Source organism: Ornithorhynchus anatinus, chromosome 17 (assembly GCF_004115215.2).
Source record: "Ornithorhynchus anatinus isolate Pmale09 chromosome 17, mOrnAna1.pri.v4, whole genome shotgun sequence".
Lineage (NCBI taxonomy): Eukaryota > Metazoa > Chordata > Mammalia > Monotremata > Ornithorhynchidae > Ornithorhynchus > Ornithorhynchus anatinus.
In genome coordinates this window covers 16,429,562-16,491,657 of record NC_041744.1, presented here as the reverse complement: position 1 = coordinate 16,491,657, position 62,096 = coordinate 16,429,562, and the positions used below count along the sequence as shown (strand labels likewise).

Here is a 62,096-nt window from a genome sequence, read left to right as displayed (position 1 = left end):
GTTGCAGATGAAAAATGGGGAAAGAAATAGGACAGTATTTTGGAAATCCTTGTCGTTAACCCAAAACACAAAATTTTTCAAACTGTAAACTTTCAACAATCTTTTTAGATTCTAAAATGTGTCTGGGTGACAGAAACATTTCTGGGGAATGTTTTATCTCTAGTCTGTTAGTTGCTGCCTAATGAAAGTATCTTCTGAGACTGTGTAAGCCTGGCTAGTAACGCTGGGTCCACAAAACACAAATTGAAGATGAGATTTGACAGTCGTCTCGATTTTTGAGACCGCCGTCATTATCTGCTTTGTTAATGATTATGGTATTTGTTAAGCACCTACTATGTAGCAAGCGCAGTTCTAAGCATTGAGCAAAGCTTCAAAGTCTGGACTAATCAGATGAAGCAGAAACGTGTCAAATAACCACTTCTTTGAGTTGCATAAATACCATCTAAATGACCTTAGGTAAATAATAGTAATAATAATTGTAGTATTTGTTAAGTGCTTACTGTGTGCCAGGCACTGTACTAAGCACTAGGGTGGATACAAGCAAATCAGGTTGGACACAGTCCTTGTCCCACTTGGGGCTCGCAGTCTTAATCTCCTTTTTAAAGATGAGGTGACTGGGGCACAGAGAAGTGAAGCGACTTGCCCATTGCCACTCAGCAGACAAGTGGCAGAGCTGCGATTAGAACCCACGGCCTTCTGACTTCCAGGCCCACGTTCTATCCACCACGCCAGGCTTCTTCGATTCATTTCTCTGTGCCTCAGTTTCCCGTCCTGGGGCCATTCTGCTTCTTAACATTGTTGGACTAAGGTGAAGTTTGGGCAGTGCCCATAACACTCTTAGGTTGGAAGAAAAGAATCTACTTCTCTATCTTCCCTTCCCCAGCAAGTTCCCCAACATGAGAGGCAAGAATTAGCCTTTACCAGCTCTTCTTTGCTGCCAATCTTCAGGAGCTCGGACTTCTCCTGCACGCAGAACTCACTGCTGGAAGCCCAGTTCTTCCACCCGTCAAAGAAGAGGTAACAGCTTTCTCCGTTCATTACCCAGGGTTCCAGACAGAGGCTGCAGTTGGATTCTTTGAATAAAAATGAGTCCCGTTACCTGCGGCATTCCTGTATTTCAACTCTGTTGCTTCTCCCAGCCTAGAATTTGTTTGAGCGTCTGTCTCCCCTGTTCGCTTGTCAGCTTCTTGAGGGCAGGGGTCCTGCCTACGTATGCTATTCTACTCTCCCAAGTACTTAGTACAGAGTGAGAGCGCAATAAATGCCACTGATGGATTGAAAGTGGGCAAGGAAAGAGGCCTCTTTTTAATGTTTCAAATGGGGACCATTTTAGATGAGATAACCGCTTCACAGTTTCCTCACAGAGTTATTACTATTAGTATGTTAATGAAGATTTCTTGTCATTTATGAAGTGCCTTTGGAAAGCTGAGCATTGAACACATGTAGAAATACTCAGAGTATTAGAATTGAATTGGTAATTATGAGCTTGGTCCAGGTGGGCACTACAAAAAAAAAAGAGGGTCCTAGCACCATCTTGGGGACTCAGGGACAATTAATTTCCATCCTGACCCTACCCCTGACTCCTGGCCTGTTACTAAAACGTTATTTGCCCTCTCTCTGATCTCAGTCGATCCATCTGGGTTATGGGAGATTTATACAGCGGGGCAGCTTCTAACCAAGCCTTGGAAATCAGTAATCAATCAGTGGTATTTATTTGAGTGCCTACTGTGTGCAGAGCACTGTACTAAGCACTTGCTCCCTTTGGGCAGGTAACATGCCTATCAACTCTGTTGTATCGTTCTCTCCCAGTGTATAGTACAGCGTTTTGCAAGCAAAAAGTGCTCAATAAATACCACTGATTGATTGGGAAAGCACAGTGAAAAATAGGAATTAGCAAACCAGTGCTGTGTCATCCTGTCCTCACTGCCCGATGGCGTTTAACCCATTCACTTGGGGCTGCTTCTGTCCCCCGCTCGATCTTTACCTGGGCTAGTGGACATCTGGATCTGAACTTGGCACACCTGCAGCCTTTCAGAGCAGACACGCTGTTGAAGAGAGAGGTTTGCCAGGATTTCTTCCTGCTTGCCGATGAGTTCCGATGCCTGAATGACTTGAAACAGAACCCAAAACAATCCACCTGATCCTGCAAAGATACTAAATCTCCTTGCCTGACCAAATCACAAGAAATCAGACTTGGTGGTCTCTAAGGAGGCTTCAAACTGTTCCCCTGCTGCCAGGAAAGGTTTGCTCACACATCATCCTGGCAAACTGGAATCTACCCTATTTTAAAAGATTCCCCAGAAAAGGTGGTTCCATGGCTCTGGCTGTTTTCATTAAAATCACATCTCCTCCAAGAGACCTTCCCCATTTAAGCCCTCATTTTCCCTACTCCGTCTGTGTTACCGTTGTACCCTATATTAGCCTCCCCCTCAGCCCCACAGCATGTATGTGCTTATAGGTAATTGAGTTTAATATCTCCCTCCCCCTCTAGATTATGACCTCCTTGTGGGAAGGGGACATGTCTACCGATCCTGCGGTTCCACGGCTCTGGCTGTTTTAATTTCCTGGTTCAGGGCTCGGCACACAGTAGGTGTTCAATAAAAACACAGATCGATCGATCGATCGATCGGTGGCACTCTGATCTTCCAAGGCACTTCAAAGTTTGGTGGACTTTCATTGGATTGTGTATGGCAACACCATGTGTGAGGTCATTAGAGAAGCAGCCTAAGCACGTGCTTGCGAGTCAGAGGTCATGGGTTCTAATCCCGGTTCCGCCACTTGTCAGCTGTTAAGATTAGACTGTAATCTGTTAAAATTGGACTCTAAACCCGTCACTGGGCAGGGAATGTCTCTATCTGTTGCCGAATTGCACATTCCAAGCTCTTAGTAGAGTGCTCTGCACATAGTAAGCGCTCAATAAATACTACTGAATGAATGAATGAACTATGTGACTTTGGGCAAGTCACTTAACTTCTCTGTGCCTCAGGGACCTCATCTGGAAAATGGGGATTAAGACTGTGAGCCCTACGTGGGACAACCTGTTTACCTGCTATCTAACCCAGTGCTTAGAACAGTGCTTGGCAAAAAGTAAGCGCTTAACAAGTACCATCATTATTATTATAATAGGTCACACTCTGGTGAAACTAATTTAGGTGAATCATTCAGTCACATTGGATTAGAAGGATGAGCTAATTTCCCTGGCTAAATGGGACCAACCCCTAATCAGGTCACAATAATAATAATAATAATAACTGTGATATTCTTCAAGCACTAACTATGGGCCAAGCACTGTACTAAGCTCTGGGGTTGAGCATAGCCCTTGTCCCATATGGTACCATCAATCTAATTAGAAGGGAGAAGTTATTGGATCCTATTTACAGCTAAGGAAACTAAGATAGAGAGAAGTGAAATGATTTGCCCAGGGTCATACAGCAGACAAGCAGCAGAGCTGGCATTCAAAGTAGGGTCCTCTTAGTCCCACACCCATGATTTTTTCACTATGCCATGTTGCCGAGAAGGGTCTAAGCCTCTGTTCATCATCGCCAGTGTAAAGAGAAAACCATCTCAATTTCAAGCAGTGACACCCTCGGAGTATAGTGGATAGAGCATGGGCCTGGGAGTCAGAAGGTCATAGGTTCTAATCCCAGCTCTACCTCTTGTCTGCTGTGAGATCTTGGGCAAGTCTCGTCACTCTTCTCTGCCTCAGTTACCTCATCTGTAAAATGGGGATTGAGACTGTGAGCCCGATGTGGGGCAGGGATTGTGTCCAACCCGCTTTGCTTGTATCCACCCCACTGCTTAGTGAAGTGCCTGGAACATCATAACAACTTAACAAATACCACAATTATAATTATTATTCTATTCACAAATAGAATAAAAAAAATGTAATTGCATGCTCAATCAAGTATTCGTATCTGTCAGTCATACTTATTTAGTGCTTACCATGGACAAAGCACTGTACTAAAACTTGGAAGAGTGTAATATAGCAATATAACAGACCCTTTCCTTGCCCAAAGCAAGCTGACAGCTTATGTACACAACCGCTAAGGATGAGCATGAAGAGGGGAAGACAAGAAGCTTCAGAAGATTCAGGATGTTGATAAAGTCAAGTCTAAGATGGAATTTTTAGGGGCCTTTTGAAGGTGGGAATGGTTGAGGTGAAGGAGATTTGGTTGGTGGTAAGGGAGTGATATGAGGGAGGACAGGGAGGTGGGCAAGTTCAGGGCAGAGTACAGCCAGGCTTGAGAAGAGCACCAGGGGAGTATCAGGTGAGGTGAGCTAATAATAATAATAATAAAAATAATAACTGTGGTATTTGTTGAGGGTATACTATGTGGTGAACACTCTTCTGGTCATTGGGGTGGATCCCGAGTACTTGGGTCCCATGTGGGGCTCAGTGTTTAAGTAATAATAATAATACTAATACTAAAGAAAACACTTGTTAATTGCTTACTATGTGTCAGGCACTGTTCTAAGCTCAAGGGTAGATACAAACTAATCAGGTTGGACACAGTTCTTGTCCCAGCTAGGGCTCACAGTTTTAATCCCCATTTACAGTTGAGGTAACTGAGACACAGAGAAACGTCACTCAGAGGACAAGTGGCAGAGCCAGGACTAGAACCCAGGTCCTTCTGGCTTCCAGGCCCATGCTCTAGAAGTTCTATCTTTCTCTGTGACTCACTTATCTCATCTGTAAAATAGAGATGAAGATTGTGAACCCATGTGGGACAGGGACTGTGTCCAACCTGATTAGCTGGTATCTACCCCAGGGTTTAGTACAGTGGCTGGCACAAAGTAAGGGCTTAACAAATACCTTAAAAATGCCAGGTGAGCAAGTCAGCTCCCCAAGGAGCGAGTGAAAAGCGATACAGAGAATGGGATTCAGAACAGAAACTTGTGTCCACCTGTACTAGGGGATGAGAGGGTGATGGAGTTTAAAGCAATGAGGTTGAGACGGAAAAGTCAACCAGGTAAGTGGAGACCAAGGCCAAGTACCATGTTGGTGAAGCCAAGGTTTGAGAAGGTTTCCAGGGATTGGTCATCAGTGTTGAAAGCACCAAACATTCCATTAGCTCATTAGGCTACCTCATCTGTAGTGTGGTCTCAGTGGAGTGAAAGGGGAGAAAAATTGTAAAATATTTTACAAATGCAGATTGTAAAGGGTCAAGAAGAGAACTCGTGAACAGAAAATGAGGGCAGAGGATGTAAACAATCAAGTCAAGGAGATGGACAGGCCTAGGAGCAGCATGGTGCAGTGGAAAGAGCACGGGCTTTGGAGTCAGGGCTCATGAGTTCGAATCCCAGCTCTGCCACTTGTCAGCTGTGTGACTGTGGGCAAGTCACTTAACTTCTCTCTGCCTCAGTTCCCTCATCTGTAAAATGGGGATTAAGACTGTGAGCCCCATGTGGGACAGCCTGATTTCCCTGTGTTTACCCCAGCGCTTAGAACAGTGCTCTGCACATAGTAAGCGCTTAACAAATACCAACATTAAATGAGATGGGGTGATAGTTGGAAGATTCAGTGAGATGCAGAAAAACCTTGAGCACTCTTGAAGCAGGGAAGGGAAGGAGTCATTGTAGAGTGGGAGGTTGAAAAATGGCAAGAAGTCAGGTGAGGAGGGAAGAAGCAAATGTTTTAAGAGAGGAGAGGCTCTGAGGTCTGAGGCACAGATGAGGGGGATGGATTTGGTGAATAGTCAAAAAACGTCCTCTGGAGAAGAAAGTAGCCCAGGGGTAGGAGTGGGGTAAGGAGGTAAGGATAGATGTTGTGGAAGGAAACAGCAAAAGGTTTTTATTTTACTAACAGAGAAGTCAGGTAGGTCATCAGGAGTTAAACAGGGATGTAGTTAGGGTAACAGAGGATAGTAATAATAGTAATGATTATGGTATTTGTTAAGCACTTACTATGTTTCAACCTCTATTCTAAGCACTGGGGTAAAAATAATAACAATGTTGGTATTTGTTAAGCGCTTACGATGTGCAGAGCACTGTTCTAAGCACTGGAGTAGATACAGGGTCATCAGGTTGTCCCACGTGAGGATCACAGTCTTAATCCTCATTTTACAGATGAGGTAACTGAGGCACAGAGAAGTTAAGTGCCTTGCCCACAGTCACACGGCTGACAAGTGGACAAACCGGTATTTGAACCCATGACCTCTGCCTCCCAAGCCCGAGCCCTTTCCAATGAGCCACGCTGCTTGTCTTCTCTTCTCATACAAGGTAATCAGGTTTCCCATGTAGGGGTCACAGTCTTAATCCTCATTTTACAGATGAGGTAACTGAGGCTCAGAGAAGTTAAGAGACTGGCCCAAAATCACACAGCTGATAAGTAGCGGAGCTGGGATTAGAACCCACGTCCTCTGATTCCCATGCCTGGGCTCCTTCTGAGAGGAGTTTAAAGGTTTGGGATATTTGGGGAGGGTTGTGGGAGTCATTGAGGGAGGTACAGCAGGTGGGCTGAGCAGAAGAGAGGGCTGAGTTTCATAGCATAATTTGCCCTCTGGTTTTGGTCGAGGGTGTTCAGGTCCACAGCCTTCGTTCGTAGAACCTACACAGGTCCCTGGAAAGTTGATCGTTCACAGAGAAGAGAACCTCAGTCTCTGAGTTATGAACCAAAGAATCACAGTGCCCTTTTTGCTGAGGAAGAACACCTATTCTCCTCTTCCCAAATGAGTGCAGAGAGCTCTTAAAATACCAGTTTCTAATACAGAAACTCTGCTCGTTCCCATCTTTTGCACACTGGGAGCTGAGTTTCAGACAGAAGTAATATCGATTCCACAGCTCCTCCCGCTACCCAAGAGTTCCTCTTCAGGTGAAAATCAAAGCTCCCACCTCTTCCTCTCTGCCCGCAGGAAGTCCCTTGCATAGATTGATGTAACCTCACATAACACTTTTCTGAGGTCTGAAAGGGTGTTGATTCCAGGAACTGTTTGGAAACCGAGACCTAGGCAAGCTCAGAGCAAGGCCCCAGGCAGAGGGAGAGGCAGATAAAAAAAAAAATCAAATAGAACAGAGTGTGTGAAACTTTCCCAAGCTCTCATTCATTGCGAGAAACTACCCATCCTGAAAAAGAAGGAAGAAACAGATCAGGAACCAGCCTGCACGCCCTGAGAGCAACAGAAAGGGTATCGTGCCAGGAGATGCTAGCGTCTGGGAAAGCGTAAACCTGGAGCGATAATCTCTCGAGACCTCTTCTGCTCTGACTCTGTGCTTACAGCAGAGAGTAATCTGGGATCTTGCGAAAGCCATTTAACTTCTCTGTAAAATGGGAATTCAGACTGGGAATAATAATAATAATAATGTTGGTATTTGTTAAGCGCTTACTATGTGCAGAGCACTATTCTAAGCGCTGGGGTAGATAAAGGGTAATCAGGTTGTCCCACATGAGGCTCACAGTCTTAATCCCCATTTTACAGATGAGGTAACTGAGGAACAGAGAAGTGAAGTGACTTGCCCACAGTCACACAGCTGTCAAGTGGCAGAGCCGGGTTTCAAACCCATGATCTCTGATTCCCCAGCCCGTGCTCTTTCCACTGAGCCATGCTGCTTCTCTAAACCCTTATGTGAGACAGGGACTTTGTCCAACCATTAGCCTGATTAGCTTGTATCTACCTGATTAGCTTGTATCTACCCAATACAAATAACTGCCTTTAACAAAGAGAGCTGGGGAGAAAAATAATAATAATAATAATGGCATTTAAGTGCTAACTATGCGCCAAGCACTGTTCTAAGTGCTGGGGTGGATACAAGGTTATCAGGTTGTCCCAGATGGGGCTCACAGTCTTAATCCCCATTTTCCAGATGAAGTAACTGAGGCACAGAGAAGTGAAATGATTTGTCACACGGCTGACAAGTGGCAGTGTCAGGATGAGAACCCTTGACCTCTGACTCCCAAGCCCGGGCTCTTTCCACCAAGCCACGCTGCAGACCAGGTTGTGGGCTTGAAGGGATGGAGGGGGTCGGGGATGAAAAGCCAATAGAGCAACATTTCTTCATGGAAAAGCACAACCTTTGCCAAGGCGGGGATCCTTCTTCCCCAACACCCCAATTTCTCCCCCTACTTAGTGAATTGCTGAACCCTATCTGGGCAACCCAACACATTGGTAACATTAATTCGCCCCATAGCAAAAGGATTTTTATTTGAATGTGTTTGCTCAATGCCGCACAAAAGCACTTCGCTGATTTAACCACCTTAGGTCCTATGTAACGGTGGGCTATCGGTAGCCACGCAAGGCCTGGATGCGTTCTGGTGACGTGTTTGGTCCCGGAACGGTCAATGCTACCAGATAGCTATCAGACGGGCTATCTGACACCCGGCTGAATCATCATGGACGTTCCTAACTGGTCCTGAGAATACTTACCCTTGAGGCTCAGGATGACAGTGGAAGCCAGCAAAGGCAGGCAGAAGAGCCAAGACATCACCGTAAGAAGCCGCCACCACGTTCCTAAAACCAGAGTGGGAGATGATTCAGTGGAGTTGGAGGAGCTAGAAGGAAAAGCAGGGGAGGCCCAGGCAAGATTTCCAATAAAGCCAGAAGACGAGTGTCCCTGGGGAATTATCATGAGCCTCTGGAAACTGGAGACTGAAATTCCGGTGGGATGGAAAAAAAAGGCACTATCCTACATTTGCAGCTCTTTGACACATTAATCGTAGTATTTAGTGAGCACTTTCTGTCTACAGAACATAATACTAAGCACTTGGGAGAGTGTATTGGAGCTGTATGTGCTCTAATTTTTTTTTTTTAATGACATCTGTGAAGCACTTAGGGTGTGACAGAGAAGATCTCCTCCCTCCTCGCAAGTGCCACCCCCTCCACCTGCGCCTCGGACCCCATTCCCTCTCACCTTATTAAAACCATCGCCCCTGCCCTCCTACCTTCCTTAACTTCTATTTTTAACCACTCAATCTCCAATGGCTCCTTCCCCGCTGCCTTCAAACTTGTCCACATCTCCCCCATCCTAAAAAAACCCGCTCTTGACCCCACTTCCCCCTCCAGTTATCGCCCTATCTCCCTACTACCCTTCCTTTCCAAAATCCTAGAACGAGTCATCTACAATCGATGCTCAGAATTCCTTAACTCCCATTCTCTCTTAGACCCCGTCCAATCTGGCTTCCGTCCCCTCCACTCTACCGAGACTGCTCTCTCTAAGGTCACCCGTGACCTCCTTCTTGCCAAATCCAATGGCTCCTACTCCATTCTAATCCTCCTTGACCTCTCTGCTGCCTTTGACACTGTCGACCATCCCCTCCTCCTCCATACCTTATCTCACCTTGGCTTCACGGACTCCGTCCTCTCCTGGTTCTCCTCTTACCTCTCTGGCCGGTCATTCTTGGTCTCCTTTGCTGGCGCCTCCTCCCCCTCCCATCCTTTAACTGTTGGAGTTCCTCAAGGGTCAGTTCTTGGCCCTCTTCTGTTCTCCATTTACACTCACTCCCTCAGTGAACTCATTCGCTCTCACGGCTTTGACTACCATCTCTACACAGATGACACGCAGATCTACATCTCCGCCCCTGTCCTCTCCCCCTCCCTTCAGGCTCGCATCTCCTCCTGCCTCCAGGACGTCTCCACCTGGATGTCAGCCCGCCACCTAAAACTCAACATGAGCAAGACTGAGCTCCTCATCTTCCCTCCCAAACCCGGTCCTCTCCCAGACTTCTCTATCACCGTGGATGGCACGACCATCCTTCCCGTCTCTCAGGCCCGCAATCTCGGTGTCATCCTTGACTCGTCTCTCTCGTTCACCCCACACATCCTATCCGTTACCAAGACCTGCCGGTTTCACCTCTACAATATCGCCAAGATCCGCCCTTTCCTCTCCACCCAAACGGCTACCTTACTGTTACGGGCTCTCGTTATATCCCGGCTAGACTACTGTGTCGGCCTTCTCTCTGACCTCCCTTCCTCCTCTCTCGCCCCGCTCCAGTCTATTCTTCACTCCGCTGCCCGGCTCATCTTCCTGCAGAAACGATCTGGGCATGTCACTCCCCTTCTTAAACAACTCCAGTGGTTGCCTATCAACCTCTGCTCCAAACAAAAACTCCTCACTCTAGGCTTCAAGGCTCTCCATCACCTTTCCCCTTCCTACCTCTCCTCCCTTCTCTCTTTCTACCGCCCACCCCGCACGCTCCGCTCCTCTGCCGCCCACCTCCTCACCGTCCCCCGGTCTCGCCTATCCCACCGTCGACCCCTGGGCCACGTCCTCCCGCGGTCCTGGAACGCCCTCCCTCCTCACCTCCACCAAACTGATTCTCTTCCCCTCTTCAAAACCCTACTTAAAACTCACCTTCTCCAAGAGGCCTTCCCAGACTGAGCTCCCTTCTCCCTCTACTCCCTCTACCACCCCCCCTTCGCCTCTCCGCAGCTAAACCCTCTTTCCCCCTTTCCCTCTGCTCCTCCACCTCTCCCTTCCCCTCCCCACAGCACTGTACTCGTCCGCTCAACTGTATATATTTAATAATGTTGGTATTTGTTAAGCGCTTACTATGTGCCGAGCACTGTTCTAAGCGCTGGGGTAGACACAGGGGAATCAGGTTGTCCCACGTGGGGCTCACAGTCTTAATCCCCATTTTACAGATGAGGGAACTGAGGCACAGAGAAGTGAAGTGACTTGCCCACAGTCACACAGCTGACAAGTGGCAGAGCTGGATTCGAACTCATGAGCCCGGACTCCAAAGCCCGTGCTCTTTCCACTGAGCCACGCTGCTTCTCATTTCCATTACCCTATTTATTTTGTTAATGAATTGTACATCGCCTTGATTCTATTTAGTTGCCATTGGTTTTACGAGATGTTCCTTCCCCTTGACTCTATTTATTGCCATTGTGTCTTGTTGTCCATCTCCCCCCGATTAGACTGTAAGCCCGTCAAACGGCAGGGACTGTCTCTATCTGGTTGCCAACCTGTTCATCCCAAGCCACTGTAGTTACAGTGCCCCTGCACATAGTAAGCGCTCAATTAATACTATTGAATGAATAAATGAAAGTATGTCGAGCACTTTTCTAAACTCTGGGGTAGATAAAGGGTTAAGCTGGGCCTGCCAATTTCCCCTATCTCTAATTCATTTTCATGTCCAGCTCTCCTACTGGGCTGTAAGCGTACTGCAGCTTGGCTCAGTGGAAAGAGCGCGGGCTTGGGAGTCAGAGGTCATAGGATTCTAATCCCAGCTCCCGCCGCTTGTCAGCTGTGTGACTTTGGGGCAGTCACTTCACTTCTCGTGTGCCTCAGTTACCTCATCTGCAAAATGGGGATTGTCTGTGAGCCCACGTGTGACAAACCTGAGGACCTTGTACCTATTCCCAGCGCTTAGAACAGTGCTTCACACATAGTAAGCTCTTAACAAATACTATTGTTATTGATTATATGGACAGAGACAACATGGAGCCACATGGATATGAGCTTGTTGCTATTTCTCTAGGATCCCCTTGGCTAATCCAGCCCCGTTCCGCGATCAGCAACCAGGGTTCGGATGATCCCGTGTGAGCATTCAGAGTTTCCCCGTGCCCAGCCTGATCCAAGCGGGACTGGGCCCTTCTTACGGTTCAGAGCTAGGACTTCTCTGAGGCTCCGACGGGGTCCACCCGAGGAAGGGGGAGGGGGAGAATCCCATGGGCCCCTCTTCCCATGAAGTTGAAGACAAAAATTTCATCAGCCTGCAGGCAATTCTCTTCTGCTCTTCGGTTCTTTCCTTCCTTTCTTCACTCTGTCACCTGCTTTCCTCCTCTGCCCTGCACGGCTCATCCGCAATTGATCGATTCCAGCCATCTGAGCTCCCCCTCCCAGTCCTTTGAGTTTATGAACTAGCTCCATCCCTCTTGGCAGTTTCATAATGTAAGTGCCTAGCAGGTAGGGTGAAACTTCTAACAGCTCACTTTGTACAGGCCCAGACATCAGAACAGCTTGGAACCGTCAGAGGCTGACGACAACAAGCAAGGGGAAGATCTCACGTGCCTTAGAGCATCTTGGATCCTGTTCCAGAGCAACCCTAGAGCCTGCTATCACCTCAAAGGTGATAAGGTAAGTTCCCTCCATCCTATATAAACTGGGGCCTGCCCTTTGTCCACTAGCGGAACAGCCCTGCAGGAAGTTTAGAAGGGTGGAAAACAAAAATATTGATTGGCCATCTGGAGAGCAGAGAATGGGTAGAAAGCTGTACTGGCAAGGCAACGGAGGTTCCTTGAGTTCGGTTCTTGAGGGGATTAGGCTCTTGCAGAGGGATAGAGAAAGGTGTCAAAGGGTAAAATGACCCATTCCCTTCCTGCCATAGTCTCTCACATGGGAATCTGGGTGTTTGCCAAGACTCCTTGAGCACCCTTTTTAGACGGGAGTACAAAATACTGGAAGATGGGACCATTTTCCTTGCACCGCAGCTCGAGTAGAATTGTTGGTCCCTTAGAGGGGCAAGGATTGTATCTCCCAACTGATTTGGACATCTCCCAAGTATTTAGTACAGTGCTCTGCACCTACTAACTGACTGACACGAGAATGAAATAAAAGAGAGATGGGAATCGACGCTCTCTGTTCCCATCCTAATACTTGTCCTTAAGTCTCCACTGCCCCACTGTCTCCCCCTCTGTAAATTCATTGTGGCAAGGAATGTGCAGATGCCAACTCTGTTATAATAATAATTAATGTTAGTATTTGTTAAGCACTTACTTACGTGCCAAGCACTGTTCTAAGCGCTGGGTAAATAGAACGTAATCAGGTCCCACGCTGGGCTCACAGTCTTAATCCCCATTTTCCAGATGAGGTAACTGAGGCAACAGAGAAGTTAAGTGACTTGCTCGAAGTCACACAGCTGACAAGCGGCGAAGCTGGGATTAGAACCATGACCTCTGACTCCTAAGCCCGTGCTCTTTCCACTGAGCCACACTGCTTCTCTGTTATACCGTGCTCTCCCAGGTGCTTAAGCCCAGTGCTCTGCACACAGTAAGCACTCAGTAAATGCCACTGATTCAGTCAGTCCTCGTGCATAATGAATAAACATTCAGGCTGAGCGGGTCATCCTAGCAGATAGCGGTGACTGTTTCTCACCGCCTGACCCACCTTCAACCCCCTAATGGAATAAAAACACAAGCCCTGTAACTCTGCTATTATGCACCCTTGGAAAAATACCTGTCTTCAGGCTAGGTCTCGGTCACAGGAGGTGGTCTGGGGTAACCCAGTACAAAGAATCATAGGGTGCCCTGGTCTTGCATGGCCTCCAAGTAGCCACACTGCCTGCCCAGATGGAAGGTCCGGAACGCATGAGAGCGGCGGTGGTTCTGGCAGGATGGCCGAGTCAGCAAAAGGGCCGCAGAGGGGCGTTTGCTGGGAGCTGAAAATGAATGAAGGGTCGACGAGCAGTCTGGTGGCCAAACTGAGCTGACGGAGCCCCTCCTTGGTGGCGTGTTGTCCTGTTTCACCCCTCCTCTCTTCCCGAATCGCTTTGACTCTCGTCTTGGATTTTTAAAAGGGTAAAGGGGCCATGATTTGCTGGAAAATATGACACCAGCTCCACCTCTTCTGGATGTAGGAGGACAATCACAGCCGATGCTCAGTCACGGTTGGGAACTCTTTTCTGGTCCTATCATCCCTGAAGCAACGTCATTTCATGTATATATTTAATGTATTTGTTAAGCTCTTGATGTGTGTCGAAGCACTGTTCTAAGTCCTAGGTAATCAGGGTAATCAGGCTGACACTGTCCTCTGTGCCACGTGGGGTTCACAGTCTAAAATACTGAATCCCCTTATACAGTTGTGGAAAACTGAGGCCCAAGAGAAGTTAAACGACTTGCCCAAGGCCTCACAGCAGTCACGTGGCAGAGGAGGGATTAGAACCCAGGTCCTCTGACCCTTAGGCCATGATCTTTCCATTCGGTCATCGCTGTTTCATTTATTATTCATTTATGTATTTCCCTACTTTTTTGTGTCTTTTTCATTTACATCAACTTGCTTCCTTTTCAGCTATGTATGTTTGGCATTGCAAATCCACCCATCTCACCCAGTAGTTGGTTGATTTCTCTGTTTATAAATAATTGTTTTCTTCCTGTTCGGAAACTCTCTGAATGCAGAGATCATGTCATTTACTTTTATTGTATTCTTCAAGGGCTTTGTACAGAATTCTGGGCTCTTACTAAATATTATTGATCATGACAATGATGGCAAGCTCCTTCAAGATGTAGACATCTTCTACCGACATTCTTGGCAATTGTTCCGCAAATGAAGATTAGCCATTGCAACACTCTCTCTATGACCTTCCATTAATCAGTGGCATTATTTGGGCATTTACTGTGTTTGCAGTTGCTCTAATAAGTGCCGTTGTCATGTTGTGAATCAAGCAGCAGCCCCGAGCAGTTCAAAATCTTCATGTGTTATTATCACATCACTTATTAAGTGCCCCAGGAGCACAGTCTAGATTGGGCTATAAAGAACGTTACCCCTGATTTCTAGGAGCTGCGTCCGATGGGGGCAGAGAGTTTGAAAGGAGAGAAGCAGCGTTGCCTAGTGAATAGAGCAGGGACCTGGGAGTCAGAAGAACCTGGGTTCTAATCCCAGGTCTGCCCATTTGTCTCCTCTGTGACGTTGAAACAAGTAATTCACTTCTCTATACCTCAGTTACCTCAGCTGCAAAAATGTGAATTAAAACTGGGAGCCCGTGATGGGACATGGACTGTGTCTGATTAGCCTGTTATCTACCCCCAGCACTTAGTACGGGCCCTTGGCACATAGTAAGCATTTAACAGATACCATGGAAAAAACAAAAAGGGGAGAGAATATTACTAATAATAATGGTATTTGTCAAAGCACTGTTCAAAAGCGCTGGGCTAGGTACAAGGTAATCAGATTGTCCCACCTGGGGCTCACAGTCGTAGTACCCATTTTATAGATGAGATAACTGAGGCACAGAGAAGTTAATTGGCTTTGCCCAAAGTCACACAGCAGAGAGGCGATGGAGCTGGGATTAGAACCCACATATTATGACTCACAAGTGCTCTTCCACTAAGCCTCGCTGCTTCTATTAAAGAGTATTAACACAGGAACCATGGAGGAGGTGAATTTTAATCTGGGTTCCTAAGCTTCTTGCAACCGTATTTCATCATGAGCAAGGCCAAATTAGCTGAATGCTGGACTCGAGCAGAAACTTCTATCTCAAGAGAACCCCTCCGTGCGCTATGTGTTGCGGATAACACTGTTTGCAGTACAACGTAAAGGTGTTATCATATAGTGTCTCACCTCTCCTACTTTTCGTCTAACCCTAACCCGAAACCTTCCCCTTTCATCCCACCCATTTTCTCCCCCTTTGCTCTTCCAGACCCCCAAACCCTTGACCCTCAGCTCCTGGCAAAAAAGCCAAGGCCACAAGACCACCGGGTCCCGCTGACAGGTTTGGGGTAGAGATGTCAGTTGAACCCCAGTGATCTCCCACAAGCATTCACTGACATCCTGCTGCCAAGCCTGAGGGTAGGCTAACAGGAAACTGGGAAGGAGAAGACTTGTAAACACTCTGCGGATGGGCAGCGTGTCTACCAACTCCATTGTATCGTACTTTCTCAGGCCCTTAGTTCTCTGAACCACAGTAAGTGCTCAGTAAATATTACCGATTAATTGATTGTCGAGTCTAATGACTGGATAGTGAAAGTGACTTGTCCGAGGTCACACGCCAGGCCAATTGGCAGATCTGGAATTAGACTCCCAGGCGCTTGCTCTTTCCTTGAAGCTACACTGCTTCTCATCTAGACAAATCCAGTGACAGAGCAGTGACTATTTTTCCTTCTCTACGTGGAATCCCAAATAGAAATTAAAGGGGTTTTAGGGAAGATTTTTGCTCATCTAGCTGGTGCCGTTAGGCCCTCGCCCCAGCCCCCCGGAGGGCTCCCCACGCTACTGTTGCCTAACAATCTTGGGATGTTTGAACATAGGGATTGCCATCCTGGCTTTCCAGTTATCCCTTTTCCTGGTGTCAGTGGAGGCCTGGGGCCCAGGGTTCTTTGGGGCCCAACCCCTGCGATATCACCCAAGGAGAGAACAATTGCCAATTGTTGTTGAAAGAGATCAGGGCTGGTAGTTCTGTGAAATTGCTGCAAATTGATTTCTCTCAGCAGCTGCCTGCAACTAAAGGATCTTTACCTTAGGGGAACTCCAGACAAGGGAACCTTCTAAAACCACTTAGGAAAATGAACGAAACCTCAATTCTAGGGAAAGCTTTTATGTGTAAAGGAGAGTTTCGATATGACCCTGGTTCCGGAATCCACACACATCTGTCAGAAAATAATCCTGTGTAAGCAGGCAGCCGGGAGGGAAAGAAATTGGGGAATGTTTCAAACAGGCTATAATTCGGTGCCATCCATTCACCGATCAACTATTATTGCTGAGGGAAAGAACAGCTCTCCAAACAATCTGTCATTTAATCAGTGGTATTTATTATTTACTGTGTGCAGAGCACTGTGATAATAATAATAATGATAATAATATTATGGCATTGTTAAGCTCCTTAACTATATGTCAGGCACTCTACTAAATGCTGGGGTGGATAAAAGCAGATCGGGTTGGACACAGTCCCTGTCCCATGTGGGGCTCTCAGTGTCAATCCCCATTTACAGATGACGTCACTGAGACCCAGAGAAGTGAAGTGACTTGCCCACAGTCACCCAGCTGACAAGTGGCAGAGCAAGGATTAGAACCCATGCCCTCTGACTCCCAAGCCTGAGCTCTTTCCACTGAGCCACTCTGCTTCTGTTCCTCTCTTCCCCTCCTCCTCTCACCCCCGGCTCCCCTATAGAGTGTTCAGACAGCCTGCTCTCCTTCTGTTTAAGGGGACAATTGATCTCACTATTATCTTTTCATATACCAACTTTCCTAGGCACTCATTATGCTCCAAGCACTGTATTAAGCTCCCAGGGTAAATACAAAATAACTGAGCTTGACATATATCCTGATCTACCAGGGGTTCTCATTCTAATGGGGAAGGAGAACAAGTATTGAATCCGTTTACACATGAGGAAACTGAGCCACATAGAAGTGACTTGTCCAAAGTCACACTGTGGACCAGTGGCCTACTTCCCAGGCCGCTCAAAGCACAAATACTTAGATTTTTCTGGCAAATCTGTGAAGTGTATGGGCTAAGAGTTTTCTCCTAAGTTTATAGATGGGGACAATAAACCTTGATGCCCTTCAGCGTGAGTCCCAAGTGAGACAGTGATAGTGGTCTGATCTGCTTACCTTAGATCTAGTAAATCGGTTAATCAGTCAGTCATATTTACTGAGTACTTCCTGTGTGCAGAACCCTATACTAAGCTCTTGAGAGAATGCAACATAATAGAGCTGGTAAACACATTCCCTACCCACAAGGTGCTTACAGTCTTGAGGGGGGGGACAGACATTAATACATACACATAAATCATGGATATGTAGAAATGTAGATGAGTGATAATAATAATAATGGCATTTGTTAAGTGCTTACTAGGTGTCAAGCATTGTTTTAAGTGCTGGGGGGGGAGGATACAAGGTAATCAGGTTGTCCCGCGTGGGGCTCAGAGTCTTAATTCCCATTTTCCAGATGAGGTAACGGAGGCCCAGAAAAGTGAAGTGACTTGCCCATAGTCACACAGCTGACAGGTGGTGGAACTGGGATTAGAACCCATGACCTCTGATTCCCAAGCCCGGGCTCTTTCCACTGAGCCATGCTGCTTCTCGTGATGTACTTGAGCGCTTGACACGTAGTAAGTGCTTAACAAATGCCGTAGTTGATTATGATTGTCTCATGACATATGTTAGTGTGGGGGTTTCCACCAGGTCAATATTGTTGTATTGTAATCTCCCAAGCACTTAGTACAGCACTCTGCACACAGTGAGCACTCAATAAATGCGATCGAATGAATAAATGAATCAACAAGGAGAGTTGAAAATACAAGATCCATGCTTCCCTGACAGCAAGTTCATTTCATTTCATTCAGAGGAACGAAGGCAGCAGGCCAAAAGCAAGTTGCAGTTTCATCAGGAACTGCCATTCACAATCGCCTCAGACAGATTTTGAACACTATTCTGTGATGAGAGCTGCTCTAAGTGCTGAGGCAAGGCCAGGATATTCGATCCGTTATTCGATTGGACAGACTCTGTTGTAGCCACCCAGGGGATCCGAAAGAGCTAGATCCTAAGCGAAGCAGGTGATGAGCTCAAGGCACAGGGGATCGACGAATCCCCCATCGCCGGAACTAGAATGAGGAACTCACAGATTTGGGGCTGAAAAATCCCCTCTTGCCTCCGAACCTGATCGTCACTTTGTCCAAAGAGGGTCTCTTTTCAATTTCTTGGCAAATAAATCAGTGACACTGCAAAGGGCTGGCAGAATCCTACAGGAAGCGAAAGTCAGAGTCTAAACCCTTACACAGGAGGGTGCAATCTCATTCACCTTTGGGGATGAAGCTCCTCTAGACTGTAAGCTCCCTGTAGGAAGGGAATGTGCCTATCAACTCTGCCAGATTGTATTCTCCCAAGACCTTAGTGGAATACTGCGCACATAGTAAGCGCTCAATAAATACAGCTGATTGATTAAATATGATTGATCCTCACTTATTTCCCCTTTGGTTTATAGAGGAACTTAAGCTGAGCAGAGAGGACCTGAGCCATGTCACTTGATGCCTGAGGCCGAACCAAGGTAAAGCCCAGATGTTCTGTGATCTGTCTGTTACTAGTCACCTGTAGTCCTGCCCTGCCTATGCTTGTGGGGGAGAAACCCTGGGGGATAATATTTCCATCCAAGAGACACTAGGAATGGTAAGGAGCCAAAACAGAAGCTGACAGCAGAAAACTCAGGAAGAACTGGGGAAGGGACAAGACTGTGGTGTAAAAGTTTGTGCAGGAAGGTGCTTGAGAGGAATGCCAGGTATTCACTCATATGAAAGACGCCCCAACGTTTACAGAGACACTGGAGAAAAAGGCCCTCTTCTCTCCGAGGCTTAAGGATCCCAGGAATTTCCCTGTCCCCCACAATGCACGCCGCTGTTTATTTTCAAATGCAGTCTGTTCCCCTCTGCTTGGCATCTTAAGCATTACACCAGCTGGTCGACTTTCACGATGCCCACCTTCTCGCATATATAGTAGTGTAACTCCCTACAGAATGTAGTGGAGATTTTCTTCTTCCGGATGGAGGCACAGTGCTTACCTTCGTCTCCATCTCCCAACAACTCAAACCTGAAGAGGGAGAAGGGGCCACGCATTAGTTTCTCTCCAAGCCAGTGGGATGGCCCTAGGCCTGATGAGTAATTGTATTGACTGGGATGCAGATGAATTATTTATTTTAAATGGTATTTGTTAAGTGATTTCATTCATTCATGCAATCAGTTGTATTTATTTAGCACTTACGCTGTGCTAAGTGCTTGGGAAAGTATAATATAACAATAAACAGACATATTCTTATCTGTAAAATGGGGATTAACTGTGAGCCTCACGTGGGACGACCTGATTACCCTGTATCTCCCCCAACGCTTAGAGCAGTGCTCTGCACATAGTAAGCGCTTAACAAATACCAACATTATTATTCCCTGCCCACAATGAGCTTACAGCCTGGGGCGGGGGGGGGGAGATGGACATAGATACCAATAAATAAATGACAGATATGTACATAAGTGCTGTGGGGAAGGGAGTGGGAGAAGAGGAAATGGGGGAGGTATTCTGGGAAGGCCTCTTGGAGGATTTGTGCCCGCAATAAGGCTTTGAAGCGGGTGAGAGTAATTTCACTGTCTGTCGAATTTGAGGAGGGAGGGCATTCCAGGCCAGAGGCAGGTCGTGGGCCAGAGGTTGGCTGTGAGACAGGCGAGATCGAGACACAGTGAAAAGGTTATTGTCAGAGGAGTAAAGTGTGCAGGCTGGATTGTAGAAGGAGCGTAGCGAGGAGAGGTAGGAGGGTGCGAGGGGATGGACTGCTTTAAAGCCAGTCGTGAGGGGTTTTTGTATGATGCGGAGGCAGATGGGCAATCACTGGGGTTTTTTGAGGGGTGGGTTGACAAACCCTAAACGTTTTTGTAGAAAAATGATCTGGGCTGAAGAGTGAAGTTGGACTGGAGTGGGGAGAGACAGGAGGCTCTCCTGTTATTATATGTCAAGCACTGTGCTGAGCGCTGGGGCAGATACAATCTAATCAGGTTCGGCACAGTCCGTGTCCCACACGGGACTCATAGTCGTAATCCCCATTTTACGGATGTGCTTCTCTGAGGCACAGAGAAGTAAAGCGACTTGCCCAAGGTTACCCTGCAGACAAGCAGCGGGGGCACTTGCTTTTGCTCCCTTTTCTAACCCCGACTTCAGCTCCGTAACACTTACGTACCTACCCATAATTTATTTATATTAAAGTTGGTCCCCCTGCTCTAGACTGTATGCTCCCTGATGTGTTTACCAGCTCGGTTATATTATACTCTCCCAAGCCGTCAGTTCAGTGCTTTGCAAACAGTAAGCACTCAATAAATATGATCAATTGAAGTGGCAGAGCTGGGATTAGAACTCAGTTCCTTCTGACTTCCAGGTCCTGGCTCTATCCACTAGGCAACACTGCTTCTCTAGCTTCTGCTAGAATTCTTAATAGAAGCTTCAGAGTTGCCTGGACTTCTGGGATGGAGCAGGTTTTGGGTGACTCAGACCTGGTATAGTGACTAAGAAGAATTTAGGGTTATTTCTTTATAAGCAGCCAATAAATACTCTAGCCAGTTGGTGGCTGAGTACAATAGAATCTGGATTGGATGATCCTGAAGGATATTTGGGTGTTTCCAATTTGCTTTTATTGGGGTATGTGGGAGAAAACGGAAGAGGTCAGCTTCTGGAAACCTCTTCTGCCCCAGTTCACCAGAAACAAAACCTCAGTCTCTCAAAGCTCAACCCCTAGTAGCAAGCAGCTTGACCTATTGGATAGAATATGGGCCTGGGAATCAGAAGGACCTGAGTTCTAAAGCCAGCTTGGTCACTTGTCTGCTGTATAACCTTGAGCTAGTCACTTCATTTCTCTGTGCCTCAGTTGCCTCATCTGTGAAATGGGGATTAAGGCTGTGAGTCCTACATCGGACATGGCCTGTGTTCGCTACGATCATTTTGATAAGCAGCATGGCGTAGCGGATGGAGTATGGGCCCGGAGTCAGAAGGACCTGGGTTCTAATCCCGGCTCTCCAGTTGTCTGCTGTGCAACCTGGGGCAAATCACTTAACTTTTCTGTGCCTTTATTACCTCATCTGCAAAATGGGAATTAATAGCACGTGTCCCATGTGGAACATTCACTGTCATTCATTCATTCAGTAGCATTTATTAAGTGCTTACTGTTTGCAGAGCTCTATACTAAGCACTCGAGAGAGTACAGCATAACACCAATCAGACACACTCCTGGCCCACAATTAGCCCAACCTGATTATCTTTTATGTACCCCAGAGCTTAGGACAGTGCCCGGCACACAGGAAACACTTAACAAATATCATAAAAAAAGCACTACCCCAACAATCTCCATCCAAGACCATCACCTGCTGCTCCAAAGTTTCCTTTTGGGTGGAAGAAAACATTGTTTCCTCTCCCCCCAGAATGACTACAGTTTGTAGTCGTTGTACAGGCAACCTGTTCTCTTTTCTTTAAGAAATTGGGACGAAGCAGTGAGGGGGAATCTGGAGGGTGGGAATGGGTGGAGGGAGAAGCAGTAAGTCAGAAAAAGATAAGGACAGGGAGAAACTAATCCTAAGGGGATGTACGATTGGCCGAAGACTCACAAGTTGTCGGTGAGAGCTGAGTGGTCCATCCACGTCCACCGCCCACCGGAGGATGGGCGGGACAATCCGATCCAGCGAGTGAAATCAGGTCTCCCTTGGATGAAATTCTAAATGGGGCAGAAGCAGATATTCCTCATCAAGCAGCTCTGTAGATGTTGGCTTTAAGGACCCGGTAACACAAAGTCTAAACAGGACTGCAGCTCAGCTGAACACTGGAATTCAGTGTCTGAGGACGTACATGCAAGGTGCCCCGCTATCAAGAAGGGATGGACTTCCTGAGCAAAAGCTTCACCAGTGCTCCCAGTTTCCTAATGTGACAGATTATCTCACTTTTTCTCAGAAACTGGCCCAGAATATTGGCATGTTACCTGTGACTTTCAATTTTGAATAGTTTCTATGTTATCCTTCCCCGCACTCCAGATCTTGAGCTCCTTGGGGGTTGGTTGGGGTTGTCCACTACTCACCTCTTCTTTGCGTGCTCCCAAGATCCAGGAGAGCCTTCTGCACAGCGTAGGCACCAGAAATATTAATGATGACACTGACAAGGAATTCAGCTCCTGGAGAAATGGGGAAAGAGGCCGAGCTCCTTACCCAAGCTTCTTGAGTGTCAATCTTCAGGAGAGTGGAGTTGCGGTCATCGCAGTACTTTTTACTTTCCTCCCATGTTTTGTTATTCTTAAATGAGCCATAGCACTTTCCTCCGTGGAATCTCCAGTTGTGATCACAGGAGCTGCATTTGTGACCTGGAGAAAAGGCCAGGCAATTTGCCTCTCATGAATCATAGGCACATCCTGCATCTCTTTCCACCCTCTGCCCTCTCCCCCTCCCCAGAGTCCCTCTGAGGGGCCAATGGGGCCATCTGCCTCTCTAACCCTTCCCATCCCCACCTCATCCTCCCCACATAATGAATAGAATAGCAGCATTGCCTAGTGGATAGAGCACGGGCTTGGAAGTCGGAAGGACCTAGGTTCTAATCCTGACATCGCCATCTGTGTGTCATGTGACTTGGGGCAAGACACTTAGATTCTCTGTGCCTCGGTTACCTCATCGGTAAAATGGGGATTAAGACTGTTGAGCCTCACGTGGGACAGTCACTGTGTCCAACCCGATTTGTTTGTATCTACCCCAGTGCTTACTACAGTGCCTGGCACATAGTAAGCACTTAGAAAATGCCATTATTATTATTACTACCCCAGCACTTAACACAGGGTTAAACACCTGTTGAATGCTTAACAAATAGCGTATATGTTCATTCACTGAATCATATGTATTGAGTGCTTACTGTGTGCAGAGCACTGTACTAAACGCTTGGGAGAGTACAATGTAACAATAAACGGACACATTCCCTGCCCATAACGATTATCTCCTGTGTGACCTTGAGCATGCCACCTCTCTGGCCCTCAGTTACCCCATCTGTAAAATGGGGATTAAGATTGTGAGCCCCACGCGGGACAGGGACTGGGTCCGACCCGATTAGATAGTATCTAGCTCAGCGCTTAGAACAGTGCCTCCACATAGTAAGGGTGCACAAACACACACACCCCCGACACACACTTAATTATTTACTTACCTCCTGGCTTGCTGCTTAACTCCTGGCAGTACTTTTGGGTTATTTGCTGCAAGAGAGCCTGCTGCCTGCTGTCTGTGGGAGAAGCAGGAGAATGGATGTTTGCCACTTTTAAATCAGCTGCCACAATGAAGCGATCCAGGGTCTCTTTCTGGAAGATGGGTACGTCGCTAGCCCCCAGCCCCCAGGATGATTTATGAGGCCCCTTTGGACCGGAAGTTCCCCAGAAACCTGAGAGGCCCGTGGGGTGGGCTGGAACCAGAGCTGGTGTCCAAGGGGTCGGAGAGAGCCCTGGTGGGCTGACCCTGACTGAGAACCCACTGTGTTTGGGGCAGAAAGACTCATTCTGGGACAAAGAGAGAAGCAGCATGGCCTAGTGGCAAGAGCACGGGTTTGGGAGTCATAGGTCATGGGTTCTAATCCTGCCTCTGCCACTTATCAGCTGTGTGACTTTGGGCAAGTCACTTAACTTCTCTCTACTTCAGTTACCTCATCTGTAAAATGGGGATTAAGTCTGTGAGCCCCACATGGGACAACCTGATTACGTTGTATCTACCCCAGTACTTAGAACAGTGCTCGGCACATAGTAAGCGCTTAACAAATACAAAGAGGTTTCTGGAAGTAAGAAAGAGAGCGAATTTGCAAAGAGAGGAGTCAACAGTATTGCAGAGGGATTGGAGCTGCTCTTCACTTGGGCCTCATTTCGTTGAGATTGGGGATTCTGACTCGGAATAGGCCCGGTCTGAGAGCTAGATGGCCATCTAGAGTCGGAGAGATTCCCCTAGAACCATCTCCAAGTTGAGTTCTTCATGGGACTGGGAGTCCGAGGACCTAAGGACATTAGTTCATTCATTCAATAGTATTTATTGAGCGCTTACTATGTGCAGAGCACTGTACTAAGCGCTTGGAATGTGCAATTTAGCAACAGATAGAGACAATCCCTGCCCATTGACGGGCTCTCAGTCCAATCGGGGAAGACAGACAAAAACAGTAGTAATAAATAGAATCAAGGGGATGTACATCTCATTAACAAAATAAATAGGGTAATAAAAATATATACAAATGAGCAGACGAGCACAGTGCTGAGGGGAGGGGAAGGGAGAGGGGGCGGAGCAGAGGGAAAGCGGGGGAAAAGGGGGCTTAGTTGAGGGGAGGTGAAGGGGGGGCAGAGAGGCAGCAGAGGCACCAGTCTGCTGCAGGACCTTAGGTAGGTCACGACTTCTCTGGCCTTTACTTTCTTTATCTTTAAGGTCCCCTAGACTGTAAGCTCTATGTTATTCTGTATGCTCCCAAGTGCTTGGAACAGAGCTCTGCGCACAGTAAGTGCTCCATAAATACCATTGATTGATGGATTTATCTGCAAAATGTCTCTCCCCATCTAGCAGGGATGCTGTGAATAGAAAACGAAAGAAAAATGAACGTCCTTTGGAAAGACAAAAGCACTCCATTAAATCAAGGTTCAGATAACCCAACAGTCTTGGTTCCTCTGGAGGGCGGTGTTTTTTAAAATATTTGCCGCGGTCAAGTGAATGTCTCTGAAGAGATGTGTCATCCCGTGAGGCAACCTAATTCTGGCTTCAGGCTCAGGAGGTGCTTCAGAGACCAAGAAGGGCAGAATGTAGTGTCAGAGCAGCAGGAGTAAACAGGAAGGTTAATAAAGATTCAAATCTTTAGGATTCTTGAGGAAGTAGCACGGTCTGAAGGAAAGAGAGCTGGTCTGGGAGTCTGGGAGGACCTGGGTTCTGATTCCGGCTCTGCCATTCTTCTGCTGTGTGACCTTGAGCAAGTCACTTAACTTCTCTGGGGCTCAGTTACCTTATCTGTAAAATAGGGATTAAATTCTACTCTCTCCTACTTAGACTCTGAGCCCCATTTTGGACAGGGACTGTGTTCAGCTGGTATCTTCTTCAGGGATGAGAACAGTGCTTGGCACGTGGTAAGCATTAAATGACTACCATTAAAAAAATCTTTCTGGGCCCTTGGTCTTGATCTTCCATTGCACTGGGAATCCTCTGTAGACATCTGGGGCTGCTCAGGAGGAAGGCGAGTGGCCTAGTAGAAAGAGTGAAGACGAGAAGCAACATGGCCTAGTGGAAAGACCCCCAAGCCTAAGAGTGTGAGATCGTGGTTTCTAACCCGAGTTCTGCCACTTGCTGGCTGTCTGCCCTTGGTCGAGTCACTTGATTTCTCTGGGCTTCCACTGTGACTCCCACGTGGAATGGGAATTAGGTCAGACATGATTATATTGTATTTACCCTAGTATTTGGCACCTAGAAAGCACTTAACTATGACTATTATCATGAAAGACGTCCAAGTAGGATCATTTAGGAGGGACAAAGGAGACTTTCCTGGTTGGAGCTCAAATGGGTTAAGTCTGGAGCCATATTCAAAGCAGTTATTATTATTATTATATCTATTAAGTGCTTACTATGTGTCAAACACTGGGTTAGGTGGAAATTAATCAGGCTGGTTACCGTCCCTCTCCCACAGTTTAAGAAGGAGGGAAAACAAACATTGAATCCCCATTTTCCAATTTAGGAAAATGAGGTTCAGAGAAGCAGTAGGTCCTGGTAGAAAGAGCCTAGGCCTGGGAGCTAGAGGATCTGTTTTCTAATCCTGACTCTGCTAGTTACTTGCTGTGTGACCTTGGCAAATTAGTCAATTTATCTATGGTTCAGTTATCTCATCTGTGCAATGAGGACTGAATTTTAACCCTTCAATTTAGATTGTGAGCCTCATGTGAGACAGGGACTGTGTCCAACCTGAACAACTTCTCTCTACCCAGCACTTAGAACAGTGCTTGACACATAGTAAGCACTTAATGAATGCCATTAAAAAAAACAGGATAAAAAGAAAACTGATTCTTTTGAAATGTGGTTTGGAGAAGGCTTTTGTGAATACCATGGATTGCCTGAAAGAAAAACAAATGGATTTTAGAGCAAATTAAACCAAAATGGACTTTAGAAGGCCAAATGACTCAATTTAGATTAGCGTATTTCGGGCACATAGTCAGGAGGACTAATTGTCTGGAGAAAATAATATGGTAGGAAAAGTTCAGGGAGAATATGGAAGAGGCAGACAAGGAGCTCGATGGATAGAGACCAGAACAACGATAACACAGAGCCGTAAGAAAGGTCGCGGATTATGGCAGAGGACAGGATGCTCTGGAGAGAGTATATCCACGGAGTCTCTATGAATTGGGAACGACTCGATGCACTTAATAATAATAATAATAATAAAAAAAGTTCAGTGACTTGCCCAGCTATATGGACTCAGTCACTGGAGGACCTGCGGTTTCGATGGAGCCCAGGCAAGCTCTGTCTCCAGTGGTCTGGTGGAGAAAGAGGACTTGGGCGGGTGTACGGGGGCCCTGCCTCAGTATCACCCCGGCTGGGATTGGTACTTACACATGCTTCCCAACACAGTCAGCCCAATCAGCATCCCCAGGCAGAGAATCAGCAGGGCCAGAGTCATCCAACGCCATGAGGGAGGCAGGCCGGGGGCACCTGCAGAGAGACCATGGCCTGTCAGGGCTGGAAGGTTGCCACGGAGATCCAGCCCAGCGCAGACGCACTCTGCAGGAGACAAGAGCATTGACCTGTCACTGCGCAAGGCCTCACGGTGGCACCACAGCATTACTGTCCTCGCTTCTTCATTTTGCACTTTTGTACATATTTTCTGCTATTTGAGCACTTCTTCCTAATGGCATATTCTTTACAATAAGCACTCAGTAAATACCAGGGATTGATTCCGTCTGACTTACCCACTAGACTGTAGGTTCACGGCGGCAGGCATCGTGCCTTCAGCTATTAGATTCTTTACAGTGCTTTAGTACAGGACTTTATATAGTACACATTCAAACGATCAATCAGTCGTATTTATTGAGTGCTTACTTTGTGCAGAGCCCTGTACTAAGTGCTGAGGAGAGGACTGTATAACAGAGTTGGTAGACATGTTCTCTGACCACACGAATTTTCAGTCTAGAGACATTCATATAAATAAAAAAAGTATCGATTTGTACTTAAGTACTGTGGGACTGAGGGAGGGGTTAGTTAAGGGTTCAAATCGAAGTGCAAGGTTGATGCAGAAGGGAGTGGGAGAGGAAAAAATGAGGGCTTAGTCAGGGAAGATCTGTTGGAGGAGATTTGCCTTCCGTAAGGATCTGAGGTGGGGCAGTGTCTGTCTGTTAGATTTGAAGAGGGAGGGTGTTCCAGGCCAGAGGCAGGATGTGGGCGAGAGGTCAGTGGCGAGATAGATGAGATTGAGGTACAGTAAGTTGACATTCGAGGAGTGACATGTGCAGGCCAGGTTGTAGCAGAAAGATCAATTCCGGGAAATAGGATGGATTGACTGAGTGATTGACGTAAGACTGACGGATGCCCATTACGCTATACATGTTACACAGCCTAACCTGACGATGTCATGCAGAAGCTTCTGTGGAAATTCAGAAATTCTTGAGTTTGTTGCCCCTCCTCCTCACTCCTCCCAGGTTCTTGTGAACGGAAGCTCTGCTTCCCAGCCATGGGATTCAGAGATGAGAGCAAAGGTGAAGGGATAGTGGGGGTTTAAATGAAAATGTAGGACCGTAAAGGCGTCTGATGGCAGATCAGCACTGATCAGGTATAGATCAGCTGAAAATCGGGTTGACTGACATAAAATTGGGTGTTTCCACCAGCAGCCAGAACAGCCTACAAGAGGGCAAAGAGATCCCGAGAGAACAGAGAAGCGATATTGTCCAGTGGAAAGAACACGGGACTGGGAGACAGAGGACCTGGGTTCTAAGCCCAGCTCCGCCACTTGTATGTTGCATTACCTTGGGCAAGTCACTTAACTTCTCTGGGCCTCAGTTACCTCGTCTGTAAAATGGGGATTGAAACTGTGAGCCTCATGAGGGACGTGGACTCTACCCAAACTGATTTTCTTATATCCCACCCTTAGCTTAGTACAGTTAGGCCTGGCATATTCATTCATTCATTCACTTGTATTTACTGAGCGTTTTCTGTGTGCAGAGGGTTGTATAAGCACCTGGGAGAGTATGATACAACAATAAACAGACACATTCCCTGACCCCAATGAGTTTACAGTCTAGATGGGGGGAGAAGAACATTAATATAAGTAAACAAATTACAGATATGTAAGCGTTTAACTTATACCATTTTAAAAAACAGTAAAGAATCATCTGAAAGAGAAACGATCACGCTCCGCCACACCTCTCTCCACTCATCCTGGACACTCTTAAGAAGGGGGATTGGGATTCCTACCTGAAGGACCCTTGGAGGTGGCGTGGATTCTGGATTTGAAGTCTAACATGATGTATCCATCTTCGTCCTGCATGGTGGACCTCGGCTGGGGGAAAGCACCGTTCAGAGGACGGAGAAGGTAGCCCCCAAATGTTCCTCAGCCCCCTCACACTCTCATTCCAGTAGTCTATGGCTCTGCCCTGTCCGGGGAATGTGGCCGACCGACATCGGAGACGAGTGTCACATTCAGGAAGCTCACTGCCAGCTGCTCAGAGATACCCGGGCCCTGGTCCCAGGGAAAAGAACCCATGATGTGCCACCAGAACTGAGGGAGCTTCCTTTTCTTTTCTCTATCTCCAGGGATCCTTCACTGGCCCATCAAGCCAGCGCCTCCAAACATGCTGGGAGAGTTTCAAGCGGTGATGGTTTGACCGACAAACACCAAAATCCAACGGGCCAATGCCCAGTCCAGTGGTAGCCACCTAGGAGCTTGATGTAGTGGATAGAGCAAGAATCTGGGAGTCAGAAGGTCATGGGTTTGATCCCGACTCCGCCACTCGTCTGCTGTGTGACCTTAGGCACGTCACTTCACTTCTCAAGTACCTCATCTGTAAAATGAGGAATAAAACGGCGTGTCCTATGAGGGACGGGGCTGGGTCCAACCCGATGTGCTTGTTTCCACCCCAGTGCTTAGTATAGTGCCTTGTACATAGTAAGCGCTCAATAAATATGGTTGATTGATTGATACTGCAACGCCTGGCGGGCTAGCTCATTCTGGTTTTGAGTGAGCCGAGAGGAAAGAATGGAGAAGAGGGCACTGCAGTCTAGAGAAGCTGCGGCATGCGCATCTCGGGGCCCCCAGGCCAAAATCCATCAGAGGTGTTTACTGAGGGCTTGCTGTGTGCAGGGCACTGAACTAAATGCTTCGCAGAGTAGAATAAGACACAGTCGGTCGAACCGTTCCCTGCCCGTAATGAGCTCACAGGCTAGAGGGAGAGGCAGACATGGTTCGGAGCAGTTGAACGCCCGATTCCTCGCTCAACCCCAACTCTCAAGCAGTGTCTTTCATTCATTTAATTGTATTTATTGAGCGCTTACTGTGCAGAGCACTGTATTAAGTGCTTGGAAAGTACAATTCAGCAATCAAGAGAGACGATCCCTGCCCACACCGGGCTTATGGTCTAGAAGTGGGGAGACGGACATCAAGACAAGTAAATAGGCGTCAATATAAATAAATAGAAATATAGATATGTTCATATTTACACCAGTGCTGGAGGGCTTGGGGGTGGGGGTAGAGCAAGGGGAGCGAATCGGGGTGCCAGGGAGGGGAGGGGGAGCTGAATAAAAAGGGAGGCTTACTCTGGGGCAAAGGGACTTATTCTGTGTCCAAGGGCCATAGCTGGCCGAGCCTTCCCATGCCGCTAAAAGTGACCTCTTGGGACTTGGGTAGACCCAGGATATCATTTTAATCGACTAGTGGTATTTCTTGAGCACTTACTGGTTGCAGAACATTGCACTAAACCCTTGGGTGAGTACTACAGAAAGGCTCCTTGCTGATGGCAATGATATTACACTTTCCGAGGGGCTCGCCAGTCTTCCCTGCAGTCAATCTTGCAATCAATCAATCAATCAGTCAAATTTTCAGCTACCTACTATTGCAGAGCGCTCTACCAAGTACTTTGGAGAGGACAATCGAATATGATCCAAAGTTTCTGGCCTCGAGCGGCTAGAGCACAGGCCTGGGAATCAGAAAGCCCTGGGTTCTAAAATCGTCTCTGCCGTTTGTTTGCCATGTGACCTTGGGCAAGTCATTTCACTTCTCTGTGCGTCAGTTCCCTCATCTGGAAAAGGGGGATTAAGACTGTGAGCCCCACATGGGATAACCTGATTACCTTGCACCTCCCCTAGTGCTTAGAACAGTGCTTGGCACATAGTAAGCACTTAACAAATACCATTATAATAATTACTATTATTATTATGGAAAATAATGGCAGAGCAGAAGCTTCCCTGATTTTAAGAGCATAAAGTTGGACACAGACCCTGGCCCACGTAAGGCTCACACTCTTAATCCCCATTTTACAGATGAGGAAACTGAGGCAGAGAGAAGTTAGGCAACTTGCCCGAGGTCACACAGCAGACAAATGGCAGAGCGGAGATTGGAACCCGGGACCTCTAGCTCCCATGCTCTTGCCACAAGGCCGTGCTGCTTCAGAATTCTGGCTTTTAAGCCCATCAGCCATCTCTAGTACTTAAAACGATAACTATGCTATTTGTTAAGTGCTTACTACATGTCAGGCCCTGTACTAAGTGCTGGGAAATTTCAAGGTCATCAGGACCCACATGGGGCTCACAGTCTAAGTGCAGATCAATCTAAGGAGGCAGACTCATTTTGCAGTTGAGGGAACTGAGGGACAAAGAAGTTAAACTAACTTGCCCAAGGTCCCATAGCAGACAAGTGGCAGAGCCGGGATCGGAACCCAGGCCCTCTGACTCCCAGACCTGTGCTCTTTCCTCTATGTCAGGCCACTTCCTATGGGTTGTATATATTTTTCTTACCCTATTTATTTGTCAATGAGATGTACATCCCCTTGATTCTATTTATCTCTATTGTTTTTGTCTGTCTGTCTCCCTCGATTAGACTGTGAGCCCGTCAATGGGCAGGGATTGTCTCTATCTGTTGCCCAATTGTACATTCCAAGCGCTTAGTACAGTGCTCTGCACATAGTAAGTGCTCAATAAATACTGTTGAATGAATGAATGACCTGCAACTATGTTCCCTTAGCATCTGTGTATTTCAGGATCCTGAGAGAACTTGGTCAACACAGTTCTTTATTAGTTGATCCAGGTGTCCACTGCCTAGAATCTTGCTGGAGATAGAGAGGCTCAGGAATTACAGCAGTTTGATCTAATACCTTCTTTAAGATGCTGAGGAAGATGATGGCACCTATGAGATGCTCTCTTTATTCCACCCTTCCTCAGCCCCACAATATGAATGTGCATATCTGTAATCTAGTTACTTATTGATTGATTTTTGTGGTGAGCCCGCAAGCTGCCCTTAAAGTGATCCTGTGCACAACAAGGAAGAGACTTGGCGAAACCACGGATGGGCTCTACCTGAGACAGGTGATTGCAGGCCTGTGGGGGTGGAGCGTGGAGAGAGGCGGGGCTTTCTCTCCCTGTTCTACCCAGTAATAGGCCTGGACTAATCAACGACTGCCATGTAGAGCCTCCTCTCCCCAACCCCAGCTGCCACACCTAAGGGAGATAAAAGGCGCTCATTTGGAATGGCCAGGGGTCTTCTTGAAGTGGCACAGAAGAGAGCATGTAAGGAGCAGAAGTAGGCAGAGAAGCAAGAAGGAAGCAGGTGAGAGGAAGGGATGTGGCACAGGAACGTGCTGGAGAGTGGCACTTGAAAGAAGAAGGTTTGAGTGAAGAGGCTCCTTTGACCAAAGACTGGTATTGGACTTTTGGTGGACTGGAGAGAGTATGTTTATGTGTCACTAACTTGCAGTTTGGTAAAATTAAGTATAAGGCTTTTCACAGTACATTTGGTGATCAGAGTGGGGGTTTGAACTCTCCTAAGTGTCACTGTGGCTCCCCCAGTCCAGGAAGGTCCTGGCTGGTGCAAACCGGGGGCTTGTGGCAATTTTAATGTCTGACTGCCCAAGCTTGTTGTGGGTAGGGAATGTGTCTACCAACCCTCTTATGTTACACTCTCCCAAATACTTAGTCCAGTACTCTGCACACAGTAAGTGCTCAACTATATTTGAGTGCTTATTATGTTCAGATCACTGTATTAAGTGCTTGAGAGAGTACCACACAATACAGCAGATTACTGTTTAATGGCTCAGTAAATAGGATTGATTGATCTTGTGGCCTTCCTCAGTGGTCCATGTGTTGGGAAAAATATTTATGTGAGTGTTTAATCAAGGTGTTTCCTGTATCTCTGTAGATTTCTGTGGGTATGTTATTTGGTCCAGGTGATCTTCCATTTTACATGGCTCTCATTGGTTTAATGACCTCTCCAATAGTCTGATAGTTGTTTTTGGTTTTTTGTTCTTAAATGGTGTCTGTTAAGCATTTACTACATGCTAGGCACACAGTCCTTTCAATTCATTCATTCAATAGTATTTATTGAGCGCTTACTATGTGCAGAGAACTGAACTAAGCGCTTGGAATGAACAAGTCGGCAACAGATAGAGACAGTCCCTGCCGTTTGACGGGCTTGCAGTCTAATCTCCCAGGCCCCTTGCACTAGGCCATGCTGCTTTTTGTTTTGACTTTTTTTTGTTTGGGCTTGTTTTTCAAATGGCTCGTGTTAAGTAATAATAATAATGTTGGTATTTGTTAAGCGCTCACTATGAGCACTGTTCTAAGAGCTGGGGTAGACACAGGGGAATCAGGTTGTCCCACGTGGGGCTCACAGTCTTAATCCCCATTTTACAGATGAGGTAACTGAGGCAAAGAGAAGTGAAGTGACTTGCCCACAGTCACACAGCTGACAGGTGGCAGAGCTGGCATTCGAACCCATGACCTCTGACTCCAAAGCCCGTGCTCTTTCCACTGAGCCATGCTGCTTCCTATGTACTAAGCACTTGGGCAAATACAAGATAATTGGGTTGGACAGAGTCTCTGTCGCATATAGGGCTCCCAGTTTTAATCCCCACTTCACAGATGAGGTAACTGAGGCACCAAGAAGTTAGGTGACTTGCCCAAGGTCACACAGCTGACAAGTGGCGAAGCTGTGATTAGAACCCATGACCTCTGACTCCCAAGCCCGGGCTCTTTCCACAGAGCCACGCTGCTTCTCAATGATGACTGTGGTATTTTGTTTAGTTCTTGCTGTGTGCCAAGCACTGTGGAGATCCAGATAATCAGATCCCACGTGGAGCTCCCAGTCTGAGGAGGAGGGCCAACAGGCTTTGAAACCTTCTTTTGCCAATGAGGGAACTGAGGGACAGACAAGAGAAGTGAGTTGCCCAAGGGGACACAAGTGAAAAGTGGCAGAAGCAGGATTAGAACCCAGGTCCTCTGACTCCCTGACCTGTGCTCTTTCCACTAGGCTACACTGCAGGACAATATTGAAATGTTCTTGCCAGGTGTTTAGCATTCCCTCCGTGTTTGTAATAGGCTGGAAGCCAATCAATTGTATTTCTCCTGCACTTCTTATGTGCAGAGCACTGTACTAAGCACTGGGGAGCGGACAATACAAGAGAATTGGTAGACATGTTCCCTGCCCGAGATAAGTTAACAGCTTAGAAGGGGAGATGGACATTCATATAAATAAGTAAATTAAAGATATATGGGGCAAATCCAAGGATCATCTTCTTTCTTCAGAGGAACCATGATGGCATGCTCAGAGTCATAGAGAGTCTTGAGAGAAGTGGGGAAGCTTTTTGGTTTTGGGGCGGTCTGCGTACTCCTGCATCTCTTCTGCTTTGGCAGCCACAACCGGCCGCAAACATTTGCACATGGCCACACAGGTTTCTGAAAACCCACTACTGCTTGAATTATCTGGTGGGAAGGACATGCTTTCCCCTCCCAACTGTTGACATCCGAGCCCAACCACACCCTGCAGGACAAGGGGCCAGGCCTGTATTTTCATCAACAAGATGTGTAAGAGATTTGCTCTCAAAGGCACTAACCCTCATGGATGATGATAAAAGTTAATAATTGTGGTATTAAGTGCTTCGTTCTAAACACTGGGGTAGATAAAAGATGGTTAGGTCAGATAAAATCCCTGTCCCAAATGGGGCTCACAGTCTTAATTCCCATTTTACAAGGGAATTTCAAGGCACAGAAAAGTGACTGGTCCAAGGTCACACAGCAGACAGGTGGTGGAGCTGGGATTAGAACCCACATCCTCTGATTTCCAGGCCCATGCTCTTTCCACTAGGCCACGCTGCTTCTCAAGATGAAGCCCACTGTTGCCAGCTTCATCCTTGAAGAGGACAGTGTTACCGTCTTCTGTCATGGCCTGTTCCCCACCACCAAGCCAGGTAGTGAAGCTCTCCCCACCACTGGGGACCTGCTCAAATTCCTTAGAAATGGCATCCCTCTCTCCAGGGCCCTTACAGCAATCTCCTCAGGAACAAGAGCTTTTGGTCTTTTGTTTTATTTTGTGCTTTTATGTTTAATGTTAAAGTGCTAACTGACAGGAACTGTACTAAGAGCCAGCGTAGGTACAAGTTTATCAGGTTGGACACAGTCCCTGACCCACATTTGTCCCCCTCCTTGGAGATTCTCTCTCACTCCTCCTCATGAAAAGAACATGGGCCCGGCAATCAGAGAACCTGAGTTCTAATCCCAGCTCCACCAGTTGCTGGCCTTTTGTGCCTCGGTTTTCTCATCTGTCAAAAGGTTTTCTCATCTGTCATACCATTCTCTTGCCTACTCAGATTGTGAGCCTCATTTGTTGGTAACTGCTGTGACCGACCTATTCATCAATCAAGCAATGGTATTTACTGAGCACTTACCGCTTGCAAAGTGCTGTACTAAGTGCTTGGGAGAGTGCAACACAACAGAGTTGGTGGACACATTCCTGCCCATAACCAGTTTACATCTAAAGATCTCATATCTACCCTATAGTGCTTGGAACATAGTAAATACTTAACGAATATCACAGTCATTATTATCTCTCCCCGAAATCATCACTTCCCACAGCTTAATTCAGATCTCTGAGCCTGCGGGTAACTGTCATTCAGTCAGCCACCCCTCCTCCTTTCCTCCCATGTTGCGTAACCTGTCAAATTTTTACATTAACCTTCAGCCACAAATGGGTGGAAGCATGAATGCCCTTCTCCCAGCTGGTTCTGGGTAGGCAGAGTCTCTTCCTCACCTCATGCTCCTTTCTAGGCTTGAAGCATTTGGTAGTTCAGAAATTGAGGAAACGTAGCCAATCTCAAGCCCCCTTTCCCTATAGGCTTAATCATTCCTGTGTTAGGACCGAACACTGCACAAGCATCCTTTGCTGTTCCATCACATTCCCTAATCCCAGAATGTGGACGTGCTATCCTTGGCTCTCCTTCCTCAGACTGAATTTCCCTCACTGTGTTAGTCCCAGCCCAGATTTTCCAAACTTTACAGGTTGTAGACTTTTTCTGTTCACTCCTAAAGAGTAAACTAAGCCTGGGAGAGAGGCGGCTGACGGGGGCTTCTTCAAACCCTTTGGATGGAGCTGATCAGATGCTTCATGATCCTGAAACATCCCAGTCCCCAAACTTCCAACCTCAGTGCTAGGCAGAAGGTGAGGACCCTTATCACAGAGCTAGAAAATTGTGCCATCCCTTATCGGGATGGGGACCATCAGTCTGGTTGCCAAACAAATGCGGTCAACTTCTCACTGTGCTCTGACTCAATCAATTATTACTATGCACTGAGTGGTCACTGTACTAAGCTCTTGAGAAAGTTCAGAGAAGTAGCATGGCCTAGTCGGAGAAAAAACATGGATAAGCCTGGTAATTAGGGGACCTGGATTCTAGTCTCACTTCAGTACTGGTCTGCTATGTGACCTTGGGCCAGTCACTCAACCTCATCTGTAAAATGGGGATTAAAACCGTAAGCCCCATGTGGGACAGGGACTGTGTCCAACCCGATTATCTTGTATCCACCCCAGTGCTTAGTACAGTGCCTGCAGCGTAGTAATAATAATAATAATGTTGGTATTTGTTAAGCGCTTACTATGTGCAGACCACTGTTTTAAGCGCTGGGGTAGATACAGGGTAATAAGATTGACCCAGGTGAGGCTCACAGTTAATCCCCATTTTACAGATGAGGTGACTGAGGCACAGAGAAGTTAAGTGACTTGCCCACAGTCACAGCTGACAAGTGGCAGAGCCGGGATTAGAACCCATGAGCTCTGACTCCCAAGCCCGGGCTCTTGCCACTGAGCCATGCTACTTCTCATAGTAACTGTTTAATAATTATGGTATTTGCTAATGTTAATAATAACAAACGGAGTGGGTTAAAGTCTCCTTTAATACCCGTTCTCGTCCCAAGAGGACTAAATTCAATGCAGGGATTGCAACAGGAATAGAAACCTCCCTTACCTTGCTTTGACTAATACTATATTACTGGCCCTTCCCACTCTCTGCTCCACCCCATTACATAACCCTTGTCGCCATAATAACCCTTGTCACCATGATAACCCTCATTCATGTAAATCCTCTTTGCCAAACTTCTCCAAGGATATATTTTAGGAAATGTGTGGCTACTTGGTGTCACTGTTCCCAGGCCTTGGGATGGTCCATCCGGATTCTCTGTTTCCTTGGTCCAAAGCGATCTGGTTTGAGGCACATATGGATAGTCCCTGAGCATTTAGTCCCCTCCCAGGATGGCACCTGGAGAGTTTCCAGTACTCTACCAGTCTCAGCTATGGGAGGGGAAGTCAAGCAGAGACATATCCACTCCATTCCTAGTTTGGGCAGTGACTAGCGAGTGGAAAGATATCTCTTACAAGTCCCATGCTGGGCAGCAGCGGCACGGGAGAGAGTCGAGGGAGGAGACTCTACTGCATGGAAGAAGGCAGAGGGAAACTGCTTCTGTTTTTTTACCAAGAAAGTTCTATGGATACACTGCCAAAATGATTGCAGATGGAGGTTGGAGCATTCTGGGAGAAGTATGTCCATGGAGAGGTTGTGGGTCAGAAACAACTTGACATCAGGAGAGAAGATAGGACAAGCAATTAGTACAGTGCTCTGCACACAGTAAGTGCTCATTGAGACCTTTGAATGATGGATTGGTGTTCCAAGCCCCAGAAGTCTGAATGACAGCTTCACCCTCTGATTCTCCAAATGTCCCTCTGGGACAGGGCTCAAAGCAAGAGGTCGATCTTAATGTTTCCGCCTACACTCTCACATAAGGTGGGATAACTTTCCTGGCAGTCTGCAGCTTGGATCTTCCCGTTGTGGAAAAAGGCACAGTGTCGATTGGCCTCTCCATCTCCTGATATTTGGAACCTGCAGAAGGAAAAGGTGAGAGTGTGAACTCTGATCCACCGCACCCCCATGGACACCTCGTTGCTCCTTGCCCCACCTTTTACTTGAATTTCTGAGATGGGATGGATTCTGTTGCCGAAGTGTGCATTCCAAGTGCTCCGCACATAGTAAGCGCTCAAAAATACTATTGAATGAATGATTCAGTCTCCATGACAGTTACGGGATGCTGGGGGTACAGGTTGACTGATTTTTTTTTTTTTTAAGTTCCCCTGGGACGCACTAGGACACACGCAGTGAGACCTTATGCAATTGCTGCAGGTCAGAGAGCCAAAGTACATACTGTCTAAAAGTAGCCTATATCTCATTTATTTCTGTGTTCCAGACCATAGGTGGATGGTTCCTCCATCCAGCATAGTTTTAGGATTGAGGCACCGGATCTAGAATGATGCTAGGAATTCCTCCATTCCCGTATTGGATGAAAATTGTTGACTTCCGGCCAATGCTGGCCCAGCAGTGTTTGGACATTATTGGGTTTGGTTCGTCCCCAGATTAGTTCCCTAGAATCCACCCACCCCTTAGTTTGATTAAAAAAAAAAAAAAAAAAAAAAAACCAGTTGGTTATTTGTTGAGGAAGGGGGTCCACATCACCAGGTTATCCTCATCAACCATCATTTTCCTTATCCTCCTCATCATCATAATCATTAATATTATTGTTATCATCATCATTCAATCGTATTTACTGAGCGTTTACTGTGTGCAGAGTACTGTACTAAACACTTGGAAAGTACAATTCAGCAACATCAGAATCACCATCTTCATCATTACTACAGCGAAGCAGTGTGACTTCTCGGAAAGAGCACAGGCCTCGGGATCAAACCCTGGCTTCTAATTCCTGCTCCTCAGTTACCAGCTGTGTGACCTTGGGCAAGTCACTTAACTACTCTGAGCCTCAGTTCTCTCAATCACAGAATGTGGATTCAGTACCTATTCTCCCTCCTATTTAGACTGTGAGCCCCATGTGGAACCTGATTAGCCTGTATCTCCCCCAGTGCTAAATATGGTGCTTGGCACGTAGTAAGCATTGAACAAATGCTACTGTCATTATAATGATTTTGATTATGGTAGCGACTGTCATCATAACCATCACTTCATGATGAAGTCACTGCTTAAAGGCACATGATCATGTTGTTACACAAAACTGCAAAATTAATTTAATTAATCTTTAACAGCACCAACTTTAAAAAGATGGTGAGGGTTCACAGGATGGATTAATCTCATATCCCCCAGGTGCCTCCATTTCAATCAGTCAGTGATATTAATTAAGCACTTACTATGTGCAAAGCACTGTAATAAATGCTTGGAATAATGCAATACAATTTCAACTCTTGAGTCCCTTATGCATTTGTGTATTCACATACCATATTGAAATTATATACTTAACCTTACACTTGATTTCTTCCTCCTATCATTAATTTTAGTGTATTTTTTCCCCACTAGATTGCAAATTCCTTGTTGACAGGCCTCTTATGTACTAACCTTAGTGTACTCTCCCTACCCCTTAATCAAGTTCTTTATGTAATCATCATTCAGTGAATACTAGGGAAGCAGCATGGTGAAGTGCACAGAGCACAAGCCTGGGAGTCAGAAGGTCATGGGTTCTAATTCTGGCTCTGCCACTTGTCTGCTGTGTGATCTTGGGCAAGTTACTTCACTTCTCTGTGCCTCAGTTCCCTCATCTATAAAATGGGGTGAGCCTTAGCGGGACAGGGACCGTGTCCAATCCGGTTTACTTGTATCTGCCCCAGTGCTTAGAGTGCCTGGTGCATAATAAGCACTTAACGAATACTACAAATTATTACTATTATTATTACTACTGATTAATTGATTGGAACTGCTCTCTCTTCTGTACCCTTGGCCCAGGGTAATTCACCCTTCTGACCTTCTCCACTGCCACCTATTATAAGACCTCCTGGACTCTGAGCCTTTATAAGGCTCATTATCAGTCTGCCTGGAGCCTGAGGGGAGAACTGAGCTCGCCGTCCTATCACAGCGGGCAGGGGTGACCATCCGGGCCAGCACTCACAGATCCGTGGCCAGCACTGAGCCATCCTCCCACATCCACGGACTGTCGATGGCCCGGCGGGACAATCCGATCCAGCGAATCTTGTTGGTGTTCCTGTTGATGTAAGCCTGCGGGGAGACGTGCAGATTGAGGAGACAAGCCAGCAGGGAGAGGATGTGGGAATCTACAATCCCTCTACCACTCCTGGGAACCAAACCAGTAAAGATACTGAGGTGCCAGGGCTCTCCGATGATGATATTTAATGATGATTTTTGTTAAGCACTTTCTGTGTGTCAAGAGCTGTTCTAACTACTAGGGTAGATAGAAGCTAATCAGGTTTGACAAAGTCATTGTGCTACATGGGGCTCACAGCCTTAATCCCCAGTTTAGAGATGAGGGAACTGAGGCAGAAAGAAGTGAAATGACTTGCCCAAGGTCACACAGCAGACAAGTGGCAAAGCCAGGATGAGCACCCAGGTCCTTCTGACTCCCCAGCCTGTCCTCGATCCACGAGGCCAGGCTGCTTCTCACTCTTCTCTCTCTGATGGCCACTTGAACCTAAACATTTTCCCATCATCAAGAAATGGCTTAAAACCTCCCTTTCCTTCCCTTTGTACTCCATCCACCAATTCTCCATCTTTTGGAGAAGCAGCATGGCTCAGTGGAAAGAGCTTGGGCTTGGGAGTCAGAGGACATGGGTTTGAATCACAGTTCTGTCATTTGGCTGCTATGTGACTGTGGGCAAGTCACTTCACTTCTCTGTGCCTCAGTTCCCTCATCTGCAAAATGGGAATTAAGACTGTGAGCCTCATGTGGGACAACCTGATTGCCCTGTATACCCCAGCGCTTAGAACAGTGCTTTACACATAGTAAGTGCTTACCAAATATCAACATTATTATTATTATTATTTTTCTTCCAGCCTCTAATCCCAGGATCTGTTTCCCTTCACCCACTCCCACCTTCAGAACAGGCACCACTGCTCTCAATTCGACTGCAGCCCCCTAAAGCAATGTGCCCATGCTTGGTACGGAGGCCCCAAGGAAGTCTTGCATCAGGGCCAGAAGAGTAGTGGTAGACTATTGGAAAAAACAGGGGTCTGGAAGTCAGAGAACCCAAGGTCTAATCACGCTTCCACCACTTGACTTCTGTGTGACCTGGGGAAAGTCACTAAACCTCTCTGGGCCACAGTTACCTCATCTGTAAAATGGGGATTGTGACTGTGATCCCCAGGGGGCCATTGACTGTGTCCATCTTGATAAACTAGTGTCTTCCCCAGAGCATGGCTCCTACCGTTCCTCTCCAAATTCCTTGAGGGAGTTGTCTGCACCCACTGTCTCAACTTCCCCTCTGCTTGACCCCCTCCAATCTGGCTTACTTCACTCCAGAGAAACTGCCCCCTCAAAGGTCATAAATGATCATTTTTGTCCCAAATCCAATGGTCTCTATTGCATTCCAAACCTTTCAGCTGTCAACACCAGTAACCACTCCTTTCTCCTGGAAACGTTATCCCACCTTAGCCTCACTGACCCTGCCCTTTTCTGGTTTTCCTCCTATCTTCTGGTAGCTTATTTCCAGTTCCTTTCAGGGGTTCCTCTTCTGCCTCCAACCCCTACCTGTGGCTGTCCCTCAAGGTTTAGATCTGAGTCTCCTTCTACAACCATTCGCTTGCATGGCTTCAACTACCACCTCTCTGTGGATGACGTCCAAATCTACATCTCCAGGCCTGACTTTTCTCCAGGCCTGATTTTCCTCCCTTTCTGCAGTCTCACATTTCCTCCTGCCTTCAAAACATTTTTATTGGGATGCCCTCCCGTCACCTTAAATTTAACATGTCCAAAACAGAGCTCCTTATCTTCCCAAACAAACCCTGTCTGCCCCATAACTTTCCCATCATTGTGGAGAGCACCACCATCCTTCCTGCTTCACAAGTGCCTCACCTTGGCCTATCATGGACTCCTCTCTCTCATTGAGCCCATGTATTCAATCCATCACTTGATCCACTTGGTTCAAACTTCACAACAAATCAACCATTTCCCCTCTATCCAATCTGTTACCACAGTAATCCAGGCATTTATCCTATCCTGTCTGATTACTGTATCAGCCTCTTTCCTGACCTCCCTGTCTCCTGTCTCTCCCCTCTCCAGTCCATACTTCACTCAGCTGCCTGGATCATTTTTTCCACACAAGTTTTCCCCCATCTGGTGGTTGTTCATCCATCTCCGCATCAAATGGAAGCTTCTTACCACTGGCATTAAAGTACTCAATAACTCTGTCCCCTCCTACCTCACCTCGCTAATCTCCTGCTACAACCTAGTCCACCCACTTTGCTCCTTTAATGCCAACTTCCTCACCGTACCCCTCTCTCTCTTCTTTATTTTTAATGGTATTTAAGTGCTTACTCTGTGCCGGGTACTTTGCTAAGGGCTGGGGTAGATGACAAGGTAATCAGGTTAGATACAGTGTATGCCCCCCACAAGGGGCTCACAGCCTTAATCCACATTTTACAGAAGAGGTAGCTGAAGCATAAAGAAGTAAAGTGACTTGCCCAAGGTCACACAGCAGACAAGTGGCAGAGTCGATCTTGTCGCCCACATCCTGTCTCTGTTTTAATCCCCATTACCAGATGAGGAAACAGGCCCAGAACGGTTAAGTGACTTGCACAAGGTCACCCAGCAGACAAGTGGCAGAGCTGGGATTAGAACCCAGGTCCTCTGACTCCCGGGCCCGTGCTCTTTCCATTAGGCCATGTTACTTAACAGTAAGCATTTAACAACTACCCAAGTATTATTATGATTCTGATCATCATCATCATTAATAAGATCCAGGTCCTCACCAGTTCTTCCTTGTTATCAACCTTCAGCATCACGTAGTTCTTACTGGCACAATAGGTCCTGCTGTCCTCCCAGGTTCTGTTTCTATGGGAAAGGAGGTAGCAATTTCCTTGGTGATATTTTAGAGAGGAGCAAGGATTGCATTTGTGTCCTGGAGAAGGAACCAGAGCATCTGATTAAATGGCAAGGTACATCCCGTTCCTGATCTTCCTCCGCCCGAGCTCTCCTGACGGCCTCGGGCCCCACGCCGCTCTCCGTCCGGGATTCCCGAGGGCAGTTGGCGGCTGGCATGTTTACCTTTGGTCTTGGAGACAAGCTCTTGGCAGAGTCTTCTGGCCAGTTGCTGCAGAGTCTCAGAGACATTTCCATCCTGGATTGCCACGTGGTTTGGTTGCCTGATGACTGCAGGGACAGTGGGAACCGGTAGAAGATTACCATGGATTATGGTGAAACTGTGAACCCGTCACTGGGCAGAGATTGTCTCTATCTGTTGCCGAATTGTACGTTCTAAGCACTTAGTACAGTGTTCTGCACATAGTAAATGCTCAATAAATACTATTGAATGAATGAATGAATGAAACATCTCTCCCCTGACACTCTTGGGGGATGGTGTCTCTGGCCAGGTGGTGGCTGAGAGATGTTGGTGTGAAGATCATCCGATGTCTTTGCTGGTAGTCACTTACCCCTGCCTTTACTGGTAATAATAATAATAATAATGGCATTTGTTAAGCACCTACTATGTGCCAAGCACTGTTCTAAGCACTGGGGAGGATACAAGATGATCAGGTTGTCCCATGTGGGGCTCCCAGTCCTAATCCCCGTTTTCCAGATGAGATAACTGAGGCACAGAGAAGTGAAGTGACTTGCCCAAAGTCACGAATCTGACAAGAGGCTGAGCAAGGATTTGAACCCACAACCTCTGACTCCCAAGCCCATGCTCTTGCCACAGAGCCATGCTGCAGTGTTGCCAGTGAATAGAGCACAGGCCTGGGAGCCAGAAGGACCTGGGTTCTAAACCCAGCTCCACCACTTGTCTGTTGTGGAACTTTGGGCAAATCATTTAACTTCCATGTGCCTCAGTGACCTCATCTCTGAAATGAAGACTTTTGAGTCTGATGTGGGCTAGGGACTGAATCCAGCCCAATTACCTTATCTACCCAAGCACTTAGTACAGTCCTTGGCAAATAGTAAGTGCTTAACAAACACCACAATTATTATTATCACTCACCATCATCATCATCATAATTATTATTGGTCTGGGGAGGCAGCTGCACCGGGGAGAAGGCATGAAAATGGTTAGTTTTTTTCCACCTGACAATGTGAAGTTGCTGTGGCTATTCTGCTCAATCCTACAGGAACTTGTAGGGTTAAATCATCCCCTATTTGTTCCTCTTCTTTCCAGAAGTGCATTTAGAGAACAGGGAGGCAGGCGAATGAAGAGAGGCTGGTGGTGATTGTGAAGTGGAGATGGGAAGCAATGTGACCTTATGGAAAGACCATGGGACTGAGAGGGTCTGGATTTTAATCCTGGCTCTGCTGCTTTCCTGCTGTGTGACTCTGGGCAAGTCACTTCAGTTATATGTGCCTCAGGTTTCCAATTTGTAAAATGGGGATTCAATACCTGTTACCCCTTCTACATAGCCCTTCAGCCCAGTGTGGGACAGGGAGTGTATCCATCTTAATTATCTTTGATCCATCCCAGTGCAGCTCTTTAAATATGTTCATAGCTTTAAATTTTGTTCTAAATTATTTATTTCCATTAATACCAGTCTCCCCCTCTAGACTGTAAGCTCATTATGGGCAGAGAGAATGTCTGCTTATTCTCTTGTATCATACTCTCCCAAGTGCTTAGTACAGTATTCTGCATATAATAGCTCAATTAATACCACTGGTTGATTGTTTAATGGCATATAATATGTGCTGAACAGAACATCATCATCAGAAGTCTCCCTTGGTGGGTGGGTCCCCAAGAGCAGTGAAATACTTCCCAACCAGTGGTGATTTCCTACACTTAGATAAATCTGTTAGGTGCCCCAGTCAATCATATTCACTGAGCAAGGTGCTTGCAGAAAGTGCCCAGCCTTCTGTTAAATATGCAGACTCGTATTGTGGATCTTCCCCTAGACCCTGGAAGCTGTCCAAGCTCCTGTGAGAGAATGACTCAGCCGTGCCATGACAATTCTCATTTCATCTCCAATTCTGCCACTTGTCTGGTGTGGGACCTTGGGTGAGTCACTTAACTTTTTGGGCTTCAGTTTCCACATCTGTAAAATAGGGATTAAGACAGTGAACCCCATGTGGGACACGAATTGTGTCCAACCTGATTAGCTTGTACCTACTACAAGCTAACAAGGAATGGAGTGGGATGCGCAGGTGGAAGGGGTATATTTTGTGAGAAGGCAGGAGATCCTTCTAGAGAGATTGATTGGAAAGATGCAGAGTTGAAGGGGCAGGAGTAGGGAGAGATTGGGGAGGGGCAGTGGAGATTTTAAGGAGATCACCCTTAAGAGTGTCAATTTTCTCAATAAAGTAAGTGACCAGATTTTTAGGGCCAAGGGATGTGGGGATGGGCAGTGGGTTTGCGGAGGGAGTTAAATGTTTGGAACAACTGGTGAGGGTGATGGGTGTGGGTATCAATAAGGATGGAGAGAGAATTTTGCTAGGCAGAGGACAGGACAGAGTTAAAGCACACAAGGATGAACTTGAAGTGGAGGAAGTTGACCTGATATCTACATTTCTACCAGCAGCGCTCTGCAGCTCCTCAACAGGAGCCAAAAAGGCAGCCTGTGGAGGAGATCCAGGACTGTGGGTGAGTGGTATGAGATCAATAAATGGATAGGGGAGCGAGTGAGTTGATTTCAGTAGAGAAGGTGGTGATCAGTGAGTCAATTTTTTCATCAAGGGAAGGTAGTTTGGACATGGAGGCTAAATAGGGATGATGACACAAGAAAATAGAAAGGGGTCAAAATGTGGGAGGACTCTATGCAGGGAACAGCACAGATAAGCCAGGGGGAGGTTTGTGGGAGAGATGGCAGGTTAGGGGGTTGTGGTCAGATAGAGGGATGTCAGAGTTGGTGAGGGTAGAGATTGTGCATTGGCTAGAGATGATGAGATCAAGCGTGTGTCTGAGTTGGTGAATGGGTGGGGTGGAGCGGGAGGTCAGTGGAGTTGAGAAGGGATAGGAGGGCAGCCGACGGGTCATGAGGAACATCAGTTGAAGTCCCCAAGGATCAATGTAGGCACAGAGAAAGAGAGAAGGAATGTGAGAAAGGGATCAAAATGATTAAAAAAGTTGGAGCTGGGACCCGGGGGGTGGTAGATGACTGTTACTAGAATCTGGAGTGGGTGGTCGAGCCTCTCATCCTTTAACCCCATCCAATTTTCTCAAGTCATCATGTTTCATTTAGCCTCCATGCCCAAACTATCTTCCCTAGATGACAAAATTGTTTCTCTCAACGCCATCCTCTCTGTTGAAATCAACTCACTCGCTCCCCTATCCCTTCACTGATCTCATAGCACTAACCCACAGCCCTCGATCTCCTCTCCTGTCCATCTCCATTTCTCTTGTGCACCAGCTGCAGAGCACTGCTGGTGGAAATCTAGATATTAGGCCGACTTCCTCCACTTCAAGTTTATCCTTGCATGTTTTAACTCTATTCTCTCCTCTGTCTGGCAAATTGACTTCTCCATCCTTTTAACATCCATGCCCATCTCCCTCGAAGGTTGTTCCAGACACTAAATTCCCTCCTCAAACCCTCTGCTCCTCTCTCCCACATTACTTTTCCCTAATAACCTGGCCACCTACTTTACTGAGAAAATTGATACTCTCAGAAGTGATCTCCCTAAAATCTCCCCTTCCCAGCCCCTCACTTCTCCTGCCCCTTCTTCAACTCTCCCATCAGTAGCTCTAGAGGAGATCTCCTGCCTTCTCTCAAAATCCACCCTCTCCACCTGCACATCTGAACCCATTCCTTTGTACCTTATCAAAACACTTGCCCCCTTCTTCCTTCCCTAACTGCCAACTTCAATTGTTTGCTCTTCAGGGATTTTTTTCCCCACTGTTTCCAACTACCCTCGTGTCTTCCCATCCTAAAAAAAAAATAAAACACCTCCCTTGACTCCACAGCTCCCTCCAGTTATTGCCCCATCTCTCTCCTACCATTCCTCTCCAAACTCCTTGAATGAGTTGTCTACACCTGCTGTCTCAAGTTCCTCTCCTCCAATTCTCTCCTTGACTCCCTCCAACTTGGCTTCTGTCCCCTTCATTCCAGAGAGACTGCCCTCTCAAAGATCACTGGTGAACTCGTTCTTGCCAATCCAATGGGCTCTACTCCATTCTAATCCTGCTCGACCTCTGAGCTGCCTTGAACACTGTCAAACACCCACTTCGCCTAGAAACATTATCCAACTTCTGCTTCACTGCCGCTATCCTCTCCCGCTCCTTCTCTTATTTCTCTGAATGCTCATTCTCAGTCTCTTTCATGGTCTTCTCTCCTGCCTCCTACTTCCTAACTGTAGAAGTTCCTCAAAGTTCAGTTCTGGGTCCCCTTCTATTCTCCATTTTTACCCACTCCCTTAGAGAACTCATTCATTCCCATGGCTTCAATTACCATGTCTACCTGGATGATACCCAAATCTACATCTCCAGCCTTGATCTCTCTCTCTCTCTGCATTCTCACATTACCTCCTGCCTTCAAGACATCTCTACTTGGATGTCCTCCCCTCAAGCACAACATGTCCAAAACAGTACTCCTTATCTTCCCACCCAAATCATGTCCTCCCTGTGACTTTCCCATTGCTGTAATAATAATGATAGTAATAATAATAATTCTGGTATTTGTTAGCACTTACTGTGGGCCAGGCTCTATATGAAGTGCTGGGGTGGGTACAAGCAAATCAGGTTGGACATATTCATTCATTCATTCATTCATTCAATAGTATTTATTGAGCGCTTACTATGTGCAGAGCACTGTACTAAGCACTTGGGATGAACAAGTCGGCAACAGATAGAGACAGTCCCTGCCATTTGACGGGCTTACAGTCTAATCGGGGGAGACGGACAGACAAGAACAATGGCAATAAACAGCGTCAAGGGGTAGAACATCTCGTAAAAACAATGGCAACTAAATAGAATAGTCCCTGTCCCACATGGAGCCCACAGTCATAATCCCTATTTCATGAATAAGGTAAGTGAGGCACAGAGAAGTCAAGTGACTGGCCCAAGGTCAAACAGCAGACAAGTGGTAGGGTTGGGATTAGAACCCAGGTCCTCTGAGTCCCAGGCCTGAGTTCTTTCTACAAGGCCATGTGATGCTGTATATTTTGTATTTGACATACATCTCTTCTTACAATTTAGAAAAATCTAATGCAATAGAATTTCAGAAATAGTGATTAAATCGCCACTCCTACAGGTGTTTCTGGCCTGGAAGAGAGATTACAAATTTTGTCCCAATTACCTTCTTTGAAGTTTCACACTATAGACGGCACCACCATCCTTCCTGACTCACAAGCCTATAACCTTGGCATTATCCTTAGCTATCCTCATTCAACCCATCACTAAATGTTGGTTCCACCTTTACAGCATTGGTAAAAATCAGCTCTTTTCTCTCCATCTAAACTCTTATCACATTAATCCAGTCACCCGTCCTACGTCGCCTCGATTACTGTATCTGCCTCCTTGCTGACCTCCCCCCCTCCAGTCCATACTTCACTCTGCTGCCCAGATCATTTTTCTACAGAAGCGTTCAGGCCGTTTTCTCACTCCTCAAGAAACTCCAGTAGTTGTCCACCCACCTTTGACTCAGAAACTCCTCACTGTTGGCTTTAAAGATTCAATCACCTTATCCCCTCCTACCTCACCTCACTGCTTTCCAACCACAATCTAGCCCCCACATTTCGCCCCTTTAATGCTAACCTTCGTACTGTGCCTCCATCTTGTCTATCTCACCACCGGCCTCTCTCCCATGTCCTGCTTCTGTCCTGGAACAACCTTCCTCCTCATATCAAACAGACAATTACTCTCCACCTCTTGAAAGCCTTATCGAAAGACCATCTCTTCCAAGTGGCCTTCCCTGACCAAGCCCTTCTTTCCTTTTCTCCTACTCCCTTCTGTGTTGTCCTGACCTTCTCCCTTTATTTAACCCCCATCAACCTGGCCCACAGCATTTATATACAGATCTATAATTCATTTAATGTCTCCCCCTTTGGACTCAAAACTCATTGTGGGAAGGGAATGTGTCTGCTTATTGTTATATTGTACTCTCCCAAGCTCTTACTGCAGTGTTTTGCACATAGGAAGCATTCAACAAATATGATTGACTGACTCTCTTCTAGTTTCATTATATTTGCCAGTGCAGTGCTCTTCCCAAAGTAGGCTTAGGGTTCCTAAGAAGGACAGTTTATCTAATATTATTGGATTAAATATTTCTTAGTGTGAGCCAATGGGAAGGCCAGGGGAATATGCTTAATTTAATGCTTTGTCACGAATGCTGGGGTTGGATGTGAATTTTTGCTAGGCTGGGAAGACTTTCTGGTATTCTCTCTCAGGTCCAGGCAACTGGACAAGACTTGTTGATCTAAGGTCCTGGAGCCTCCTGGAATATTCCAAATTCCTTCCCTTCTCATGGGGTAGGGAGAGGTGGGTTCTTACTCATGGTCCCCAAGGTCACCACCCCAGACAGAGACAGCAGACACAGAACCAGCAAAGCCAGAGCAACTGGACGCCACAGGGAAGACGGAGTCCGGGGACCTGCAGGGAGGAAACAAGATTTGATGAGGATTACTGCAGACATTAGCAACAGTCAGGGAGTAAACTCTTCTGGTTGGGGAAAAGGAATCCTTGTTAAAATATTCGTAATGCTTCTGGGAAGATGGTTACTGATCATTATTATGACTTCATTATAGTACTTTAAGAGCTTACTATTTGTTAATCAATCAATGATATTTACTGAGCACTTACTATGCACAGAGGTACTAAATGCTTGGGACAGTACAATACAACAAAGTTTATGGACGTGTTCTAGAGAGAAAAAGTATTGAAGCTTCCCAAATTTGCAGGCTATCCTTATGCAAGTCCTAATCTGTGTGCTAATCAAATCCCCATTTTATAGATTAAGTAACTGAGGCCCAAAGGAATTGAAGTGACTTCCCAAAGTTACACAGGAGACAACTGGCAGAGCCGAATTTAGAACCCAGGTCCTCTGGCTCCCAGGCCTGGGCTCTTTGCCTTGGGCCACTCTGCTTCTCAGCTACCAGATATTTTCTTCTCACCTCAGAAGTAATAGACCCCTGACAGATTACACGTACTCTGCGGGTCAAACATTGTAATGACATCGTACAGAACCCTCTGTGGACATTCCCATTTCTCGAGTGGATCATCTTTTCCCTCACTCTAGCAATTGGTACTCAAGGGCCCATAAGGTATAATTCTCTCTAGTAAATGCAGGGGAAAGTACATTAGGAAACAAGTCAATCATTTGAATATATTTGAGTGTTTACTGTGTTCAGAGCACTGTACTAAATGCTAGGGAGAGTACAGTATAACTCTATAACAGACAGATAACTTGCCCACAAGGAGCTTACAGTCTAGAGGGGAAGACGGACATTTATATGAATTATGGTTATGTACATAAGTGCTGTGGGGATGAGGTATGGTGAATAAAGGGTACAAATCCCAGGCCTCTTGGAAGAAATGATTTTAATAAGGCTTTGAAGGTGGGGAGAGTGATCATCTGTTGGATATGACGGGGAGGGAGATCCAGGCCAGAGGCCAGATGTAGGAAAGGGATAGGCCTGGAGATAGTCTGAGATCCAGGTTGCTTTCTCTTCCAAACACAGATGCAGCTTCTGAGCTCTGGAACTCAGTGGCAGGAATTGGAACAGAAATATAGGGTGGAATGCCTTACACCATTTCAGAACAGGCCAGAATTGTCCAGTTTGAAACCTGATGAAGTTTGAAACCTGATGAATGGACACCCGAACACTTGTCGTTTCCACCTGCAGTCAAACTATCTGACAGAGGGGAAAGGGATCTTGAGGGAGCAGTAAGAAATAGTCTGAGGGGGCAAAGATGACACCTCACCATTCTCCCCTGGAGATTCCGAGGCTGGGGGGATTGATATTCCTACCTGAAGGGCTCTTGGAGGAGTAATGGATTCTGCTGGATTTTATGTGTAGCATCATATATCCATCTTCGTCCTCCATGCTGGCTTTACTCCTGGGTGGAGGTGGGTGGAAGGCCCCCACAAATGTGCACACAAACCCACTGCACACTCATCCGTGCCTTCGACTCATCTCCTGAAGGAGAGGCTGACAAGTGGCTTATGAGAGGGTGAATTGAGGCTTGTTCAGGAAGTTCTCTTCCTGCTGCTCAGATATAATATAACCCTTGGAACTGAAAGAGGAATTTGTGGTGTGGTGACAACAGAAAGGAAACTTTCTCCCATTATCTCTGGCTAAGATCATGAGGAACTCTTCATTGGTTCTGTGGAATGTTAGTGTGGCCTGGTGGGAAAAGCACAGGGCTGGAAATTAGGGGACCTGGGTTCTAATCCCCGCTTTGCTCCATGTCTGCTGTGTGACCTTGGGCAAGTCACTTCACTTCTCTGAGCCAAATGGGGATTCAATACCCACTCTCCCTCCTACTTGGACCGTGAGCCTCACGAGGGATCCGATTATCTTGTATCTACCTCAGGGCTTAGTAAAGTGCTTGGCGCATCGTAAGAGCTTAACACAATTATTATCATTACTGCATCTTTCCCAAGCCTCCAGGGGCCGTGATGGGCTGTTTCCGATAGACCGTCTAAACCCAGGTAGATGCGAATGACGCTACCCAATCTCAGCAGGTCTCAATGTCTTGCCCAATGGGAGTCCACACAGCCAGCCATGAAGGACTATCTGTTCTAGACCCATCTGGGTTGGAACTGGGGCAGCAATGAGTGAGAGGAGTCCATTACAGTCCCCTGAAAAGATGGTAGCGGGAGGTAGCACCCCAGCACCACCATTTCAGGTTGGCTTGGGGTTCGCTTTGAACCGTGGAATCCCAGCCCAGTCCTAACTCTTAAGCCAGCCTCCGAGGGGGTCTGGGAGAATGTATATATTATAACGACGGTTTCCCCGGCGAGATTGTAACTGCTTGAGAGCAGCAGTTGTGTCTAATTTATTGCACTACCCTAAGGGTTAAGTAAAGTGCTCTGCTCACAGTAAGTGCTCAATAAATGCCATTGGCTGATTGATTCCCCCCTGTCTGAAACAGAAATCCTGGGACTTTGCCAGTATCGGGTTTGCCTTCAAATGTGGAGAAGTGAGACAACTAGACAAAGGACACCGGTTCTGTCATTCCTCTTTCTAGCCCCTTGGACAAAATCCATAATCTTCTTCCTCTTTACTAGCCCTTGGGACAAAAAACAGTAATCCAGTGTCGTTTTGCTGCTGGCAATAATCCTGGGATCCCTCTCTGAGAAGATAGCCAATTCTGTCCTCAGTAAATCAGACAATAAAACAATCAGCCAACTAATCCACTAATCATTGGTAGATATTAAGTGCCTAGTGTAGAGAACACTGTACTAAGCCCTGGCAATATACAACTGACGAAGACAAAGGTCCCTGTCTTCAAGGAGCTTACAATTCACAAAGAACCATGGTTGTTGACTGCAAAAGTACAAAAGGATTGATGAATGAGAGTAAGGTAAAATGTTGAGCATATAAGAACTGAGGTGTTTTTAAGTGCTAAGGGAAGTTCTTAGACAGTTGCATTCTAAGTTGGATGATTTCTGTTTCTCTTCCTCCCTTTTGTCCATGGATGTCTTTTATCCTTTTATACATTTGTTAATACTAAATATTATAAAGTATTTAAATGCTTACTAGGTGTCAGGCACTGGAGTAAGCGCTGGAGTGGATACAAACTAATCAGGTTGGACAATGAGCTTACAGTCTAGAGGGTAAGAGGAAATTGTAATAGTGGCCAGTGCCAAAGATACCTCAGTCACCCTCTGTTCCTGCAGTCTAAGACCATACAACTGCAGGAGGCAGACATGTTAAATCCTTGGAGACTGATGGGGGTTGGTGGCCACCTGGGTTTCCAGCTGGGTGGGTGGTGCCATTATTTGTCTCCACACCGCTGCTAGTGCTGATCTCCCAGCGTTTTTCACTCAGTCTCCAACAAGACTTGAGAACTTCTGAGAGGAGCAGAGAAGACTTCAAACTGGGCCCCTCCCCTACTGTCTCTTAGAAGAGCCAGCAGTTAAACATTTTTGAGGAAGAGATCAAATGCGAGTGGCTAAGGCTGGAATGCGATCGGACAGGAAGTGAGACTTTCAAGAGAGATGTTCGTTTCGAGAGCAGACTGAGGAACAAGGAGTCCATTCTCCTTGTTCACAACCCACATGTGATAGCAGATTTTTAGCGTTCGGGGCCCCTTTGCCATCAAGAGACAGAGGCCTCTGGGGGACTTTTTCAGGACCTGTAATTGTAACTGGGACTGCTCGGTTAATGTCGATTGGAGTTTGGCATTAGGTTCTGCTAGGTGTCTTCCTCCCTAACTGACCCTACCCATGGTGGCCAGTTCAGAAGCCCCTTTCTCCTACCAAGCCTAGCACTTCATTCAGTCGACCCCTAGGTGTCCAGCTTGTATTTTTCACTCCTGAATCAGGCTGGGTCAATTAAATCATACCGTGCTTCCTTGAGTCATTCTCCCCACAACAAAATGTCCATCCCCTCTGGGATTGGGGAAATCATTCCAGCCTCGATGGATCACATGCCCTCCCAGATCCAGACCTAGGCTGTGATCCAAAACACTGAGGTCTGATGGCGTTCCTCCATTTTTTTGCCACTTCTGCCCTGCTCTAGTGCTAAGACAATACACCCCAAATCAAATTTAACCACTCCCTTGTCCGTTGTTCCAAGTTTACCCTAAAACCAAGACCCTCTGCTTTGGTCTCTGGTGAGGTTCCACAGATTATCCTGATCATTAGAACTGCACACAGCAAAAACAACTTAATTTTATGACCCGTTAGCAGAAGGTCACACTTCCCCTTCTAAACCGTTGATGTCTGAGCAAGATCCAACCACAGGACAAGGAGGGCCGTAGAATGGCACCTCTGTTTTCATGGGCAAAATGTACAAGAGATTCGCTCTCAGATACTTATGCTCATGGATGAATCCTACTGTTGGTGACATCACTCTTGAACAAGAGGACAGGTCTACAACAGGCTGACATTCCCCCTCTAGGCTGTAAGCTTATTGTGGGCAGAGAGCTTATCTACTAACTCTGTTACATTGTACTCCCACAAACGCTTACTATAGTGCTCTGCACATGCAGTAAATGCTAAATAAATAAGATTGACAGGGCCCAACTATCCAGATGGTGAAGCTGTCCCCATCTCTGGGGATGTGATGAAGTTGAATATAAAGGGCACCCCTTTTTTCCCAGGGCTCAGGGCTGTTAGCACATTCTCCAGCGTCCTTGGGCCTAACTGAATCTCTCCAACTCCTCTTTGTCTCTCCCTCAGGCCTCCACTTCCCCTGAGGTGACATGGATCCAGGAGCTTCCAGGCAGGTGAAGGCCTCTCCAGAGCCCCAGCCCTCCTCCCATGGAGACTTTTCCACTATGCTGTCTGACCTATCTAGTTTGACATTCGACGGCCATACCCAGAACCTCCATCCTCAGTAATCAGGCAAAGTTGAGGACCCTGATTGTGGAGCCAGAAAATGATACTCACCTCAGTGAGTTATAGCACGATTGGCCCATCGCAAAACAAATGTGGCCGACCTTGAATGTGCAGGGAAATCTCCTTAATTATCCATTCTCATGCAGCAGGAATAGTGACTTCCCTTACCTTGGTTTGAGGAATTTTGTATTGTACATAATCCTACTCGTGTCCCCCTTACTCCACCTTCTTACATAACCCTTGTTCAGTGGCAACCATTATGCCCACACATTCTCTCTCAAAGAAGCTTGTCTTAGGATAGAGTTTAGGGAACCTGTGAGCCCCGCAGAGACAGGGACTATAAAGAAAGTCATGGGTTCTAATCCTGGCTCCACCGCTTTTCTGCTCTGTGACCTTGGGCAAGTCACTTTGCTTCCCTGTGGCTCAGTCACCTGCCAAATGGGGATTAAGAGTGAGTGTCCCATGTGGGACAGGGACTGTGTCCCTCCTGATTTTCTTGTATGGATCCCAGGACTTAGTACAGTGCCTGGCGTGTAACAAACGCCACAATATTACTCCTATTTCAACCTGTTGGTCAGTCAGTTGTATTTATTGAGTGCCTAATCGCTGTACTAATCGTTTGGGAGAGTACAATATATCAGACATATTCTCTTCCCACAGCAAGCTGAGTCACAGCAACTTTTTCCAATTCTTCTATTACTACTCAGTAGGGGAGATATGGATACTTCCTCATGGTCCCCAAGGCCACCAGCAGAGCCAGCAATAGCAGACACAGGATCAGAAAAACCAGAGCGACTGGATGCCACTTGGAAGATGGAGCTCGTTCATTTATTCAATCGTATATCTTGAGCACTTACTGGGTGCAGAGGGCTGTACTAAGTGCTTGGAAAGTATGATTCAGCAATTGGCACAGTGAACTGACTTCCCCAAGGTCTCACAGCAAGCAATTGACAGAGCATTTGTCAGAGCTAGGGTTAGAATCCAGGTCCTCTGACTCCCAAGCCCGTGCTCTTTCCACTAGGCCACACTGTTTCTCGTGCAGTAGAGTGCACATAATGCTCAATGAATATCATTGATTGAACAATTAATTGATTGTGTTCTCTACCCAGATCTCTGAAAACTCAGATCCTGCTTCTGAGCCATGGAGCTAGGTGGTAGAATTTGAGGTGGGAGAAGCTAGGAACATAAATAAAATATATATGGCATAAAGATATTTAGTATCATCCAGGGGACAGTCATATCACCTGAAAACTTGATTGGTACAAAATCAGAAGAACATTTTCCCTAACTCTTGAATGTTTCTCTCTGCAGTCAGAACAATCTGTGCGGGGCAAAGGGATCTCATGGGAATAGGAAGGAATCATTGAATAAAAGAATTTTTTTTTAAATTAACAACTTACTCTAAGCAAAATAGTGCACTGAGTACTGGAGAAAAAGTGCAAGTTTGAAAATAAACCACGGTCTCTAGCTTTCCAAAGGGCTCACAAACTAACACTCAGAGGAAAGAAAAGACCGGCAGTAGATCCAAAAGAAAAAGCAAAAGGATAAAAACAACAAAACAACGATAAGGATATGTAGAAAAAAATCAATTATGAGAAGCAGTGTTTCCTAGTGGATAGAGCATGGGCCTGAGAGTCAGAGGATAGGCCTGCACGCAGTAAACGCTCAGTAAATATGATTGGCTGACTGACTCACCCTGGCTGACCTGGATCTCCTCCTTGTCCTTTCATGCACCACCACTGTTCCGGACCTACGTTTTGGAGCCGAACCCATTCATTTTCACGTTCCTGGGCCATCTCTATTATCTAACGCCCTGTCAGCAAGGGCATGAGCTGGGGTCTGGTGAAAGTGCTGGAAAGGGGGAGGGAGTACCTCGTTCTGATCCTGCCAATCCCTTGATGGAGGTTTGCTGTTGGATGCTCATCATGATGTATCCGTCCTCGTCCTCGTCCTCCATGTTCTCTGCTCTCGGGTCTGTGAGCTCCATGGAGGTAGATCTGACCTTTCAGAAAGTGAAGTGTCCAAAGAGGAATGGAATCACATGATAGAGATGTAGCCTATATCTGGGTTCCCTTTAGGCAAGTTTGGTCCTCACCCCAACCCCACCGTGTATATGTACATACTTTCACAGTCTATTTCCCCTATCTGCAACTTGCTTCAGTTACCTATCTCCCCTTGTAGACTATAAAAACATTGTGGTTAGGCATTGTGTAGACGATTCTATTATGTAATTATCTCCCAAGTTGCTTAGTACAGTTCTCTGCACACAATAAGTGCTCAGTACTGATTGATTGATTGACTGGGGCCTCTTCAGGCCAGATCAGATAGTTGTCATCTCTGGAACTGCTGATTCCTGGAGGCAGAGCCACCGTCAACTAATTCTGCACCTCAGCGAAAGGAGAAACTGCATCTCAAGTTTCACGTAGACTGTCATCAAAAGAAAGGAGGAACTGACTCCTTCTGCGGGACTCTTTGATGAATGCTTTGAAGAAGCGGCTTGGCCTAGTGCAAAGGACTGAAAGTAGGAAGACCTGGGTTCTAATCCTGGCTCTGCTACATAGCTGTGTTACCTTGGGCAAATCCCTTAAGTTCTCTGTGTCTCAGTTACCTCATGTGTAAAATGGGGATTAAATCCTACTCCCTCCTATTTGGACTGGAAGTCCCATGTGGAACAGGGACTGTGTCCAACCTGATCAACTTCTATATACCCCAGGGTTTAGAAGAGAGCTTGGCACACAGTAAGCGCCTAACAAATACCTTAACCAGTTAATTAACTGGGAGTTAAGGGGAGGAGTTGGGGAGGAATTTGGGAGTTTGGGCTTTTTAGACTACAAAATCAATAGGATTTAGTCAAAAAAAAATCTATCAATTGCATTTATTGACTGCTTAATGCACACAGATCATTGAACTTGGCATGTGGGAGAATACGATACGTAGAGTTGATAAATGTGACTGCTGCCCACAGAACTAACAATCTAGTAGGGGAGACAGACCTTAAAATAAATTACATGTAGGGAAAATGGCAGAGTATGAGGATATGTACGTATGTGCTGTGGGACTAGAGTGGGTATCAGAGTGCTTAAAGATGACCTGGTTGCTATGGAGTGAGGAAAATTAAAGTGCCTTTATTTAATTTGGACTTTATTTTCACATGTACCTCCCACTCTAAACTGACAGCCCCTTGAGGGCAGGGCCCATGTTGGCTAGCTTTGAGACTTTGTACTTTCCCAAGTGCTTAATTCAGTGCTCTGCCCATAGAAAGTGGTCAATAAAATGACTGATTGATTGGAGGCATTTCTCAGAGTGGGAAGCAGGGAGCTCCTATACTTCCTGGAAGGTAAATCCCATCCCGGGGACTTCTGGTTCAGCCTTAGGGCTGTAAGACTTTGAGCCCATTGTTGGGCAGAGATTGTCTCTATCTGTGTGCTCTGCACACAGTAGATGCTCAATAAATACGATTGAATGAATGAATCTTTCTTGTCTTTAATGGTATTTGTTTAGTACCGTTCCAAGCACTGGGATACGTACAAGTTAATCGGATCGGGTACAGTCACTGTCCCACTTGGGGTTCACGATCTAAGTAGGTTGGAGAGCAGGGATTGAACCCCCATTTTGCAGTTGAGTAAACTGAGGCACAGAGAAGTGACTTGCCCACAGAAGACAAGTGGCAGAGCTGAGTTTGGAACCTGATCCCCTATCTCCCAGGCCCGTGCTTTACCCACTAGGCCATGCTGCTTTCCACGCAGTCACGAAGAGGACGCTCACATGGACCCCAGGGTCACCAGTCCAGGTAGGAACAGAAGGAGCATCAGGAGAGCAGAGCACCTAGACATCACAGAGACCTAGGGTGAGGCAGCGTGCTTTCTCATGAACACAGAGGTTGAGTTCTTCCTGGATTGGATTTCTGGGGTGCTCGAAGCGAGGAGGGGTCTCTTGGAAAGGAAAGGAAGGGATGGACCTGGGAAGCTTGTTGGAGGAAAAATCATTAAGGGTTAGCAGTAGGAAGGCACTGGGCGGTCAAAGATGGTATCAAGATTGCAGACTCCTCAGACAGGAATCAAGAGATGACTTCATGAATACAGGAGAGACTTGAGTTTGCTAGACCGAGGCTAGAAAGGACTTACTCTGAGAGTGATTCAGAGAGTGAGAGGTTGAAGACAAAAGTAAAAGAGAGAGGAGGAGAGTGGGAGAACAGAAGGGAGAGAATCAGAGCCACGACAGCTGGGCAGAGGTAGAGAGCAGGCCCCAGATCTTTGGAGAGGCAAGGGAAGGAGGTGAAAGGGGAGGAGTTGAGCAGGGAGAAGTGAAGGAGGGACTCAGGGAAGTTCATGCAGGATGCTTTCTATTTTACACACAAAGCAAAGGTAAGGGGCAGGGTGGTCAGCCGGTGAGGGTGGAGGCAGAGGTACTGGGGATTTCAGAAGGAAGTAAAAGTTTGGCGGGGGCTTGTGGGTGAAGGAGGACTAGAAAAAGGGCCGAGCAGAAGAGATTATATCAGGTCTGAGTGAATTTGATGTGACAGATTATTCTGGTGCCTGGAGTAGAGGAAGTAGCCTTTGTGGCTTGGACTTTGGAGGTGTGCTGGTTCTGACATAAAACAAAGGGGAAGGGAGTTGAAAGCGGCAGAGGAAGATGTTGAGTGTTTTGAGGATCGAGTGGTGTGACAGCTCAGGAGAGAATCCAGAGGTCACAGTGGGGCCAAGGATTTGAAGAGGAGGAGTGAAAGGAGAGGAGGCATATGCAGCAGTGAATGTGAACTGGGCAGGTGTCACCCGTCACCCCGGGGTGGATCCGTTCATTGAGAGAGATTGGGGACAGAAAGGCTTTTATACAAAATTTATTCCACGAGGCGAATTGAATTATTTGATTATCTTAGAGGCGGGGAATTGAACTTCCCTTTCAGGAGGCCCCTTTCAGGATGGATACGATTATTTAAGGATATTAGAGCTTCCCTATCGGGAGGAATAAACTTCTGTGTTACTTGTCCATGGTAAAACACCTAGGTCTCACCCACGAATGCTTCCCTCATGAAAGGAATTCGTTTATGCCTTGTTTGCATGTTTCAAGGCAGCTAGCTACCACCCACGAGAGCTTTCCACCCGGGAGGAATCCATTTATGCTTTACACACCCATGACTTGACCCTAGCTTCCGGCCCCACGATCGTCCAGTGGGACACTCACCCATCCCACAGCTCCTCACTTGATGCAGACAGAATGAACATCTCACGCTCTGGGCAGAGAGGACCTGCAACAGGCTGCTGCAACTCTCCATCTGCTACCCAGAAGGTCAGAAGCCACAGATATGTAATACCTGTGCTCCTAGGTCATTCCAGTTTCCACCCTCAGTTTATCCACTCTTCCCCCTACCCATACCTAACTTGATTGGCACAGGGGGTGAGGGACCCCTTCTGTATTGCCGGCTTGGGCTGTCAGTCTAGCGGTTTTGGTTGTGGGGACGGCATCCTTCTGGCACTTCCAAGTTCCGCCTGCCTGGCTCAGGCAGTCACGAGATAACATTTGACCTTGGGATGGTGGGTTCCCTGTACACCTTGGGACAGTAGGGGAGGGCAGGGTGCAGCTCTCTCCCACGGGCACTGAGCTTGAGGATGGTTCACTCCCCTGAGTCCCAAAGCTGGGGACAAGAGCAGCAGCTCTGGTTGACCAAACAGCCTGAGGAGGATTTTGGGAATTTCTCCAGTACACAGTGTGGCTTGAGAGCTACATTCTGCCAGCCAAGGGTCACCCTTCCTGACTCCAGCTCCTGCCCCTTTCCAACTTCAAGAGGAGGGACAGATAAGTTCTACTCTCCTTCCTCCCCAAAAAGTTATGGAGGCAGTGCCAGTCCATGGGAGTTATTGCTCCCATGACAGCCTGACCTAGTAGAAAGAGCTTGGGCCTTGGAGTATGGAGTTTGGGGTTCCAATCCTATCTCCACCATTTACCTTCATTTTGACCTTTGGAAAGTAAAGTCTTTTCTCAAGGTCTCAGTCTCCTTATCTGTAAAAAGGGGATTCAATACCTTTTTTCTCTCCTGCTTAGAATGTGAGCCCCAGGTGGGACAGGGACTGCATCCAACTCATTACCTTGTATTTACACTGGCTCTTAGGACTGTGTTAAGGACAGTAAACCCTTAACGAACACCACAGTCATTCATTCATTTATTCATTCAATCATATTTATTGAGTACTTGCTATGTGCAGAGCATTATACTAAGCACTTGGGAGAGTACAATGCAACAGTAAGCAGACACATTCCCTGCCCTCAATGAACTTGCAGTCTAGAGAAAGGGAGACAGACATTAATTAACATAAATAAATTACAAATATGTAAATTAGTGCTGTAGGGCTGGAAAGGGGAAAGAACAATGGGGGTAAATCAGGACGATGCAGAAGGGAGTGGGAGAAGAGGAAGTGGGGGCTTAGTCAGGGAAGGCCTCCTGGAGGAGATGTGGCTTCATTAAGGCTTTGAAGGCAGAGAGCATAATTATCTGTCAGATTTGAGGAGGGAGGGCATTCCAGGCCAGCGGCAGGTTGTGGGCTAGGAGTCAGCGGTGAGATAGGCAAGATAGAGGCACAGTGAGAAGGTTAGCATTAGAGAAGCGAAGTGTGAGGGCTGGGTTGGAGTAGGAGAGAAGCAAGGTGCAGAAGGAGGGGACAAGACGATGAAGTGCTTTAAAACCAATGGTGAGGAGTTTTTGGAGGTGAGTGGCAACCATTGGAGGTTTTTGTGGAATGGGGTGACATGTTTTTGTAGAAAAGCGATCTGGGCAGCAGAGTGAAATACAGCCTGGAGTGAAGAGAGGCAAGAGGCTGTGAGGTCAGCAAGGAACTGGTGCAGTAATCCAGGCGGGATAGAATGAGTGATCGGATTAAGGAGGTAGCAGTTTGGATGGAGAGGAAAGGGTAGATTTTAGTGACGTTGGAAAGATGGGACCGACAGGATTCAGTGATGGATTGAGTATGTAGGTTGAATGAGAGAAAAGAATCAAGGATAACACTAGGTTCTGGGCTTGGGAGACAGGAAGCACTGTACTCATCCTCTCGTTTGTTTATATTTTTATTACCCTATTTATTTTGTTAATGAGAGGTACATCACCTTGATTCTATTTATTGCTATTGTTTTAATGAGATGTACATCCCTTTGATTCTATTTATTACTACTGTTTTTGTCTGTCTCCCACGATTAGACTGTAAGCCCGTCAATGGGCAGGAACTGTCTCTATCTGTTGCCGATTTGTACACTCCAAGCACTTTGTACAGTTCTTTGCACATAGTAAGCGCTCAATCAATACTACTGAATGAATGAATGAATGAATGAAAGGAAGGGTGGTGGTATCATTTACAGTGATGGTAAAGTCAAGGGGATGACAGGGTTTTGGTGGGAAGATAAGGAGTTCTGTTTAGGACATATTAAGCTCAGGGTGATGGGAGGGTATCCAAGTAGAGATGTCTTGAAGGCGAGAAGAAATGTGAGACTGGAGCAAGGGAGAGATATCAGGGCTGGAGATGTAGATTTTGGGATCATCTGCATAGAGCTGATAGCTGAGGCAATGGGAGGGAATGATTGTCCAAGGGAATGGGTGTAGAATCAGAATGGAAGGGGATCCGGAACTGAACCTCGAGGGACCCCAACAGTTAGGGGGCGGAGGAGGAGCCCGTGAAGGAGGTGGAGAATGAACTGCCAGAGAGATAAAAGGAGAACCAGGAGAGGACAGAGTTGATGAAGCTAAACTTGGATAATGTTTCCAGGAGAAGGGAGTCGTCCGCAGTGTCAAAGGCAGATGAGAGGTGGAGGAGGATTAGGATGGAGTAGAGGAGTGGGGAGCCTACAACAAGCAGTCTTAGTAATGACTGTTTGTGATCCTGTCAACAGGAACAAGAAAGAGACTGGCAAATGCACTGATGGGCTTTACTCGAGGTAGGTGATTGTGGGCCTGTGGGGGCTGATCATTGAGGGAGGAGGGGCTTTCTCTCCTTGTTCTACCCAGTAACAGGCCTGGACCAATCAGTGATTGCTTCATAGAGCTCAGCTGCCTCACCTAAGGCAGGTAAAGATGGTTGTTTGGAAGCATGTAGTCTCT

General features: G+C 46.7%; 2 protein-coding genes and 1 non-coding gene across 4 annotated transcripts; 1 reads left to right on the top strand and 2 right to left on the bottom strand.

Annotated features, from left to right (window-relative positions):
• Window positions 1–18,919: 18,919 nt before the first annotated feature.
• Window positions 18,920–26,822, bottom strand: LOC114817662 (C-type lectin domain family 1 member B-like). Its single transcript, XM_029081635.2, has 5 exons — window positions 26,688–26,822; window positions 23,284–23,355; window positions 22,305–22,456; window positions 21,714–21,820; window positions 18,920–19,167 (listed from the first exon to the last, which is right to left on the bottom strand). The coding sequence occupies exons 1-5, from the start codon at window positions 26,752–26,754 to the stop codon at window positions 19,026–19,028; spliced, it is 540 nt and encodes a 179-aa protein (XP_028937468.2). The 5' UTR covers window positions 26,755–26,822; the 3' UTR covers window positions 18,920–19,025.
• A 10,019-nt stretch (window positions 26,823–36,841) lies between these two features.
• LOC114818108 lies at window positions 36,842–36,979 on the top strand. Its single transcript, XR_003765927.1, has one exon. It is a non-coding gene; the product is annotated as a small nucleolar RNA SNORA7 (small nucleolar RNA).
• Window positions 36,980–37,063: 84 nt separating this feature from the next.
• On the bottom strand, window positions 37,064–56,216 carry LOC100079346 (C-type lectin domain family 1 member B-like). 2 transcript variants are annotated; one of them, XM_029082390.2, is made up of 6 exons: window positions 55,889–56,216; window positions 49,000–49,098; window positions 42,648–42,752; window positions 42,353–42,501; window positions 39,540–39,646; window positions 37,064–37,477 (listed from the first exon to the last, which is right to left on the bottom strand). In XM_029082390.2, the coding sequence occupies exons 1-6, from the start codon at window positions 56,001–56,003 to the stop codon at window positions 37,333–37,335; spliced, it is 720 nt and encodes a 239-aa protein (XP_028938223.1). In that variant the 5' UTR covers window positions 56,004–56,216; the 3' UTR covers window positions 37,064–37,332. The 2 variants fall into 2 exon arrangements, with proteins under 2 accessions (XP_028938223.1, XP_028938224.1); XM_029082391.1 differs by lacking the exon at window positions 55,889–56,216 and adding an exon at window positions 50,477–50,650.
• Between the last annotated feature and the right edge of the window lie 5,880 nt (window positions 56,217–62,096).

What these genes read in the sequence shown, in the direction of transcription:
- LOC114817662 (XM_029081635.2), bottom strand. Translation starts at nt 26,754, where the DNA reads ATGACTCTGGCCCTGCTGATTCTCTGCCTGGGGATGCTGATTGGGCTG. An exon ending in GACTGTGTTGGGAAGCATGT is followed by an intron (nt 23,356 to 26,687) that starts GTAAGTACCAAT and finishes CTTCTCCCACAG; the next exon opens with ACAGCAGGCAGCAGGCTCTC. An exon ending in GTTAAGCAGCAAGCCAGGAG is followed by an intron (nt 22,457 to 23,283) that starts GTAAGTAAATAA and finishes CCTTTTCTCCAG; the next exon opens with GTCACAAATGCAGCTCCTGT.
- LOC100079346 (XM_029082390.2), bottom strand. Translation starts at nt 56,003, where the DNA reads ATGGAGCTCACAGACCCGAGAGCAGAGAACATGGAGGACGAGGACGAG. An exon ending in GGTGACCTTGGGGACCATGA is followed by an intron (nt 42,753 to 48,999) that starts GTAAGAACCCAC and finishes CTGTCCCTGCAG; the next exon opens with TCATCAGGCAACCAAACCAC. An exon ending in TCAGTGCTGGCCACGGATCT is followed by an intron (nt 37,478 to 39,539) that starts GTGAGTGCTGGC and finishes TTCCTTCTGCAG; the next exon opens with GTTCCAAATATCAGGAGATG.